The sequence below is a fragment of the Silene latifolia genome, chromosome Y (genome assembly GCF_048544455.1).
Source record: "Silene latifolia isolate original U9 population chromosome Y, ASM4854445v1, whole genome shotgun sequence".
Classification (NCBI taxonomy): domain Eukaryota; kingdom Viridiplantae; phylum Streptophyta; class Magnoliopsida; order Caryophyllales; family Caryophyllaceae; genus Silene; species Silene latifolia.
The window spans coordinates 403,803,500-403,875,588 of record NC_133538.1 but is presented as its reverse complement, the minus strand read 5'-3'; the positions used below and the strand labels follow the sequence as shown (position 1 = coordinate 403,875,588).

Genomic DNA, 72,089 nt, shown 5'->3' with positions numbered 1-72,089 from the left:
AAACAAGATGAAAGTTTTCCAATTTATGTTGCTAATTCTTGGACAAAACCCTACTATGACTGGCTACAACAGGGAATCCTTCCCCTAGATAAACAAGATGCCAGAGCACTAAAAATAAAAGTTGCTTCATATACCATTATTAACAACGTGCTTTTTAAGAAATCGCAGGCTGGGCCATACCTCAGATGCCTGGAGCCACAAGAAGCTGAGCAGATATTATCAGAAATCCATGAAGGATACTATGGAAATCATAAACGTGGAAGAAGCCTGGCAAGCAAAGTACTCAGAACAGGCTATTATTGGCCCACCTTGAGGGCCGATTGCAGAATTTAGCTCTAAATGTAAAGCTTGTCAGATTCACGGACCATACATCCATCAGCCATCTGAGGAACTACATTCCATATCCGCACTCTGGCCATTTATGAAGTGGGGCATGGATATAGTAGGGAAACTTCCCCAAGCACCCGGACAAAAAGTTTTCATGCTAGCCATGACTGATTACTTCTCCAAGTGGATAGAAGCTGATTCATACAGGCAAGTCAAGGAAAAGGATGTCATAGCATTCATCAAACACAACATCATATGTAGATATGGCATCCCCTCTGAAATAGTATGTGACAATGGCACGGAATTCGTAGGAAAAAAAAGCGTGACCTTCGTGTTCAATGGAACATCAACCTGGTAACCTCCACGCCAGGATATCCAAAAGCTAACGGTCAAAGCGAGAATCTAGTAACAAAGTAGTAATCAGTGCATAAAGAAGAAACTAGAAAGAAGGAAAGGCAGATAGTCAAGAGCTCCCCCGGTCCTTTGTCTTTGATAGAACCACGCCTAAAACATCCACAGGCCAAACCCCTACTCCTTGGTCTATGGATGTGAAGCGATAATCTCATTTGAGGTCGACATTCCATCAGCCAGATGCAGCCTGAACACAATAACAAGCAATATACCTCTAATGGAGGACAACCTGGACTTAACGGAAGAGTTAAGATATGCAGCCAGCATTAGATTGGCAGCATATCAGCAAAGAGTTGCAAAAAGCTACAACAAGACTGTCAAAGCCATGGTATTCAGGGTAGGAGACCTTGTCCTCAGGAAAGTCTTCCAAAACACAAAAGAAAAGAATGCTGGCAAATTGGCCCCAACCTGGGAAGGTCCCTACCTAATTGACTCAATAGTCGGTCAGGGAGCTTATAGATTACAAACCCTGGACGGAGAAATGATCCCAAGAGCTTGGAATATTGCACACTTAAAACTATTTCACATATAGAATATATCTCCCGATCCAGGTATAATTTTCGTGTTCACATTTCTTGCCTGACCTGATGTGAAACTAAATGTATGATACTTGCCATTATATGAATAAATGCCTTATATAATTTTTTCTATTATGTGCCCAAATACTTGTTAATATCCTTATACTTATTTTTACCAAGTATAATCTTTAATACTTGTTTTACATACTGCATTTTATTTAAAACAAATCTTAAAGATTGGGGGCCACCCCACCAATATCCAACTGATACCCAATTTTCAGTTGCAAAACAGGCCTTAAAATACCGAGCTCAACTTAACATACAAACCTGGAAAATCTATTCCTGGATTTTATAACATAGATGGGTCATAAGCCCTCCAGGCATGTGCAAGGGACGTAAGCCCTCCAGGCATGGCAACAAACCCACCCATAACACAATAAAGCGCGAGATCCGGCCTGGCGGCTCGATCGGTCGAATAATCGCGAGATCGATAAGACATTCAATACTACAAATGCCTTATCAAAACACGGAAAGGAACCAACAAAGACCAAATATTTATTTACCCAAAAATAGCTGGCCTCGCCACAAACCTATTTATCCATTCCAGGGACATTCCCCCTGGACAAGCCAAAAAAACACCTAAATATTCATTCCAGGAACATCCCCCCTGGATGGGCCAAAACAAAAAGAAAAAAATTCAAACTAAGTAGGTTTCTCACCAGTAACCAACTCACAACCATCCACCATTTCCTGATCTCCAGATTTTCCCTTGGAAGGAGGAGAATCTGCCTCATCTTCTTGACCCATGTTGGCCAAATCTGGATACTGGGCGTCCAAAGCTGCCTCATCACGGTCCGGATCCCAGTAGCCTCGATCGAATCCGGATCCCTCATAGCATCAACCCGACCTTTCCCAAAGAAATGCGAGCAAAGATCGCAAGCCGCGCCTCCACTAGTTCCTTCTCAACACCAAGCTCTTCATTTTTCTTGGTGATCTTGCATAGCTTTGCTTCTCGCCAGCCCAACTCCTCCCTTACAGACTCTAACTCTTGCCTGACCTTCTCAAAGCATTTTTTGCGAGCCCACCTCACAAACTATAGCACCACGGGACGCCTCTCTAGCTGTCCCGGTGAGATTGAAGCACTACCTCATTACTCCTGGATGTATGCAGCTCACGGTTAACTTTATCCACTTTCTCTTCCAAGCTAGAAACCCTGGCCAGGCATCCTCGAGTTGACAAGCGAGCGAACCCAACATCCAATCCCTACAAAAAATAAAATCAATCAACCAAATATAAAAGTGACACAAAAAACACACAACAAATAAAACATCTCTTTATAGCTAACCTCCTTAGCTTGAGAAGCAAGTTCAAGACCTTTGTCACAAGAGAAGTCAAGATAGAGACCACCCTGGTAGAAGACTCAAGAGTATTAGCAGATAAAAGCTGGCTACCCATCTTGGCAGAAAATTCATCTATCCGTGCCCGGGCAGCATCCATATCATCAATCCTAGCAGACATCTGCCTAATACTCCTGATCGGTTGAGCCTGAATAGGCTCCTTCTCTTTCTCTTTCTCCTCCTCCTCCTCTTCAGGGATGACATCTTCCCTCCTCCTTTTGGGAGCCTGGACTACCTCCGGTGATACTACCCTGGGTGGATCTTGAGGAGGCTGGACATCATAAACCAGGATGTCAAGCGTCTTGTCACTCTCACTAGCCTCCTGGCTCTTGACTGTTTAGCAATCCTAGCCACCCCAGCCTTTAAATCTTTTGTAGTAAAGCTGGCCAGTCTAGCAGAAGACCTGAACACTGAATATATAAAGAATGCACATGAATATGAGAAGAGAAGTCATAACAAGACAATAATCAAACACAGAAACATGCAGAAAACATACAGGAAAGAGCAGTGGAACTAGGCTTGCCTTTAGGCACCCTGACATCACTCAGCTTAGTCTTCATATACCGGGGCAATAATTCCCTGCCCAGACTAGCAGGCCAGGCCCTCTCTTCCTCAGGAATAGCGATGAAAGCCTATATCCTGGAAATAGCTTCAACATCAAGGGGATCAAAGTTCCAATCAGGGGCTGCGAAAATTGTCAAATACAAAGGTGAAAACCCAAAACATCCTAATTTCGTATAATATATATTGCAAATTGACAAAGACAGAAACCTACCACTTTCGAGGGGGATATCTCATGTAATCAAAGCCTGACCCCAGGCTCTCAGTCCGAACAAACATGAAAGTCTTTGCCCAGCTTTTATCATCTCCAGAGTCCAGATTAGTAATTAATGGAGACATTTTCGACTTGATTCTCAAATTAAAACGACCATCAACAGGGTTTTTCATATGATATATTGCCTTGATATCGTTAATAGTAATTACAAGATTATATTTAGCACATAGATTTTCAATGGAATGAACAAGTTTCCAAACCATTGGCATAATCTGAAAAGGTGATACTTCCATAGCACGAATGGTATCAATCATTAAAGGAGTAAAAGGTAACTTACAACCTGCCTTGAACGCCCATTCAAAAATACAGAACCAACCAGGTGACACCGAGTTAGCTCTGACTGGACAAGACTCAGGGATCCATACCTCAGTCGATTCAGGAATTATTTTCTTCTCCCTTAAAACCCTATCATAGTTTGTTTTCAATAGGTTTTCCTCAGGAAAAGAAGAATCCAGATATTGAAGGGCAGTGAAAATAGAATCCTGATATTTAAAAGCCACAGCACGAGCATGAGGGTCAATTTCCATCACCTCTTCTTCCTGGACGTCTCTGGGTTCAGACTCAGCAGCAGCCTTCTAGGGTGCAGGAGCTTTCTGGGGTGCATGACGATTTTTGGCTCCCATATCCTTTACTATTTAATTTATTCTGATGAATTTTAATTTGGGAAAAATTATAAGTTGGCAGAGCAAGACTCCTGGGAAATAGGGGAGAATTTCAGAAGAAAGTTTAGCCAAGAAAGTGGAAGAAATTTGGTGAAGAACAACCTCATCCCAAATACCGTATTTATAGAAGGTGTATAACGGTGTAAAAACCCTAGAAAACACAAAACTCTCAGCATGACATCACACAAATTAGCCGTTATAAGTGTTCAACGGTAACTAGGAGTCTAAGAGTCATTGAGTAAATATGATTCTTTTTATTGTTTAACTCGAGTAAAGTTGACATCTCACCCCTGGCCCGATCCAAAGACGGGTAAAATGTCAAGGGGCAATTGTTAGGCCAGATTAGCCTGCCCGATCGTAGCCTGGCCGGACCTTACAAGGCCGATCGGTGCGGGGACGAGAGACCAGGACAATTCTAACCACCGTCAGGATAGATGAAAAATATTACAGGATGAATAAGTCTGTCTAGTCCCGGAAGAAAGGCGATGGTAAGCACGAGAATAGCCTGGCAATACACCTAGACAGGCTGGAATAAGCTGAAAAGCAGCAAAGCGATTACAACAAGATTAATGTTCATGTCCTATTCTCAAGGAAGACCAAGTCTAACCACGAAGCTATATTACCAATGAACCTGGACATACAAGAGGAGAATGAGTTGAAGAAATAATCAAAGGAGAACGAGTCAACCGAACTAATAGCGAATGTGCCCTATTAATCCCGAATGACTCAACAAAAGAGGAAGACGTTGAAGATCAATGTAACGTTTATATTTGTATAACTATAAATATTGTAATCTGGCAATTGTATTATTCATTCATTATTCCTTAGGGTAAAACCACTTCGCTACTTATTTCTCATTACTTTTCGAGTACACAATTACTAAAACAAATTTGTATCCAGCTTATCTAAATAATATAAATATTATTCTTTATACTTGATTTTGTCCTGTTATTCATCTACAATATCCCAAACTTATAGAGCTAGATACCCAAATTATTCTCTAAACAGGCCGGATCCCTCCAGGAAAATCCTGCTAAAACAGTACGTACTGATTCCCTCCTTATTTCAAACCAAGTAAATGGAATATATACTGCAAAAGACTCAAAAATGATGCTTTATTTGGAAGTTGTCCAAAATTTAAAATCAAAATTCCGCAATTTTAATATTGATCAAATTCCTAGGGACTTGAATACGCAGGCCGATGCCCTAGCCGGCCTAGGATCCAACTTCAGTCCCCCTGACTTTGACAAAATACCCATCGTACATTTATTAGAACCTGCAATAAACAAACAAGATGAAAGTTTCCTAATATATGTTGCCAATTCATGGACAAAACCTTACTATGATTGGCTACAACAAGGAATCCTCCCCCTGAATAAGCAAGATGCTAGGGCACTCAAAATCAAAGCTGCTTCATATACTATTATTAACAACGTGCTTTTTAAGAAATTGCAGGCAGGACCATACCTCAGATGCCTGGAACCACAAGAAGGTGAACAGATACTATCAGAAATCCATGGAAGATACTGTGGAAATCATAAAGGCGGAAGGAGCCTGGCAAGCAAGGTACTCAGAACAGGTTATTATTGGCCCACTTTGAGGGCCGATTGCCTGGAATTCAGCTCTAAATTCGAAGCTTACCAGATTCATGGACCATATATCCACCAGCCATCTGAGGAACTACATTCCATATCCGCACCCTGGCCATTTATGAAGTGGGGCATGGATATAGTAGGGAAACAACCTCAAGCACCCGGGCAAAAAGATTTTTATGCTAGCAATGACTGACTACTTCTCCAAGTGGATAGAAGCTGATTCATACAGGCAAGTCAAAGAAAAGGATGTCATAGCATTCATCAAACTCAACATCATATGTAGATATGGCATCCCTTCTGAAATAGTATGCGACAATGGCACGCAATTCGTGGGAAAAAGAACAGCAGCCTTCTGTGCTCAATGGAACATCAACCTGGTAACCTCCACACCAGGATATCTAAAAGCTAACGGCCAGGCAGAATCTAGTAACAAAGTAATAATCAGTTGCATAAAGAAGAAGCTAGAAAGAAGGAAATGTAGATGGGCAGAAGAGCTCCCCTTGGTCCTCTGGGCTGACAGAACCACGCCTAAAACATCCACAGGCCAAACCCCCTACTTCTTGGTCTATGGATGTGAAGCAGTAATCCCAGCTGACATCGACATTCCATCAGCCAGATGCAGCCTGAATACAATAACGAGCAATATACCTCTAATGGAGGACAACCTGGACTTGACAGAAGAGCTAAGAGATGCAGCCAGCATTAGAATGGCAGCATATCAGCAAAGAGTTGCAAATAGCTACAACAAGACTGTCAAAGCTAGAGTATTCAGGGTAGGAGACCTTGTTCTCAGAAAAGTTTTTCAAAATACAAAAGAGAATAATGCTGGCAAATTGGCCCCAACCTGGGAAGGTCCCTACCTGATTGACTCAATAGTCGGCCAAGGAGCTTATAGACTACAAACCCTGGACGGCGAAATGATCCCAAGAGTTTGGAATATCGCACACTTAAAACTATTTCACATATAAAATATATCCCCCAGTCCAGGTATAATCTTCATCTTACCATTTCCTGCCTGACCTGATATGAAACTAAATGTATGATATTTGCCATTATATGAATAAATGCCTTATATAATTTCTTCAATTATGTGCCCAAGTACTTGTCGATATTCTCGTATTTCCCTTTACCGAGTAGAATCTTCAATATTTGTTTTACATACTGTACTTTACTTAAAACAAATTTTAAAAATTGGGGGCCACCCCACTGATATCCAACTGATATCCAACTTTCAGTTGCAAAAACAGGCCTTAAAATATTAAGCTCAAACCTGGAAAAACTTTTCCTGGCTTGTGTGACATAAATGGGTCATAAGCCCTCCAGACAGGCAGGGGACATAAGCCCTCCAGACAGGCAATAACCCCACCCATGACACAAAGAACTGGCCAGATCCAGCACAAAAAAGACTGGCCCGATAAAGTCGAATAACTGGCCAGATCCAGTACACATCCAACACTACAAGTATACTTCATCAAAACACAAAAAGAAACCACTAAAAGACCAAATATTTATTCCAAACAAAATAATCACTCAAAAAACTCCAGCCCTACCACATACTTAATAATTATTCATTCCAGGAACATCCCTTCTGAATGGGCCAAAACGAATAGCAAAAATCCAAATCTAAGCAGGCTTCGAACCAGTGACCGACTCACAACCATCCGTCATTTCCTGATCACCAGATTTCTCCTTGGAAGGAGGAGAATCCACTTCTTCTTCTTGACCCATATTGGCCAAATCAGGATACCGAGTGTCCAGAGCTGTCTCATCCGGATCCCAATTAGCCCGGTCAAATTCCGGATCCCTCATAGCATCAACCCGGCCTTTCCCAAAGAAGTACTAAGCAGCATCAGCAAGCCGCGCCTCCACTAGCTCATTTTCAGCACCAAGCTCTTCATTTTTCTCTCGGTGATCTGCATTGTTACGTCGCTTCTCGGCAGCCGGCTCTTCCTTGATGAGTCTTGATTATTCCCTTCAGCCTCCAACTCTTGCCTGGCAACTTTCTCGGCGTTTTTGCAGCCACCTCACAAACCAAAGCGTACCCTGGATGCCTCTCTAGTGACCCCAGTGAGATTGAAGTACTACCTCATTACCCCTGGATGTGTGCAGCTCACGGCTAACTTTATCTAATTTCTCCTCCAAGCCGTAAATCCTATCTTGGGCATCCCCGAGTGACAAGCGAAGAACCAACCCGGCGTCAATACCTACGAGAAAAACAAAAGAAAGTCAATCACCCAAACATACAAAGAACACAAAGAACACATAATAATTGAAAAGTCCCTTTGCAACTAACCTCCTTAGCTTGAGAAGCAAGGTGACCTTTGTCACAAGAGAAGACAAGATAGAAACCACTTTAGTAGAAGACTCAAAGTTATTGTCGGATAAAAGTGTTGCTCATACTAGCAGAGAAATCATTTATCCGCGCCCGGCAAAGACATCCATATCGTCCATCCGAGCAGACACACTTCGATTGGCGAGCTCGAATAGGCTCTTTTCTCTCCCTTCTTCTTCGGAATAATAGCTTCCCTCCTCCTTTTGGAAGCCCGAACGACCTCTCGGTGATACTAGCCGGGGAGTTCCGGGAGGCGGACATCGAAACCAAAACGTCAAGCGTCTTGTCACTCCCACTAGCCTCCTGTCTCTTGGGACTGTTCGGCAATCCTAGCAACCCCAGACTTTCAAGTCACCGCACTAAAGTGGCCAACCTAGCAGAAGACCGTATCTTGAATGTATAAAAAATACACATAAATATCAGAAGAGGAGCGACAAGAAGACAACAATCAACACAAAGACATATAGAAGACATACAGGAAAGAGCAGTGGAGTTAGGCTTGCCTTTGGGTACTTTAACCACACTCAGCTTAGTCTTCATATACCGGGGCAATAAATCCCTGACCAAACTAGCAGGCCAAGCCCTCTCTTCCTCAGGAATAGAAAGAAAGGCCTCTATCCTTGAAATAGCCTCCTCGTCAAGAGGGACGAAGTCCCAGTCAGGAGCTGCAAATATCATCAAAAATGCACAGGTAAAACTTAAATATCCTAATTTCGTATAAAATAAAATGCAAATTAAGAATACAGGAAACCTACCACTCTCTAAAGGAGGATATCTCAAATAATCAAAGCCTGACCCCAGACTTTCAGTCCGGATTAACAGGTAAGTCTTTGCCCAGCTTTTATCATCTCCAGAGTCCAGGTTATTAATTAAAGGAGACATTTTCGACTTAATCCTCAAATTGAAACGACCGGTAGAAGGATTTTTCAAATGATATATTGCCTTGATATCGTTAATAGTAGTTTATGCTTAGCACATAAATTTTCAATAGAATGGATAAGTTTCCAAACCATTGGCATGATTTGGAAAGGTGATACTTCTATGGCACGAATAGTATCAATCATTAAAGGAGTAAAAGGTAACTTATAACCTGCTTTGAACGCCCACTCATAAATACAGAACCAACCAGACGATACCCAGTTAGCTCTGACTGGACAAAACTCAGGAATCCAAACCTCAGCCGAATCAGGAATTAATTTTTTCTCCCTTAAAACCCTATCATAGTTCGTTTTCAATAGGTTTTCTTCAGGGAAATAGGGATCCAGAGATTGAAGAGCAGAAAAAACAGAATCTTGATATTTAAACGCAATAGCACGAGCAGGAGGATCAATTTCCACCACCTCCTCCTCATGGACGCGTGTAGGTTCAGGTTCAGCCGCAGCTTTCTGGGAAGCAGGACGCTTTTTGGCTCCCATATCCTTTATTGTTTTATTTATCGTGATAAATTTTACTTAATGAAAAATTATAAGTTAGCAAACTAGAATTCCTGGGAAATAGGGAAGAATTTTAGAGAATATTTAGCAAGGAAAGTGGAAGAATTTTGGTGAAAAATAAACTTGTCACAATTACCGTATTTATAGAAGAAGAGTAACGGTGCAAAAACCCTAGGAAACCCAAAACTGTCAGCATGACATCATGTAGTTAGCCGTTGGAGTGATTAACGGTCACTAGGAGTCTAAGAGTCATTGAGTAAATATAACTCTTTTTATTGTTTAACCCGGTAAAATTGACATCTCACCACTGGCCTGATCCAGCACGGGTAAAATGTCAAGGGGCAATTGAGGTAGGCCCAATTTAGCCTGGTCTGACTCTAACTTGGCCTGACCTTACTAGGCTGATTGAGGCAACCAGGGACCGGAAAAATCTAACTACTATTTGGCAGATGAAGAGTGCCACAAGATAAGCAAGCTACTAAATCCTAGAAGAAAAGCCTGATGGTAAGTGCAGAATAGCCTGGCAGGACACTCAAGCAGGCTGGATTAAATTGATAAACAAGAAATGCAGTTATATGAACAAATAACCACGTCCTACTCTCATGGAAGACCAAGTCCAACTACAAGGAGCACATAATATAGTAAATCTGAACGTGCAAGAGGAAAGGAAGGACGGTTTGTTAAAGAAGAACGAGTCAACCGTGTTAATAGGGAATGTGCCCTATTTTCCAGCTAACAACTTCAACAATCAAGGGGAACGTTGAGGTTGAATGTAACGTTAGCATCTGTAGAACTATAAATAGCATAATCTAACAATTGTAATGACATTCATGATTCATCAGTTATTTACAATTTATCTCTCACTCTTTCCTAAATATTCAGTTATATACACGAGTTTGTACTCAGCTTATCAAAGTAATACAAGCGATATTCTTTATACTTAATTCTTCCTTGTTATTTACTCATATTATTATTCTAAACTTATTGAACCAGATACCCTAATTACTCAATAATCAAACCGGATCCTTTCAGGGAAAATCCTGCTAAAACAAATATGTTAATTAAGGTGTTATATATATTAATCTCCATAACTAAAGATATGGACAAACAAAACAAATGCATTGGTATATGAGTATGAAGAAAACGTATTACTTACTTCATTTCGGAACCATTTCGGATAACTTTTGTCATGTTTTCTCCAAACATCATCAGAGGACGTGACATCAGGAAATGTGAGTTTGATATGTGTCTCAAATTCCCTATATGTACCAAAAAAATGTTTTAATTATGTATTACCTATAATTTTGATCTAATTTGATAATTAAAAATGTATTGAGTAACGACGAATTAATAACTTACTTTTCATAAGACTTTAAAAATTTTCCAGAATTCCTTAGCACATAAAAATGAGCTTCTTCATACTCTTTCTCACCCAAGTACCTCTGACTACATTTTCCGGTTGTAGTTCCCATGTCAGCATTGAATAACTCGGGTAATTTTATTAAATCTTGGTCGTCATCGGAATTCACACCAACATCTAAGTCTTTCACTTTTGTGTCAATGTGCCTTTCGAAATATAAGGAACAAAAATTTGCAATTTCCTCTAACAAAAAAGAATTGCATATGGAACCGTCCACCCGAGCTTTGTTGCCAATATATCTTTTTATATGATTAAGAAATCTCTCAAATGGATACATCCATCGATATTGAACAAGTCCTCTAACCTTCGCTTCATAAGGTAAGTGAATAGGCAAATGCTCTATGGAATTGAAGAAAGACAGGGGAAATATCTTCTCTTACTTGCATATTATCTCGCAATGTTATTCTCTAGACGTTCCATAGAATGAACTCTAATCGTAGAAGTACACAGGTCTCTAAAAAATTCGCTTATCTTAGTTATTGCATTCCAAGAACCAGTCAGGAGCAACTCTCTCAAGGCAACAGGGAGTAGCCCTTCCATAAAGACATGACAATCATGACTTTTCATGGAATCCAACACCATATTTTTATGGTCAACACACCGACTCAAATCTGAAGCATAACCATCCGGGAATTTCAAATTAGCAACCCATTCACATAGAGCCTTTTTCTCCGTAGTTTCTAAAACAAACCTAGATGATATGGGCTGTTTATAACACCATATTTAGTTTTACCTGGTACATCCATCACCGTGTTGATAAGATGTTAAAAAATGTTTTTCTCAATGTGCATAACGTCTAAGTTGTGTCGAATTAACAACATTTTCCAGTAAGGAAGTTCCCAGAATATGCTTTGTTTCCACCAACCTTCATTCTTGTCTTTCAATCTTTTCAATTCTTGATCAGAAGCATCAACTATTTTTGGCAAGTCTTTTACGGAATCCCATACTTCATCACCCGTTAATTTCGACGCGGCTATGCGATTCTCAGTTTTTCTGTTCTTTATAAAATGCTTACAATTGTTGCGGAAAGGATGATCAGGTCTTAAGAACTCACGATGACAATCGAGCCAACAAACCTTTTTGCTATTTTTAAGCCAAAAAGATCTATATTCTTTTTCTTGACAGTAAGGACAAGCACAGTACCCACTTGTGGACCAACCGGAAAGCATGCCATATCCCGGGAAATCATTGATCGTCCACATTAAAGCAGCCTTTAATTGAAAATTTTTTTTCTTAGAAACATCGTAGGTGTACAGGCCGGTTTCCCAAAGTTATTTCAACTCTTTGATCAACGGTTGCAGGTACACATCCAAATTTGTCTTAGGGTTCTTAGGACCTGGAACGAGTAGAGATAAGAACATAAATTGTCGCTTCATTCATAACCAAGGAGGTAAGTTGTACGGAGTGACGATCACGGGCCAACATGAGTAATTCTTCCCAAATTGCCCATAAGGGTTAAATCCATCTGTACACAAACTGAGCCGAACATTACGAGGCTCACTTGCAAATTCCGGATGCTCTCTATCGAAATATTTCCACGCTTCTCCATTACTTGGGTGTACCATTGTCCCCCTTTCTCTTAATCGAGAGTTTCTATGATGCCAACTCATCTCACCTGTTATGTGCTTGGTTGCATATAATCGTTGTAACCTTGGCGCAAGGGGGAAATAAAGTTAACGGTTTACAAGGAATTCGCTGTTGGGAAATGTGTCCTCAACAATAGTGCGATTACATGATTTAAATATCATTATTAAATCTCATTTTAAGAATACATGTGGGATGTAATATTTTACAGTCAACTGGTCCACACATATCGTTAATGATTGGCTGACTAGAGTTTGACATTACTGTCGTGCGACGGTGGTGATCAGTTGATCCCCTTAGGTCATACCTATAGGGAAATACTCTTAATTGATTATTTAATTAATCATATACCGATACGAGTTAATTAAATTGCTTAAAATTGACGGATGATTTTGTGAGTATAATTTACGTATCTTATTGTAAATATGATTAAATGAGACACGGTCTAAGTAATCGAATTGTTTTATTACTTAGATGAAATCATTGTTTACAGAAACAATTGAAACGGAATGAATAAATTATTATAAATACAGAATGTTGTAATTTATAATTTGGAAACATTTTGGCACGAGTAATTACGAATTACTAGTCAATTTTGTAAATGACATATTTTATTAGTATGTTGATTTTTAATATGATAAAAATACATTACCTTGGGACATGTCATGTAACATGTTACATGTGACAAAATTGACAAATGACAAAATAAAATGGACCATCCATTTTATTATGAAAGTGCCGAAATTAGAGGGAGTGTTGGGTTAATATTGTGTTTTCATATTAGTGGAAAACATAATTATTAAAGACTACCTACTAGCCTTGCAAGCCTAAGCTTTTGAGAAGAGCAAAAACAAAAGGCATTGGGCATACTACCCAATGCTCTTTTTCGGCCACCCACAAGAAAGAGAGAAGAGCTTTTCTCTTTTACATTATTATTCATTCTTCACATCTAATTTTCTAGATTAAGAAAATGCAATAAAAACTCTCTACAATTTATGATAATTCTAGAGAAATAAACTCACATATACTCCCTCTTGACCGAGATTTTCAAGAGTAAAATGCAATTTATTTGTGTCAATTTTATAGTAAAACTAATATTATTACTAGATCTAAATAATATTAGTTATTAAGACATTTACTTGGGTATATGCTTTTGGGAGGGATTCTATACTTGAATCCTTGTTCTTCCATTTGGAGAGCTCAAGAACAAGTGAGTAGGTGAACTCACTTGTGCCCATAAATCCGAAAATCACAATGTAAGATGATGGTTTCTTCTCTATATTTTATATTGTTTGCATGCATAAGATCACTTGTTAATTTTGTGACAAATTAAATTAAAGCATATATGAATATGTTTAGTATACAGATCTACTTTCCTTCATTCGCCTCCCACTTGAATTTTTTGTACTTTTATACCGAGATGCATGACACTTTGTACATTCCTCAAGATTAGCATTTTACTCCCAGAAAAGCATGCATCCAGTAGGACATGCATCAATCTTCTCATGGGGTAGTTGGAGTCCCTTAAGCACATTCTTAATCTCATTAAAATTGCGCGTCATTTCATTATTCTTTGGAATAATGTCACCTATGAACGAAGCAAACCCATTCGAGCATCTAAGAGATATGTTATTCTCACATTTGAGTGCTACCAACCTAGTTGTCGCTTGCAACAAACTCATATTACTTCCCTCGTACACTGGTTGTTCGGCTTTTTCTTGCATTTTATAAAAGGAAGAAATTAGGGGGTTTGGGGTTTCATAACGCACTTTTTCATAGCTAAGGTCGTCGGGATTGAGTTACTCCTCCAATATTTGTTCAACATTATCACGTAATGCATTTATCACGAGCTTCTGGTAAGGATTCTCACTAACTACGATACTACTTGAACTTTCTTTGGTAGGCATTTCCTCAACGTGATACGTCCATACATAGTAATTATCGGCAAAACCATTCGACCAAAGATGATCTTGAACTTCTTTCTTCCCTTTAAAAGCTCTGTTATTGCATTTCTTACATGGACACCTCATTTCACCAAAATTCCTATACATACTACTTGTTCCACGAATTCAATAAACTCCTTCACCCCCTTTGCAAATTCACGCTTGGGTTTCTATATTTCATCTAATCTTTCATACATCCATTGTCGTTCTAATCTTTTTATGTTTTTATATATCTACAATTCAATTTGTTTGTATATATGTCATAAAAAAACAAGAACAACCAAGAATAATACTCAATAAACAATATCACCAACAAATAACTATTGTCAACAAGTAATCTTTCTTTTTTTGAATTGGGTCCTTATCACTCCAACCTAAACCCATCAATGTAAGTTTCAAGTCACTAGCAAACACACACTTGTGATTTATTAATGAGGAAAAAATTTGGCAGCAATTCCCCTCTGTTCTCCAAATACACAATGTAGAATAAATAAGTACTCCACATATTCATTCAGAGAACATTAAAGGAATTGTCACCGAGCTCTTTCCTCATTAACAAATCACAAGTACATGTTTACTACCTAAGTGACTTGAAACGTACAAAGACAGTCCCAAAACAGAGACTATTCAAGAATTACTCCTAATGAGTAATTTTTGAACGGGTACTAAGTCAATATGAACATTAATTTCAATAATACTAAAAACAAAACATACAACAATGACTAATATCCTAATAGTGTCAATTAACAAAAACTAAGTAACATGACTAATTTTTCATTTTAAATATCTAATCTAATTAACATTAAGTCAAATTATCATTTTAAAAACATTAACATTTCACAAAATTTAACACTTTACAAAACTTCTAACAATATTATTTATACTTGACAAAATTTTCACAACGCAACTTACATTTAAACAAAATAGCTTCTATCCTAATTCAACATGCATCAACACCAACTACTACTAATTAAGCTAATTAAACAAAAAAATTAATTAAAAGGAGATTAAAAAATACCTAATTAACTTCACTAATAATTAAAAAGAAAGGATGAGAAAGAAGGTGGAGGGCAGCGATGGGTAGCCGGCGGTGGTGGACGGCGGTGGAGAGCGGCGCAACAACTTATACCAAGAAAAACAATAAAGAGAAGAAGCAAAAGGAAAAGGAAAAAGAAGAGAAAAAGGACATACCTGGGGTGGAGATGGCGGTGGTAGGAAGGAGAGGAGGGTGCTGGTGGTGGTGTCGAATTTGGGGTTAGGTTTTGGAACAAAAATTGAATTGGGGAAAAAGCTTGTGCGATATAAGAATGACGGGTTGTTCGCGTGTTTTTCTGAATTAAGAATACTCCTGATGGAAATTCCGTCTGGAAAATCAAATGAATATTGACTTTCCTGACGGAAATTTCATCAAGACTGTTCAAAAACACGGGATCCTGACGGTTTTTCCGTCAGGATTTTCCTTTCAATTATTGGCTTTTGGCAAATAATTGACAGGAAACTGGTGACAAAAATTCCGTCAGGATCCCGTGTTTTTGAAAAGTCCTGACGGAATTTCCGTCAGGAAAGTCAATATTTTATTGACTTTCCTGACGAAATTTCCGTCAGGAGTATTCTATCAATAATTGAGTTTTGGCTTGTTTAGGTGAGGGGACATCTGACGAGATTTCCGTCAGTAATAGTGAAAGTATGACGGAAATACCGTCAGGATGTATTGGCGCCGTTGCTTTTTTAAACGCGCCAGTAACCTGTGACGAATTCTAACGGGATTTCAGTCAGTAATTCAATACTGGCGAAATTTCCGTCACTAATCCGTCAGTTTCCCCAATTATCTGACGGTCTAGAAATTTCGTCAGAATTTTCGTCAGTTTCCTGCATTATTTTTGTAGTGTGAGATTACATGGAGTTCCTAGATCAATTGTCTCTGACAGGGATGTGAAATTTCTGAGCTACTTTTGGAAAGCTCTTTGGAAAATGCTTAGAACCAGACTACTCTTCAGCACAGCCTGTTGCCTCCAAACAGATGGGCAGAGTGAAGTCACCAACAAGACCCTAACTCAGATACTTAAGAGCATTGTAAGAAACTCCTTAAAAGACTGGGATCTCAAATTAGCACAAGCTGAATTTGCTTACAACAGAGCTCATGCAGCTGCAATTAGGCTGTCCCCATTTGAGGTGGTCTATGGCATGAATCCCCACATGCCCCTTAATCTGGCCAAGATACCTACTGACGAATACAGCTTTGATGCCCAAGCCAGGGTAGAGTCCATCACTAAACTACACAAACTGGTGCAACAACAAATTTAAGGAACAAATGAGAAGTACCAAAGGAGGGCAATGCAGGCCAGGCCTAAGAAACCCTTCCAAGTTGGTGATTTAGTATGGATTCACTTGAGAAAAGAGAGGTTCCCATCTAAGTGGAAAAAAAAAGCTTATGCCTAGGGCAGAGGGACCCTTTGAGATCAGTCAGAAAATTGGTAATAATGTTTACAGATTATTCTTGCCTTGAATTGATGTGGTGCAAGGAACCTTCAACATTGGGGACCTGTCACCCTACTATGGAGATGAGATCAATGGGGTAGAGGGTTCTACAGATGAATCATGCTTCCAAGGAGAGGGGGTTGAAGCAGAAGCTTTTAGTCCAAGTCATGACACTGTCCTGACCAGCACCTCACCAGCCACCACACAAGCGAACTGGCTGCAGTTTCTGAGTCAAGGGACGAACCAATGGGCCATGACCATGGTCAAGCTATCTTAAGGAAAGTTCCCTCTAAAAATTAGTCTAGGATCATTTCTACCAAAGATGTCTACATCAACAAGGAAGCAACAACCAACAAGAGCACATGAGGATAGTACAATCTTATAACTGTTATTTTGTCAACATTGTGAGCCACTGCAGTGTCAGTTGTACTGCTTTAATGGCCTTTGTTTTCATCTTAAAACAACTTGCTAATCCTAGCATATATAAGCTGTAATCGTTCAAGGAGAGGACATGCTTTTGATAATCAAAAAACCTACATTGCAGCTTTAATTTCCTGTGTGGAATTTCAGAATTCAATCACCTGTGTGGGACTGATTCTAGACTGACCTGTGTGGTAGTTCTTTATCTTGCTTTCTATATAATTTTCTATTGTATAACCATTTTTACTCACGGGTCCTCATCTCTGTTGCAATTTAACAACCCCAGCATTGGAATTCCAACCTTAGAGTTTTTCTTTCATCTAAAAGGAAAGAACTTTAAGCTAGGTCTTTAATTTTGTCATTCTCATTTTTTCAAGTTTTAGCATTATCATAATTTCGTATGTTTTTACCTGGAGTCTTTTATTTCTAGCACTAAAGATCCTTACTTTAAGCTGACACTTCCCTATGTCAACAATTCTTCATCTGTTTTGGTTAATCCAGTTTAAGAGCTAAATATATACTTCCAGCCACATATCACAAATATCGTTGCCCAGCTAATGGGTAAACAATGATGTTGTGAGGATAAAAATTTCTCACGTTTTAAACTCAATTAGACGATGTAGTCGCTTCCGCGGAGGGGAACCAATGGAGATGCAAAATAAGAAAGCACAAGTAAACAACATAACATCTATAAGTTGAATATTGTTGTTTTAAGAGAGACTTACTGAAGTAAAGGAGTGACACCTAACCTGTAATACCCCGTAATTTAATGATAATTTATGAGAACAATTTATGTAATTTAAATAATTAGTTAATGGCATTTCTAATAAATAATTGTAAATAAGACATTAATTAAATAATAAAGCAAGTAAGTGAGTCGGGAATTGAACTTAAAGCCAGATGAGTCTTGGACCGTGTACGGGCTGGTATGTTTGGCCTAGTAGGTGTAGTAGTCGGGATTTGAAGCGGGATTTAATAATGAAATAATAAGTATAATAATAATATGGTAATTATATTGTTAGCATGAATCAAAGTGCTTTGATTAAAGATAAAGAGATTGTTGACAATATTCTTATTTGTCAAGATTTAGTGAGGCTTTATGGGAGGAAAACATGCACACCTAGGGCAATGCTTAAAATTGATCTCAAAAAAGCCTATGACTCCATTGAATGGGCTTTTCTTAGGGATATGTTGATTGCCTTAGAGTTCCCTGAGCAGATGATTCAGTGGATTATGGTGTGTGTATCCACAACTTCATTCACCATTTCTTTAAATGGGTCATAGTTTGGGTATTTTAAGGGTAAACGGGGGTTGAGGCAAGGGGATCCTATGTCTCCCTTGCTTTTCACTCTTTGCCTGGAGTATTTTTCTAGGATTCTCGGGGTTATTCTTGAGAAGCCCGATTTGAATATCATTCTCTTTGTAGGGGTTGAAGCTTAGTCACCTTGCCTTTGCAGATGATCTCTTATTATTCGCCGAGTGATATTCCTTCGTCACTATTATCTTTGAGAGCTTTTATGACTTTCTCTGAAGCTTCGGATTATGCATGAATAAGACTAAGTCGATGTGTATTTGAATGGTGTTAATGACAATCTAGTCGCCAAAATTGTCGGGCTTGCGGGGGTTTAAGTTGGGGCAATTCCCTTTTAGATATTTGGGTGTGCCAATTTCTTCTAAAAGACGAGTATTGCAGTTGCGGTAGGGTGGTGGATAAGATTGTAGCAAGGATTCGAGGATGGGGAGCTAAACACCTAAGCTATCTTTGGGAGGCTAGTGTTGGTTAAAGTCTGTCCTAACTCGGATGCATGTGTATTGGGCTAGGATTTTCCTGTTACCAAAAGGAGTGCTTCACAAGGTGGAGAGTATTTGCAGAAATTACTTATGGGCGGGAGTCCGAGTATAAGCATTCTCCTCCGTAGCTTGGGAGACTCGCTTACCCAAGGAACAAGGTGGTTTGTGTATAATTAATTGTCATCTCGTGGAATCTTTGCTCTAATTGGCAAAAATGCGTGGTGGATTCAAGTAAAAGGAGAGTCTCTGGGTTCAATGGGTACATCACATTTATATAAAGCAATGTGATTGGTGGTTATATGAGCCTTCTCAGAATACTAGCTGGACGTGGAGACAAATCTGTAAGATTAAGGATTTACTTAAGCCTGGTTTTTTGAATGGTGCGTGGGATGGCAACTACTCTATTCAGAAGGGTTATACTTGGTTACTTGGTCCATATCAAAAGAAGGATTGGGTTCCTATGGTTTGGAATAGAGTTTGTGTGCCCAAGCATAATTTTAGTACTTGGATTTTTGTTGAAAGCGGTTCTTAACTCAAGATAGGATGCATAAGTTTGGTATTTGTCTTCTGGGTGTGCTACTTGTGTGGGTTTAATGGAAACTCACAGGCATCTGTTTTTTGAATGCCCGTTTAGCTTGCAGTGCATGCTGCTACTGCAGGCATGGTTACAGATCCAGTGGCAGGGAGATGTGATGGCTTGGCTCATTCGTTGGAGATGTTGTTCTCAGCTGAAAAAGCAGGTGGTTATGGCAGCAATATCAGATCTTATTTACCACATTTGGGAATGTAGGAACAAGTGTAGAGTGGAGCTGTACATTTCGCAACCAACTCGTGTTGTGAAGAATGTTCAGAAGTTGGTTACATGTAGAGTGAACAGAGGAGATTTTGGTAAGGGAAGATTGAAGTGTATGGCTTGGCTACAAAAAATCAATGTAATAGGTTCAGTAGCTTAGCTTGATTGTAGGTTGGAAAGATGTATGGTGGATTTTGATTGCTTTTAATGATATTCACATTTTCACCAAAAAAAAATAATATGGTAATTCCTAATAATAATCGGAATAAGGCAATAGGTTCCTAATTGGCCTCATATACTTTCTAATTCTAGACTATAAATACCATGATAGCTGAAACGTAATTCATAAAAAATGGAAGAAGGAGTTTTAAGAGACGAAAAGAGCGAATAAAGGGATAAAAGGTGACGGAATTGTTGAGACGGTTTAATTGGGGTTTCTACGTGTTGGATTGCTTGAGCTGCTTAATTGGAATTGCTTATCAGGTAGGGATAAATCCTACTCAACTCTTACTCGATAATATTTTGTTTATTGGATGACTTATATTAAAATGAATTGATCATATGAGAATTTTGTTGGTTGATATCATTGAAATTGTTGGAAGGAAGAATTATATTGAATATGTTGGTTAAATTGTGGTGGAGTATTGCTTTAGTTGTAACAGATTTATTCTGGCAGACATTACTTATTGTAATGTAGAGTGGTTGAACAGATTTATTCTGGCAGACGATATTTATCGTGTTTACTCGAGGCAGGCCCCAGAATTGGTCTGCAGGCCATCTGGTGGATATTACTCAACTATATGTTGAGGCAGACATTACCTTTTGGTAATGTAGTGTATGTTTACTCACCTTCGGGTTGAGACTGCCCCGGCCAGGGATTGGCGGGATGATTAATATAACGAGTAGAACTTGGCTTAAGTGTGCTAATTAAAAGGGAGGGGCACGTTGTTAGAGGGTTGTGCAATGTAAAAAGGAAATTGGATTGTTATCGTATGTTTTTGTTGTTAGTATTTATTCCTACTCAACCTCGCAGTTGACTGTGTATTCGTGAACACCTGAGGTGAACCATAATGGGGAGCAGATTTGACAGGTACTAAAGATTAGCTGACTTGGGAGCTTATGGGAATGCGTGAGGACTTGGACAATCTACCTAGAAGTTTAGACCACATAGAATGTTTTATCACTTTATTTATTCCCGCTACGAGTTGTAAATATTTTATATTAAGTTTTAGTTGGTTAATTTGTAATAAACATGTAATCGCTAAGTTTTAATTTAAAGTACTTTGTATTGTTGTACTTTGTTATTCACTACCTCGGGAAACCGAGATGGTAACCCTCTCATTTACTTGGGAATGTCTAGTTAAAGGCTCCTGGATAAATGGGGGTGTTACAAAGTGGTATCAGAGCTAAACGATCCTCTGGCCTAACCTATGAACTTAATAATGAATATAGGATGTCTCTAATAAAATGAACCCGGGTAGAAACTGTTAGGTGCCCCCTTAAGGCTTGGGATGAGTTAGGGCGCCCCTCACACCAAACTTCTGGCCCTTCCAGTTTTGAACCGGTAACCTTGAGAGAATACTTGAGAGTGTGGGGTAATTTAAAATGAATATAGTATATTTCCCTTAGGAATTTTGTTTGTCTTGGTTGCATATTGTTGTCATTGATGATTGCGGTTACGGGGGCGTAACCTTGTTTTACGGAGGAGGGGTGTGACATGACTTCTTTTAAGCATTGTTATAAGCATGTTAATATGAGGAATTATGGTGGCATGTATGTAAAAGGTGTGAATATGATTACACATGTAAAGTATTAATTATTGTGTGGAATTGTGAAGAATGCGATTTTGGTTGATTTCACAAGATTTTACCCTTAATTGTTTTGGCTGTCATTTACTGCCTGTTTAAAATTCTAATACGAGAGTTTTATGTGTGATACCCTTGTGAGTTAGCTTTCATATGCCACTGGTCTCATATTCAAATAATATATGTTTTAGGACGAATAAATATTTTAGTGGACAGTGGTGAAAATATTCCTGTACAGTAATGTTTTCGCGCCATATTTTTGTAAAATTTGCCATTTAAGAACTACTTTTTAATTAGGCATGATTCCAACTCCGCTGTTTTAAATATTCGTAAATGTTTCTAAATTCATAAGCCATGTTACAAGGAAATATTTTGACAATTTATAGTAATTTTTACAAGTTGACCTAAGTTTCTGACAAGTTGCTTAAAAATTTCTATTTCGACCAAGTAGTTTGTAAAATGCATCATGAATTGACCTTATGAGTTTTTGACTTGATTCTTTCTCTCATGCATTGTTAGCCCTCTGTATTTTCTAAAAAGTATAAGTTATCAAAAGTAACTATGTTATTATTTATTTATGATTTTTAGAATTTATAACATGTTTTCTTAGTCTTGAAAAAAAATGTAAGTTTTGCTCCTTATCATTTTCACATTGATATTTTGATTATGTGAAGTAGGATGACATGTCTAGTGATATGTGGAATGTGTTGCCCTAAGCTTCTATATATGTTAGCAGTAATTGCATCCATGTTTAAGTAGATATCATTATTAAGAAAAGATTAATTAAACAGTTATGCGTATCTTCTATTATAGATTATTATCTACATTGGCAATGTATTCGCCAATAGCTAAAGTAAGAAGTTGAAGTTTAAATAAAGATTAGTTCGAATATCCTATGTGATTGGTTTTGCTGTATGGAAGTAAATCAACGATTTTGTTATTCATTTAACTATTAATTGGTGTTGTGTTGAAAATAATAATTATCTTATGTTACAGTGTGTGTTGTCTATTTTGTGGCATTACAACAATGATTTGGTTGTTCCTATTGTTTGTTATTTCGAACTTCGAGGACAAAGTTTATTTTTAGGGAGAAAGAATGTGATACTACAAATGTTTTGAGTTATAATTCTGACATCTTGCGATAGGATTGGTGTAGTTGATAATTGGAAATGGATAGTTGTGTACTCATAAGTTGGAATGAGGTTCAGTTGTGTGGATGTTTATAAATGTTGTTGTGGTAATTATGGGCGAACTTCGGGACAAAGTTCATTTTAAGGAGGGAAGACTGTAATACCCCGTAATTTTATGATAATTTATGAGAAGAATTTATGTAATTTAAATAATTAATTAATGGCATTTCTAATAAATAATTTTAAATAAGACATTAATTAAATAATAAAGCAAGTAAGTGCGTCGGGAATTAAACTTAAAGCCAGATGAGCCTTGGACCGTGTACGGGCTGGTATGTTTGGCCTAGTATGTGTAGTAGTCGGGATTTGAAGCGGGATTTAATAATGAAATAATAAGTATAATAATAATATGGTAATTCCTAATAATAATCGGAATAAGGCAATAGATTCCTAATTGGCTTCATATACTTTCTAATTCTAGACTATAAATACCATGATAGCTGAAACGTAATTCATAAAAAATGGAAGAAGGATTTTTAAGAGACGGAAATAGCGAATAAAGCGATAAAAGGTGACGGAATTGTTGAGACGGTTTAATTAGGGTTTCTACGTGTTGTATTGCTTGAGCTGCTTAATTGAAATTGTTTATCGTGTAGGGATAAATCCTACTCAACTCTTACTCGGTAATATTTGGTTTATTGGATGACTTATATTAAAATGAATTGATCATATGAGAATTTTGTTGGTTGATATCATTGAAATTGTTGAAAGGAAGAATTATATTGAATATGTTGGTTAAATTGTGGTGGAGTTATGTTGTAGTAGTAACAGATTTATTCTGGCAAACATTAATTATAGTAATGTGGAGTGGTTGAAAAGATTTATTCTGGCAGACGATATTTACCGTGTTTACTCGAGGCAGGCCCCAGATTGGTCTGCAGGCCATCTGGTGGATATTACTCAACTATATGTTGGCAGACATTACCTTTTGGTAATGTAGTGTATGTTTACTCACCTTTGGGTTGAGGCAGCCCCGGCCAGGGATTGGCAGGATGATTAATATAACGAGTAGAACTTGGCTTAAGTGTGCTAAGTGAAAGGGAGGGGCACGTTGTTAGGGGGTTGTGCAATGTAAAAAGGAAATTGGATTGTTATCGTATGTTTTTGTTGTTAGTATTTATTCCTACTCAACCTCGCGGTTGACTGTGTATTCGTGAACACCTGCGATGAACCATAATGGGGAGCAGATTTGACAGGTACTAAAGATTAGCTGACTTGGGAGCTTATGGGAATGCGTGAGGATTTGGACAACCTACCTAGAAGTTTAGACCACATAGAATGTTTTATCACTTTATTTATTTCCGCTGCGAGTTGTAAATATTTTATATTAAGTTTTAGTTGGTTAATTTGTAATAAACATGTAATCGCTAAGTTTTAATTTAAAGTACTTTGGTATTGTTGTACTTTGTTATTCACTACCTCGGGAAACCGAGATAGTAACGCTCTCATTTACTTGGGAATGTCTAGCTAAAGGCTCCTGAATAAATGGGGGTGTTACATAACCCGAGCAAAGCCGGGATTAAACAATTCCATTTGTAGATACCCGTATCCGTCGATATTGGAATTTATAGAGAACCCGACAAACACCCGATGATGATAGGACACATGTATTCTTTAGTTGTCATTGTCATTATTTGGAGTTCGTTTTACGAGGTAGAATGGGCGTCGTCGATGAAGTATTTTATTAATTTAAATGATATTTAAATTAATGTTTTTTTAAGTGAATTCATTTTATTAATTTAAATAATATTTAAATTAATGTTTTTTAGTGAGTTCATTTTTTTATTTTAAATGATATTTAAATTATGGTTTTTTGGAGGTGAATTCAATTTATTTTATTTTATTTTGAATTTATTTTCCCAAGTTTATTTTATTGAAAATAAAATAAATAATTGATTTGAAAAATCATTTTATGAATATATTTGATTTGAAAAATCATTTATTTTAATGTGTTAATTGATTTGAAAAATCGATTTTTTAAAGCGAAGAAAACTCGTTTTAAAAGCATGTTTTTTGAGCTCGATTTTAGCTCGGTTTTTGGGCCCGTTTTCTTTACGAGTTAGCACGAATATCGAGTACACTAACCAACCTAAGCCTCTACCCATCCACCCTTGTTCGAACCCCCATAACCACGGCCCAAATTCCATCCCCAAACACCCCCCAACCAGCCCGCGCATACAAACAGCCCCCCTGTTTTGCGTGATGAATCCCGAGCCCAAAACCCGCTCCAAATACCACCAAAACCCGTACCCATTAACCCTAACCCATACCCTAGTATCCTACCCATATTATCCTAGCTTAATCACCAAGAAAACCCCTCTCAAACCCTCCCAAAAGCTGCTGGACAGCAGCTATGCGTGAGCAGGCCCGACTGCCTCTCCCTCTCTTTTACCCTACTTTAACTCCTTATAAATACCACCCCTTCACCATACATTCATTCCTCTAAGTTATACCCACATCCTACCATCACTCACAAGCTTTAAACCTCAGAAACAAACCCTAATTGCCTCTCAAAATCCCTCCACAAAACCGACATACAAACTGAAACTGTTTGTGTGTCCTCCTCGAAAAACAATTCGTTCCTCCCTCAAACCTCCATCAAAACTCGATTTTCTTGTTCCTAATTAACCATACAACATCCATCTATACATTAGACAAAGATTTACGAGACAAATTGCCCTTGAGAGCACACGAAATCCCTCGAAAAACAGAGTGTTATACACTCTGTTTTCGCGGTTTGTTCTTGTCTGTCCAGTTCTGTTTGTGCTCGTTTTTTCGTGCCCAATAACCCAAAACGAGCAGGGGTCGCTTTAAGATCTCTGTTCTCCTCTCTTTCTAGTTTTCAAAACATCTTTTAAATCGAATTTTCGTCGTGAAACGAGGGAGAAATCATCGTTTGCAAGTTGCTGTCCAGATTTGTCAAAAAACGCGTGTTTGCTTTGTTTCTTCGTCGACGACGGCCTCTCGAGATAAAATCTACCATCGATTACGACCCAAGACGGTGTCTACGATACATGTAGGTTGAGGGTGCATCAAATCCTCCTCTTTCTCTTTTTTTATTTCGTTTTTTATGCTTGTTCTTTTATAGTTTGTTTTATTCGTTTATCGTTTTTGTTTGTCGATTGTTTAATTAACTATGAAACTAGTCTAGTCCGAGTATGAGTTAAAGTACCACCATGAACACCCGCGTTGACTTGAGATGGGAAAAGAAACCGCTACATCAGTCGGTCGTACACCCCCGTCTCATTTACATATCCTCGTGTTCAAGGTAGGGCATAAATAAAACGAATTTCTAACTTCGCTCTTCGCTTTTGACCCCTTTGTTATTTCGGCCAATTCGACACACCCTAGGATCCGTTGTATGTTAGTTTAACCTCTGATTGTTAATATATGACGTATTTAGATGACATTCGATCGTTTTAATAACCTAATTAGACATGTTAGGTGGCATCGACATAGCTTTTAAAATCGATTAACAATTCTATAACCTAATTGAATACATCTTTCTTATCACTTGATTTCTCGCTAGCATAGGAGTGCGTGATTAGCACCTTCCTATTAACACTCGACGAGTAAGCATTAATCTTATGATATTGTGACCTAATTGGACCCTTTAGGCCGTGTAGAATACACACTCGCGCGTTTCTTCTCAATCGATCAACCTGTTTTATAACTTGTTTTTTAACTCGTTTTCTAATCCGTTTCGCAATCATTCAATCTAACCAATGAACCTAACCTAGGAACTAGGATGGCCTTGTCTTGGCCGTGAGGGTGGTCGTGGTTTGGGCCGTGAGCTTGGTCGTCTTCTTTGTCTTTCTTGCTTCGTTTTTTTATACCTTTTGTTCTTCGTTGTTTCGTTGCTTGTAATTTGTAATTTGTTTATCGAGTTGTAATTTTCGAGCTTGTTTTACTTTTATTGAGTCAAAACCTCTTCAAAAAACCTTAGTCTTGTTTGGTTAGACGGTTGTTCCCCAATGCTTGTAGGAGCGTAGTAAACCGCATGTTGTTTAAAGCAACATGGCCCGGTTTATGCTAATGCATGCTTTGGTGCGTAGCCTTATGCCTAATTCGATAAGATTAAGTGAAAGCATACATTACGAGGAGTGACCCAAGGCCGTGTGTCATGTAGGCCGTGAGTCACCCCTTTGTGCATGGTTTTCTAGGCCGAATGGCCGTGTATTGCGTCGTGTGTATAGCGTTGTATTTAGATCGAGTTGTATCTTTAATTTATCGTTGCGTTGGCATGAAATGCCTGGTTTGTAATAGGTAGATCCCAACTGCTCCCCCATTCCCCCTTAAGCCTTGCTTGCTTTGTTTTGTATGTTGTTAGATCAATCAACCCACATGCTAAATTACAACTTTGACAAAGTTAGTTTAGTTGCATCTAAAACGACATAGAAATTGTTGTCACATGATAGGGTTAAAACAACGTTTGCATATCATACATCGTAGTAGCTATGACCTTGTTTGAAATCCGATACTTGACTTAGTAGAGGCCGTTATTGACGGGCGGGGTTAGGTGTCCTTATGGGCTTCCTAACACGTACCCTCACCCCTTACTCAAGATCTATGGTTTGTGGATCCGTCTAAATACCATTGGATTACGAGAGTCATTCAAATCGAGTGATATAGGGTACAAGTCTTTATCTTTAATCACTCGTAGTCGATTGGCTTTATGCTTTTCGATGAAAGGTGTAAAGTTGACTTGAACGGTTCCAAGTTCCCAAAAACTTGGTGGCGACTCTAATATGTCTTAATTCGATTCGAAAGAACCTCGAGTCGATTATGCCTAGTGTGGATCCGCGGGACGCGATTCGAGGGCCTTGTCCTGATTTGGCGACTCTGGGGGAAAAGAGGACTAGTTAGACTTTGTTTCTAGGGTCTTTTCCTCCGAGGTGAAACTTGAAAAGAAAGTGTTGGAAAGTAAAACATTACTCATAGTGCTACGATTCATGCATAAACCCTTAAGGACTTGCCGGGCCGTCCCAGCGTTTCTTCGTGATGCGTGGGGGGCGACGTCCCACTATGCTAGGAAGCTGCACATTGCTCGCTTCCACTTCACCTCGCGTGGTTCTTGATGGTGGGGACGATCTTCTAGGTACTCTACCTTAAGACACCTTGCTCTATAAGACCGCAAAAGGATGGAGGGCATAGACCTTCTTATAGAAGACTTGCCGAGACTTAGAGATGTCTAGGACCATACATCCTTATAACATGAGAATGACAATGTGCAATTTGTTTTCCCGAGTCTTTTTCGAAATTTCCCATGTCCTTTTCAAAACCGAACTTTTGAACAACTTACTTTCAAAATAGCATGGTTTTAAAAACGCGAATCTTTGCCCAAATAGGACTAGAATTTTCGGCCCAAAATGAGCTTTTATAGCCGGCATGCTGCCCATTTCAAATCTCATTTTCGAATCAATCTTTCGTTTTTTTCAAAACCAATCCAAAATGCCTCTCGAACCTCGACCAAGCATGAAATGCGTCGAGTCGTGTCCGGGTCATGGCCGTGTTAGGCCGGGTGTGTTTCGTTCTAAGAGTCTAGAACACGACCTTGTTGGGTCACCCAAGCTCACCTCTTGGGCTTTGAGTCATGTTGGTCGACCATTTGGTCTAGGATAGTCCACATAAGCGTCCAAGCTAGGCCATTATGGACGTTTCATATGAACCCATGGGCTATGTTAGCCCAATCACGGGTTTAGTCACACCAAGTCCAGTTTAGAATCGAGTTATGACAGTTTGAGTCATGTCGTTTTGTCGAGTCTAAAATGAACCGATGTCTAAATCAAACCGTGAGTCGAACCCTTGTTTAATCAATCTCAAGTCAAGTCTTTGTTTGAGTCAAGTTGGGGTCGAGTCCTTAAGTGTGCAGGGGCTCTTACTTTAAATATTGACTCAGTACGGGGTTTTCTTGTAGAAAGGCCGCCAAAAACCCGACGTCAAGCAATGGAAGATCTTTGTTAACAAGCTTACCGAGGCCGTGAACCTCATGATGACCCGAATGGATGCAATCGAATCTATCTTTGGGTGAAGATTCCCCTCCACCACCGAGCGATCCGGAAAAATGGTTCAAGTTCATCGAAGACCGTTTGAAGCTCTCCCGGGGGAAGAACATTCACTATGAGAATGCTAGGGCCTATGCCCCGATTCGGGATAAGTTGCCCACAAACATGGTACTCACTTTGACATCCCAAAGTTCAAGGGCACCGAAGATCCAGATCCACCATGTTAAGGCCTATAAAGGGTACTTAGCATGAAGGGAGTACCTGCTCATATGCTCTCGAAATTTTCGCCCAATCTCGGGTGAACACCCGAAGGCGTGGTTCTATAATCTTGACCTCAAGAACTTCCCCACTTTCGAAGATATTACGGTGGAGTTCGCAAGCACTATCTTGACAATGTTGAGATTCAAACCAACATAAGGACTTTGGAAGTGATGACACAGAAGGAAAAAGAGGGCTTTACTGAATTCCTCGCAAGGTGGCGCGCTGAAAGCGTAAAACTAGCTAAGAAGCCTGATGAAGTCGAAATGGTAGATAAGTTCGTGAAGAATTTACGACCTGTTTACCGTAATGCTCTGAAGTACCAAAATTTTGGTTCTTTCAAAGAATTGATAAGGATCGGGATAAAGGTAGAGGACGATGTCCGAATTGCTGAAGCTGAGAAGCCAAAGGGATACCAAGGGGCTTCGTCATCTAAAGCAAAAGCACCCATGCCCACTTTGTTGAAACTGTCAATCTCTTAGATGGACAGTCAAAAAGGCCTCCGCGCCAAGCTCCGAGGGTATTCACCGATATCGGGTGCACTTACGCCTACGCTTTCCAAAGGCTCATGGCCCAAGGAAAGTTGAAGCCCATTGGCCCAACTCCGGATCCACCTGCTGAACAACAAGGCAAATGGTACAAACCAAATGCCTACTGTGCCTTTCATCAAGGGAAGGGACACGATACTGAAAGGTGCTTTAGACTAAAGCACGAAATTCAAGATATGATTGAGAACGGAACGCTCCCAATCCCGGCCATAAAGCCCAATAACGTCACCAATCCGTTTGGCGACCACACTAACTTTGTCTCTACCGAAGATAGTGTCGATTACTCTCACTTGATTCGCCCATGTCGTCTAAAAGGGGTTTTCGTCGGAAGAATATTCGTAGATTGCTCCGAATTCCTACCAAGCTCGAGAAACGAGAATACATTCGGGGATTTTGTTGTCGATTGTACTCCTTACATACTCCGAAGCGGCAATGAAATCAATGGCGTTTGGGCTGATGACGAGGATGATGTTTACCTCGTCAAAGGTGCGACAATTCCTCTCACCCAAGAAGAAATCTTAAAGGTGAGGCAAGATGCCCTAGAGTCAAACCATTTGACTAGATCCGGACGCCCGTATCGTGTGGAGAAAGCTAAAGATACCCCGAACAAGACACCTCTCAAAGAACCAGTAGTGGTCGAAGTTCTTGGTGAAGGGTCGACCTCCGAGGCTTCCCTCATCAAGCAACTCCAAAAGACTAAGGCCGACGTATCTATCTGGCAACTTATCCTGAGCTCTTTCGAACATCGTCAAGCTTTGTTACAAGCTTTGATGAACATGACCGTGTCGTCGAATACTACTCTTGCGGACATGGTCACTCACATCGCCCGAGAATCGGCCTCGGCTTACCAACGCTGTGACATTCTCGACGAAGATCTGCCACCGTTCGGGCCTCGACATAACCTGGCCCTCTATATTGCTACCGTGTGTCTCAACAAGCACATCCCTATGACCTTGGTTGACGACGGATCGGCTGTCAACGTACTCCCTCTGAAAACGGCGCATATTCTGGGCTTGGAGAAGAATGACTTCATCCCCACTACGCGTGACGAGTTCGGGCATTCGATGGCTTTGTGCGTCGAGTGAGTGGACTTGTCGACCTGGTAGTACTGGTGGGCAAGTGGAAAAGAAAATAAGTTGCCAAGTAATTGACATATGCTCATCCTTCAACTTATTGTTGGGAAGGCCCTGGATCCATGCTGCAAGGGCCGTAACGTCAACATATTTGCATCGAAAAATCAAGGTCCCACTCAATGGCAAAATCGTCACCATTGACGCCACGCCAATTTGTGGCGGAGGAGACATTACTTCCAAAGTAAGGGTCGAAGCTACCAATGACGCATGTGGTTTCGAGATTGTCAATATGATCGAAATTTGAACTCCGGCGAGAGAATATGGATCTATACACGGGAAGCCATGCTGCGAAGTGATTCTCAAGAGGGTAGGAAATACTTCGGTTTCTCTCTATACCCTAGAAAGGAGGGTACATTCGATTTGAAACCACCAATAGCCAAAGGAGTAACGTTCGGGCTTGGATATGAGCCCACCGGGAAAGATCTGCTGGAAAGGAGGGGAAGAACGATCGAAGATCGAGATATTAAAATGGGACCGTATCACCTAACTCTAAATGGTCACTTCGTGAGAGCTGGGGAAGAACTCCCTTGCATGGACTTCCCCGAACCTATCTTTGACCCAAAGGAGAACCTTATGGTCCCAGGAATCGAAGTATTCCAAGATTGCTACTACATCCCTGAAGACATTCTGACCGTGATGCCAGTAGAAACCAAACCGGATCCAATAAATGACGAGAAAGCTATGGGTCTTCTTTTCGGTGAAGAGAAGAAATCACCAATACCAAACGAAGATTTGGTAAGCATGATCTGAGAAGCGGCGGTTCGACCCATCTACCCTCATCACCGATGTGGATCCTCTTAGGACCAACACGGGGTGGCGGAAAACAATCAAGTGGACTGACAACAAAGGACTTCTTTTCAAGTTGACAACGGGAGAAGGAGAGATGTTCAAGCCGGATGATGTTACCGATTCTGAGTCTGAGTCGGAGTCCAGTGCGAGTCTGAGTTAGGTCCTAAGATTGAGTCTAAGGAGTCAGGTGTTGAAAATACCCCTCCCCTAGCTTTACCTTCCTATGCACCTTTTCCTAATGGTGGTATTCCGGGGCCTGTCCCGAATACCCCTATCTCGCCACTGAGCTCTGATCAGTTGGCTCAAATGTTAGCGCATTTCGCGCAATTTCAAATCAATAATAATATGAACCAGTTTGCTTACGACTTGTCTTACTTACATTGCAATTCAAATTTTGAAAATGATTGTTTTAATAATGACATTGAGGCGAGGTCGAGGATGAAGCAGTTGGTCGAAGAAGAAGAAGAAGAAGAAGAAATGGAACCACCTCTACAGTTGATAAAAGGGTTGGAAGAGTACGAACAGAAAACCTCGGTCATCGAAGATACCGAAACTATCAATGTAGGTACAACCTTAGAACCACAGGAGCTTAAAATAGGAACTACTTTAAGTCCCACCGAAAGACAGGGGTTCATTGATTTGTTGCATGAGTTCAAAGATGTTTTCGCATGGTCCTACAAAGACATGCCAGGCATTGATAGGGAAATTGCGGAACACAGGATCCCAATCAAGCCGGGATATAAGCCGGTCAGCGAAACTACGCAAGATGCATACAGATTGGTCTCACGAAAGTCAAAGAAGAAATCGACAAGCAACTCAAAGATGGGTTCATCAAGGTGTCGGAGTACTCGGACCGGGTGGCTAACGTCGTACCGTGCCCAAGAAAGATGGTAAAGTTCAGGTTTGTGTCGACTTCCGGGATTTAAACAAGGCAAGTCCGAAGGACGATTTCCCATTGCCTCACATCGACATCCTGGTTGACAACACGGCAAAACACGCGTTACTGTCCTTTATGGATGGATACGCCGGTTATAATCAGATCAAGATGGCGATAGAAGATATGCATAAGACTGCGTTCAGAACGCAATGGGGAACCTATTGCTACACAGTAATGCCTTTTGGGTTGATAAACGCAGGGGCTACATACCAGAGGACCGCGACAACATTGCTACATGATATGATGCACAAGGAAGTCGAGGTTTATGTCGACGACATGATTGTCAAGTCAAAGGAGCGTGATGGACACCTTGGTACACTACGCAAATTCTTCGAGCGACTGCGCAAGTATAACATGAGGTTGAATCCACAAAAATGCGCATTCGGAGTCACATCCGGCAAACTGTTGGGTCACATCGTTAGCCACCGTGGCATCGAGGTGGACCCATCGAAAATAAAGGCCATAATGGAAATGCCTCACCCGAAAACCGAGAAGGAAATTCGAGGTTTCCTGGGAAGAATCCAATATATAAGTCGGTTCGTGGCAAGGCTAACTATGATATGCGAGCCAATTTTCAAGAAATTGAAGGTCGGGGAACACGTCGTATGGGATGATCACTGTCAAGCTGCGTTCGATAAGATCAAAGAAATACTATCTTCCCCTCCCGTGCTCAGCCCACCAACGGCTGGGTTACCACTTTTGTTGTATCTTACAGTTACGGATACTGCAATGGGGGCAATGCTGGCGCAGATAGTCGATAAAGAGGAAAGAGCAATTTACTACATTAGTAAAAAGTTCTTAGAGTATGAAGTCAAGTATACTCAGCTCGAGAAGACATGCTTGGCCTTAGTATGGGCGACGAAGAAGTTACGACACTACATGCTCAGTCATAGTGTCTGCATCCACTCGAAGATGGACCCAATCAAATACTTGTTTGAAAAACCGGCTCTGAACGGCAGGGTGTCAAGATGGACTTTAATGCTTTCCGAGTTCGACCTGAAATATGTACCGCTAAAAGTGATAAAGGGAAGGGCGGTTGCCGACTTCCTGGCGGATAACCCGATAGAAGAAACTGAGGTTGTGGATACGTGGTCGTTTCCCGACGAAGATATTGTTCACATAGACAATGATACGTGGGACCTCTATTTCGATGGAGCATCGAACTATAGGGGATACGGGATAGGAGTTCTACTCATTTCACCAGAAGGTGAACATGTTCCCATTTCGATCATGTTGGACTTTAACGTCACTAATAACGCGGCTGAATATGAAGCATGCCTACTCGGTTTGCACAGTGCTCTCGAGTTAGGCATCAAAAAGCTTGTAGTACATGGGGACTCGTCACTAGTGATCAATCAAGTGGCCGGGACGTGGAAAACCCGAAGTGATAGCTTGGCTCCGTACCAAGCGAAAATCGAGGAACTAGAAAAGTTGTTCGCCGATGTCAAGTACGTGCACCTCCCCAGAGACGAAAACCGGTTTTTGATGCACTATCAAAGCTAGCTGCTCTGATCAACATACCTGATCATATTGATACTATGCCGATATGTGTCGAACGAAGATCATCACCTGCTTACGTTAATGTAATCGGAGACACAGAAGAAACCGAGGCCGAACCTTGGTATCATGCTATTCTGAAATTTAAAGAATCAGGAGAGTATCCACCCGACATGGATAACCGCGGAAAGCGCGCTATTCGAATGTTAGCCGCTCAGTTCGTTAGAACCAATGACGGACAATTATACAAGAAGACCGCGCAAAATATCCTTCTGCGATGCATAGACTCACCAACTGCGAAAAGAGTCATGGAAGAAGTCCATGATGGAGAGTGTGGCCCACACATGAATGCCCATATGCTGGTTCGTAAAATCATGAGATTAGGGTATTATTGGACCACGATGGAGACAGATTGTCGCCAATATGTCAAAACAACGCCATAATTGCCAAATCTTCGCAAACATACAAAGCACGTGCCGCCATCATCGTTATATACTTTGACATCACCATGGCCTTTCTCAACATGGGGAATCGACATTATTGGAAAGGTCAACCCATCCGGAGCGGTGGGCATTGTTTCATGCTAGTCGCCATCGATTACTTCACGAAGTGGGTAGAAGTGAAATCATACAAAGTTTTACAAGCAAAGCAGGTAGCAAAGTTCATTCAGAATGAAATCATTTGCAGATATGGGGTGCCGCATGAGCTCATTAGCGACCATGGCACTCACTTCAGGTGAAAGCGTCGTAATACTTGAAAAGTATAAAATCAAACACCACAAGTCATCACCGTATCGACCTCAAACGAATGGTGCAGTGGAAGCCGCCAACAAGACAATCACTTTGTGATTCTCGGAAAATGACGACAATTATCGCGAATGGCCGGAGAAGATACCGTTCGCACTTTGTGGGGATACGGGACGTCTATTCGCACGCCACTGGAGCAACTCCGTTCTATTTGACATATGGGATGGAAGCAGTCCACCCCATCGAATTAGAGGTACCTTCTTTAAGGATTACATTAGAAAGTCGGGTCCCTGGCCGAGTTGGCTGCAAGCCAGGTATGATTCCTTGGTCATGCTCGACGAGCGACGGTTAAATGTGTTACACCATGTTCAACTCTATCAGAAAAGGATACAAAGAGCATTTAACAAAAAGGTGAAACCTCGAGGAATAAAGGATGGGGATTTGGTCCTAAAGTCTGTACGCGCTTTACTACCGATCGACCCGAGGGGAAAATTCAAGCCGAATTGGGCGGTCCTTACTGGTAAAGAAAATATTATCGGGAGGCGCGATCAGATGGCGATTGATCTAGATGGAAATGACTTTGCGAATCCGACGAATTTGGATCAACTGAAGAAATACTATCCGTAGAACTCATTCTCAATGTCGTAAAATAAAATTTTGAATTGCGGTGCTCGCAAGCGAGTCTAGGCCGCGGCATTTTTGCTTCGCTGCTTTTTGTGCGTTATAAATCGATGATTGTAGCGCGTTTGTTATGTGGAACTACGAGCTCGGTTTGATTCGTTGATAATGAGATACGTAGGCGACTCTTTAAAAAAGTACAACCGACCCTTCCTTTAAATAAAATGAAATTTTATGCAGAAACTGGGAGTTTTAATAGATAGTAAGTCTTATTAAAGATCGGGTGATGCCCATTACATCCTTCAAAACAAAAAGGAAAACAGCTAGCAACAAATAATAAGTAGTAGTATTAAATAATAGATTGGAGTCGAAGGCTCCTACATCTTCTTTTTCCCTTTGCCTTTTGGGTCACGTGACCGAGGCTCCTGCAGAGGAGGGGTAGTTGCGTTCTGTCTAGCGCGCTTCTTAGGAGGAATCGTCATTTCCTCCCGAGGGCCCAGCCTATCTTTTACAATCAAGCGAGGACCAAGCCTCCCTTCTAAGGCTGAGCCCGAGTGTGCCTTTGAACCCAACCGTTCCCACACACTGTCGCTTTGTGAGTCGATCTTAGGAGTCTCCTCAGTCTTAGTTTGAGTCCGGATGCGACGAAAGATCGTTAACAAAGAAGTCGCGATCGCATTCGCTTTTGTCATAATATTTGATGTCGACAAGCTCATCCTTCCGACACAAGTCCTTACCTGATTCGGTCTTCTCTTTTAGCCATTTAGTATAAGACGGGGATACCCAGGTAGTCTGAGGGCGCGCAGATACGTACCAAAGACGCCTTTGGTGCCACCTCTCGAGCCAATCATCACATATAGAGGAATTCAGCTCTCTTGCTCGTCCCAGAACAGCCTCACACTTGGGAATTATTTGTCTACGGCCCATCTGGCGCAGGACGCGGTCGGGGTAAATGTGAATAGACCTCTCTAAATCCAGTAGTTGCAAACGTCTGGTCTTGTCATCTTCCGGAAGGATAGTAAAAGATTTGAGGCGAAGCCAAGGCATGAACCAGCAAAGAAGGCGACCTCGCTTCCCCTTCTGTCAGTTTGTTTCGCCAATAGGCAAGGTCATTTTGATGCTCGTCTTCATACCGCTTGGCACGCATAGTCAGCATACGAGCGAGATATGAGCTGGGCTCACGCGGCGGGGCGAAGAGCCAAAATCTCTCGCAAAGCCACACCTGAAAAAAAAGAGAAAAAGAAAAACATGAAAAAAAAAAAGAAAAAAAAACGCGAAAAAAAGAGACGAAAGAAAAGAAAAAAGGAAAAACGCGAAAAAAAGAGACGAAAGAAAAAAAAAGAAAAAAAAAACGTGACAAAAAAAAAAAAAAAAAAAAAAAAAAAAAAAAAAAAGAAGAAAAAACGGAATTATGGCAGGAATCGTGGCAGAATACGACAAAATCGCAAGGAGAATCAAAGACAAAATCGTGGCAGAATGCAACAAAATCGTGAGAAAATCGTGGCAGAATGCAACAAAAACGTGGCAACAACACAAGAATTGTGATAAAAGGAAAATTAATCAAGGATGCGAAATCAGGAGAATAGATTTTGTTACCTGCAATAAACGGGAGCATCCCGACCAATCGGCACCAGGGTTCATTTTCTTAGCATCTAAACCCCGGAGGGTTTCAGCAAGAATAATCCAGGAAGGGTTATGTCCCGTCTCCATCTGAGACACAATAGACAAAAGCTTCGCTTGTCCTACACAAGTTGTCTTGTTCATCCTACCTTCGAAGACATAGAGGTGTAACATGATCAATCCAAAGGCCCCTGCAAAGATCTATTTGTGATAAGAAATCTTGTTTTCGCAAGATACAAAATTTCCGATGAATAGCAAGAAGATTGACTTCGTCACCAGTAACTATCCCCTCAGACTCCGTCCTGGAAAGGCCAAGGCAGTCTAGATATGTTCCACGCCACCCCGAATGAAATTTTGGTATAGCCGGTATGGCCTCAGCATCCCATCCTCCCAGGGCAGAAAACTCTTCGGGTAGAGGGCAGATCTCCCCCTCAGGAAAAGCAAAGACATGGTTATAAGGATCCCAATAGCTAAGGCAGTGTTCCAACAACGCAGGTTGAAGGGGGATCTGGCGTAAGGGAAGTAATTGCGCCAGTTGAGCGGTCTTTAATTCTTGTCTCTCTGCGCCAGTGAAGTCTGTCTCCCATGCTCGCATAGCACTCGCTAGATTATTCATAATGATTTATGTTATTTGCACCAGTTTGGGGGAAAGCAGAATAAATTTGGCAATACAGCTCTTCCTTATATATAGAAAGTATAAGGGAAGGAAGCATCTAGGATGACACCCCTAGGGTGCCGTTTTTTCTGAGCCGTGTGGGCCTCGGGTCGCGCGCCTCTTAGGCCCGCCCCAGTTCACACCAGTCTTTGGCACAATGCATCGGGTTTTCGCACATCTATCGCATTTTGGGGAGCGCCGGAACGGCCGATTTACATTTCTACCCTCGACGAGTCCATATTGAATTAAAGCCCGTGCACACTTACGGTTTTATTTTCCTTTTTTGTTTTACGGTAGCGGGCTACGCCCACGTTGTTTACCGGTCGGACAGAGTGTCTGAGTCGTATTTCATGCTCACCCATCAAGGTTCGATTAAAAAAAAAATTCAAAAGTTCAAAATTCCGAAATTTTCAAAAACTTTTCGCAAATTACGGATAGATGATCCAAGTAGTAGAATCTTTTCGGGTCGATGACCCAGTCTTTCAAATTCAATTTCGAAGGGTCGGTGGCCCAATATCAAAGTGATGTCAAATTCAAAATTTGGGTCGATGGCCCAATTATTCAAAATTTTCAACTTGTTCAAATTTTGGGTCGATGACCTGGTATTTCAAATAATCCAATTTCAAGATCGATGATCCAAATGTGCTTAGGTGATGATTATTGCTAGTACGTTGTTGTGTTTCAAATGTAGCAGGATATGCTCCAACTGGGGGCTCTAAGACTTTAGAGCCATTGCAAACTGGGGGATCTGAAGCCGTTGGCTTCAGAGACCATTATCAAGATGAAAAGGATGACATCCACTCAGAATTCAATTCAATACAAGAGTATGAAATGGAAGAATTCCGTAGCTGAAAGCAAATGATGAAAGCGGCGGCAACCTCCTTGGAAAGTCCCGTCCCATTCGGACAAGCGCCAGCAGATGATAAATTTTGGGCAAATGTCAGCAGATGATGAATTTTGGACATACGCAAAGCGAGATGATAAACTTTGGGCATGTGTCGCGAGATGCCGAACTACGACGCGGGTTTGATTCCGTCAGAAACGGATACGTAGGCGCCTAAGGATAAGGCTCAATCCACCATGTATGCAATTCATGGGTCGACGACCAACGACGATAATTTGATACAACAGAAGCAAGAGTCAATCCCCAACGAAGTTTCAGGTATGATCTCTTCTTATGGCTGGCGAGCTTATATACGCAAGTCTAATGGACTATAAACGACCCGAAGAATCCTCAGGTCGAGAGGGACCTGGGGTATACTTTGACTTTCGCCTTGTCCAAGCCTCGGTCAAAGTGGGGGCTCAGAGATACCCGTATCCGTCGATATTGGAATTTATAGAGAACCCGACAAACACCCGATGATGATAGGACACATGTATTCTTTAGTTGTCATTGTCATTATTTGGAGCTCGTTTTACGAGGTAGAATGGGCGTCGTCGATGAAGTATTTTATTAATTTAAATGATATTTAAATTATTGTTTTTTTAAGTGAATTCATTTTATTAATTTAAATGATATTTAAATTAATGTTTTTTAGTGAGTTCATTTTTTTATTTTAAATGATATTTAAATTATGGTTTTTTGGAGGTGAATTCAATTTATTTTATTTTATTTTGAATTTATTTTCCCAAGTTTATTTTATTGAAAATAAAATAAATAATTGATTTGAAAAATCATTTTATGAATATATTTGATTTGAAAAATCATTTATTTTAATGTGTTAATTGATTTGAAAAATCGATTTTTTAAAGCGAAGAAAACTCGTTTTAAAAGCATGTTTTTTGAGCTCGATTTTAGCTCGATTTTTGGGCCCGTTTTCTTTACGAGTTAGCACGAATATCGAGTACACTAACCAACCTAAGCCTCTACCCATCCACCCTTGTTCGAACCCCCATAACCACGGCCCAAATTCCATCCCCAAACACCCCCCAACCAGCCCGCGCATACAAACAGCCCCCCTGTTTTGCGTGATGAATCCCGAGCCCAAAACCCGCTCCAAATACCACCAAAACCCGTACCCATTAACCCTAACCCATACCCTAGTATCCTACCCATATTATCCTAGCTTAATCACCAAGAAAACCCCTCTCAAACCCTCCCAAAAGCTGCTGGACAGCAGCTATGCGTGAGCAGGCCCGACTGCCTCTCCCTCTCTTTTACCCTACTTTAACTCCTTATAAATACCACCCCTTCACCATACATTCATTCCTCTAAGAGGGCGTTTGGTTCACATGAAGGTATCGGTATGGAATCAGGAATCAAACCAGGGTGGTATGGGTTTGGAACTCCATTCCTGATACCTTGTGTTTGGTTCAACCCCGGAATGAGGAATGAACTTTTTTTTTTGTATGTCTATATTATTGATTGTACCATTTACTTATGTATTTTTCACCTTTAAATTTTCATATATTAATTAGTTAAAAACTTGAATATAGTTTTTTTTTTTTACATATTTTAATTTTTTTTAATATCTTATTATTTCTATTCTTAAATATTATTAAAAATGTTCAAGAAAAATCATCGTTTGTATTTTTCACGGAAAAGAAAGAATTCGGGAAAAAAATAATTATGTATATATTTAGTTTTGTGAGGAAAAAATAATTTTTTTTTAATGCTAATTTTTTTCCAATACTCATCTTTGATATGATACCCAAGGTATCATTCTCATACCCACCTCCTCCCTTGGGTATGAGAAACCTATACCTCATGGGTTTGAGGCATGGGTATCAAATTACAAAAACAGTGAACCAAACACAAGGTATGGGTTTAGCTCATTCCAAACCCATACCTTATACCTACAATGCTTGAACCAAACACCCCACATCCTACCATCACTCACAAGCTTTAAACCTCAGAAACAAACCCTAATTGCCTTTCAAAATCCCTCCACAAAACCGACATACAAACTGAAACTGTTTGTGTGTCCTCCTCGAAAAACAATTCGTTCCTCCCTCAAACCTCCATAAAAACTCGATTTTCTTGTTCCTAATTAACCATACAACATCCATCTACACATTAGACAAAGATTTACGAGCCAAATTGCCCTTGAGAGCACACGAAATCCCTCGAAAAACAGAGTGTTATACACTCTGTTTTCGCGGTTTGTTCTTGTCTGTCCAGTTCTGTTTGTGCTCGTTTTTTCGTGCCCAATAATCCAAAACGAGCAGGGATCGCTTTAAGATCTCTGTTCTCCTCTCTTTCTAGTTTTCAAAACATCTTTTAAATCGAATTTTCGTCGTGAAACGAGGGAGAAATCATCGTTTGAAAGTTGCTGTCCAGATTTGTCAAAAAACGCGTGTTTGCTTTGTTTCTTCGTCGACGACGGCCTCTCGAGATAAAATCTACCATCGATTACGACCCAAGACGGTGTCAACGATACATGTAGGTTGAGGGTGCATCAAATCCTCCTCTTTCTCTTTTTTTATTTCGTTTTTTATGCTTGTTCTTTTATAGTTTGTTTTATTCGTTTATCGTTTTTGTTTGTCGATTGTTTAATTAACTATGAAACTAGTCTAGTCCGAGTATGAGTTAAAGTACCACCATGAACACCCGCGTTGACTTGAGATGGGAAAAGAAACCGCTACATCAGTCGGTCGTACACCCCCGTCTCATTTACATATCCTCGTGTTCAAGGTAGGGCATAAATAAAACGAATTTCTAACTTCGCTCTTCGCTTTTGACCCCTTTGTTATTTCGGCCAATTCGACACACCCTAGGATCCGTTGTATGTTAGTTTAACCTCTGATTGTTAATATATGACGTATTTAGATGACATTCGATCGTTTTAATAACCTAATTAGACATGTTAGGTGGCATCGACATAGCTTTTAAAATCGATTAACAATTCTATAACCTAATTGAATACATCTTTCTTATCACTTGATTTCTCGCTAGCATAGGAGTGCGTGATTAGCACCTTCCTATTAACACTCGACGAGTAAGCATTAATCTTATGATATTGTGACCTAATTGGACCCTTTAGGCCGTGTAGAATACACACTCGCGCGTTTCTTCTCAATCGATCAACCTGTTTTTTAACTTGTTTTTTAACTCGTTTTCTAATCCGTTTCGCAATCATTTGATCTAACCAATGAACCTAACCTAGGAACTAGGATGGCCTTGTCTTGGCCGTGAGGGTGGTCGTGGTTTGGGCCGTGAGCTTGGTCGTCTTCTTTGTCTTTCTTGCTTCATTTTTTATACCTTTTGTTCTTCGTTGTTTCGTTGCTTGTAATTTGTAATTTGTTTATCGAGTTGTAATTTTCGAGCTTGTTTTACTTTTATTGAGTCAAAACCTCTTCAAAAAACCTTAGTCTTGTTTGGTTAGACGGTTGTTCCCCAATGCTTGTAGGAGCGTAGTAAACCGCATGTTGTTTAAAGCAACATGGCCCGGTTTATGCTAATGCATGCTTTGGTGCGTAGCCTTATGCCTAATTCGATAAGATTAAGTGAAAGCATACATTACGAGGAGTGACCCAAGGCCGTGTGTCATGTAGGCCGTGAGTCACCCCTTTGTGCACGGTTTTCTAGGCCGAATGGCCGTGTATTGCGTCGTGTGTATAGCGTTGTATTTAGATCGAGTTGTATCTTTAATTTATCGTTGCGTCGGCATGAAATGCCTGGTTTGTAATAGGTAGATCCCAACGGCTCCCCCATTCCCCCTTAAGCCTTGCTTGCTTTGTTTTGTATGTTGTTAGATCAATCAACCCACATGCTAAATTACAACTTTGACAAAGTTAGTTTAGTTGCATCTAAAACGACATAGAAATTGTTGTCACATGATAGGGTTAAAACAACGTTTTCATATCATACATCGTAGTAGGTATGACCTTGTTTGAAATCCGATACTTGACTTAGTAGAGGCCGTTATTGACGGGCGGGGTTAGGTGTCCTTATGGGCTTCCTAACACGTACCCTCACCCCTTACTCAAGATCTATGGTTTGTGGATCCGTCTAAATACCATTGGATTACGAGAGTCATTCAAATCGAGTGATATAGGGTACAAGTCTTTATCTTTAATCACTCGTAGTCGATTGGCTTTATGCTTTTCGATGAAAGGTGTAAAGTTGACTTGAACGGTTCCAAGTTCCCAAAAAACTTGGTGGCGACTCTAATATGTCTTAATTCGATTCGAAAGAACCTCGAGTCGATTATGCCTAGTGTGGATCCCGCGGACGCAGTACCCGAGGGCCTTGTCCACACAATTATTCCAACAAGCCGTCACCAACGAGAACAAAGAAACACAAAGAAACAAGAACAAACGCCGAAAAAACATTAAAAGAAAGAGACAGGAGATGAGATTACTCTGAGCTATTATTAATGGTATTTGAATCCTCGCTACCATCATTTTCATTTCGTTTAGTAAGACATTGCCAAATCGTCTCTGTCGCCTGAATTATTTATTGTTATTAGTGAGTATTCCGTATCCATTTTACGGTATGTTTGACGATGTTAAGAAAACTTTTATGAGAGTGTTTGCACGATGAATCATGTATTTATTCTTAATGATCGTAAATTCGTAATGTTTGTACATACTTGTCGGAAATAGACTCGTATACGTCGACGATATATTTGTAGGCGTTACTTAGTAAATCGTAAACGGATGTGCAAATTACACACGCACATATCTATAAGTAACGTGTAGGTTGTCATGTTGTCATGGTTGTGACGCTTGATGTTTGCAAAGTAAAAAGCATACAAGGACCACATTGTTGTCAAATCCTACTCGTTTTATCCGCATCGTAAATCGTTAGGCTGGGTAATAATCAATTTCATATACAAGTAAAATAACTATTAACCAATTAGAGGTGGCAATCGGGTTAGTCAGGTCGAGTTTGGGTCGGGTCGATCGGGTAGGGTCATATCGGGTGGTGACTACATTCGGGTCGGGTTCGGGTCACTTAGTAGTCGAGTTAGTCGGGTCAATTGATATCTCGAGTTCGGGTCGTTGTCGGGTCGGTTCATTCATATAGAGTTGTCGAGTTGGGTCGGGTTTTGGATGGGTTGGGTCATCGTTAGGTGGGGTTATTATCGGGTTTGTTATTGAGTCGGGTCATTATCGAATTGGGTCATAATCGGGTCGGGTCGGGTCAGTTTGTGTTTGTGACAGGTTTTGCCTGGTTTGGCTCCTCAATTTATTATCGGGTTGATTTTCCAATTACTTAACTAGTTGGACTGTAGATATGCGGATCAAGGCGGTGGTGTATATTTGAGGACATGGCAACCTGAATATGTCTTAAAAGATGATGCGAAAGTTTTACAATGTACTAAAGACGTTAAAACGCGATTTTGGCTCATTAAACGACATTATAACGTGTTATTAGTTGAATGACGACGTTACAATGAGACGGGAAGTAATCAAAATGTGGTTTTTAGCATCGAAGATTGTTAATAAGTCATCTTGGAAGGTTGTGTAGAGCATACGAGTCATAAGTAGTTTCAGAATGTAGTGTTTAATATCGAAAGAGTTCTTTGCATGAACCTTGTAGTTCATAGTTAGAGACTTCAAGGTGAGATTATGTAATTGTTAATGTATGACGATGAACAAATACTTTTGTCGGCTATTTGTTTGTTTCGATAATAACCGTATTCCAAGCACATTAAAACAGTAGTTTGAAAATATAAAATATAAATTTTGAGTAATAAAACATAATGTTTTCACATTTAATTATCTAGATAAGATAAGACGTATTTGAGTTTCAAAAATCCGAAATTTGAATTTTCAAAGTTGGCACCAAGGTAGAGAATTGAATTTCAAGCATTGGCGCCAAATCGAAAATTAAATATTAGTCTTGAAACCATGTCGAAATTGAAAATTCGTCTTGGCTCTAAGTCTAATTTTCAAATATTTCAAATACTAGCTTAGAACCCATGCAAAATTTCACGAGCATATATAACAAAAAATATAAATAGTCATTTAAAATTTATAATTATAATATCATACAATATTATAGTATGAGTGTACAATATTTTACACATACAAATTAAAGTACAATATTGAATAGATTCAACATTTATTATACTCCTAACATTCAGACCAAATTGATATATAATTGGTATAATAATTGGGGAAGATTTTTGTATGCCCCTGTCTCATATTTTCATCCAAGTATTCATGAGCCAATGTCCTTATACTCATATCTTATAACCTATTGATGATAACTTCGAATGTAAGCGAATTACACTCGTCTCATAAATTCTAAAAATCATTAATTAAAAAATATTATAAATTATTAAATCATAAACACTTCAAACATATTTGGTGTCTCGGCGGGTAGCCGAGTATAGCCTCGCCGTTCCACCACCCGTCAGGAGTGATATATTTGTACCCGTACCCCTCTGCGAATGCTCTACTCATAGCCCCAATGGCGGCGAGTGTAGTGCGGTATCTATTGTACCCGCCCAACTAATATCTTTATTCCTTACGAATAATCACATTATACATGATCCAAATAATTATAATTAAAAGGTATACGTGTAAAATAAATATTCTATTGCTTAAGAGGTATACATCTAACCTTTAGCAATACAAAACAATCTCCGTGTAATTTTTAAAGATATAGTACAATCTGGCCCATATGAAGTTAAGTTATAACATATGAAAGGATTTTTTTTAAAAAAAAAATTAAAAATATGAAAATAATAAAATTGTCATATAATCTGCTAATTATTAAATCTTTTTTTTCTAATTCTTTTAATTTAATTTGATAGTAAAACTTGTTAAGCATATTTTGCTAACCTTATCCGTTATTATAAATTTTCTTGCTTCACCCGTTTGCCTAATAGAACTTTACTTAAAAGACTAAAACTCGTTACTACTCATATTTTTGGTGAGGGTATACAGATTTTTAGTACGATTTTATACTAATTTAATATTAACCCTTTTTACTCAACACCCTTAGTAGAACATAGTTATGTTAAAAAACACCCATAAATAATTGGCTAATTGTATATATAACCCTCATAAAAAAAAAATCTCACCAACTGTAAGTATGGTACTCTTATATAATAATATATACGTAAATAATATGAAATAGTAGAATTTAAAATATCTAGTTGTACGACCATTTTATTATAAGGTAGGCTTATTGTTATTGTAAGACTTATTATTATTGTAAAAGTTAAGAAAAAACACGTGAGTTATTCCTTTTGACTTATTGTTATTGACTTACCTTATACCGTAAAAAAATGTATGGTTAATATTAATTGTATGTCATATATGAGGAACCTTTAATGAGTTTTATTTAGATAACATAAATACATTAAAATAGTAGGTCTTAATTAAGACAGTCTTAAATGAAGATCTTTCATAGCCCGCATTTTATTTATGTCTTATTTAAATCGGTTATGAGTGTCGTCTTAATTTAAGACGATTTTTACTAAGAATTTGTGAAATTGGAAAGTTGTTAACGAAAGGTTTGCAATTTTCAAATATAAAAATAACTAATAAATCTTATATAAAATGATTTTACGTTATAAATTATGAAAAAATCATACTATCGATAGTTTTAGTCTCTCGTAAAACATGATTGTTGCATAAAAAATGATTTTAAAAGAAAATTTAAGTGCATCATGTAATAATGCAGCTCCTTTTTTTTTAAGGTAAATCAAAATGCTATTATTATGTAATAATGTTGATAGATTATTTTCTGTAATCATAGTATAGCCTATAATTAAGCACCTAAGTGTTAATAGATTATAGCAATGAAGATCATTTGTCCCATTTGGTGTCTCATTCTGTGCCCCACTCTATACACATCTTGCCACATCAGCACATTAGCATAGTTTTATACTCCGTCCGTACCAGACCAAAGGTAACACTTACTATAAATGGACGTACCACACTAAAGGTAACATTCCTTATTTGGCCCAAAACATTATCAAGTTATCCTTTTATTTAGCTTATTTTTGGCAGTTATCACAAGATAAATTCATTGAATAAACTTTTATTTAGGCCGGGAAAAAATTAAGGAGACAGCGACATGTGTCAAGTTTAATGAGTAGTGATTCTTCTATTATACTTTTATATAGATAGATTTGATTTTGACGCCAAAGTTTGAAATTCAACTTTAATGTTAGTTTTTATTTCGTACTATTTTGTTATTGTCGATTTTCGCGCGTGGTTTCTAGAATAACGATTTATTTACTTAAAAATTAGTATTAAAATATTTTTTAAAGTAATTTACAAAAAGTCGGAGAAAAAAAAAAATCATTAAAGTGGTAAAAAAGAAATGGACCAAGAGGTAGAAAAATGATGGAAAAAAGTTTTTTTTAATTAATTTTTTTTCTTGTCAATGATTTAATTGTTGTTTTATTTCGGGTTATCTTTTGGGCCGGGTCAACTTTCGGGATATCATTCGCATCGGGTCAACAGTGGGGTTGGGTCGGATCGGGTCAGTACATTAATCGGGTTGACTCAGGTCACGGATTATCTCGGGTCGGGTAGGGTTCGGTTTCTTGTCAACCTTAATCGGGTTATGTCAGGTTACGGGTCATCATCGGGTCGGGTCGGTTTGGGTCGCAATATTTTCAGGTCTTATCAGGTCGGGTTTGCTCGAATTTGGGTCGGATCAGGCTTGTCAGCTCTACGTACCATATTGGGGAAGAAGGTAGAGATTTTCGAAAGTCAAAGCCTCTTATTTAAGGTTTCCAACTAAATTAGCTTTCGTTGTGCGGGTGTATAAATAATGATCATATTTGATCTACTACACACATTAGGGGTTTTTAATAAGCGTAGTAGTTCATTCATAGACGAGTTTTACTCTTTTTTGAACTTTTTTAATTATTTTTCTATAGTATACCCTTTGCCTAATTCTCTCCCTCACAAAATTAATCAATCCGTCAAATTACACAATTATGGATGCTAACTCTTGTATCGATCAAGTAATAATTCGAATTCTTAATTTTATTAATTATATTAGGGTTTGTTTACACTAATTAAATTCGAACTGATTAAATTAGGGTTTGGAAAAGGGAGATGGACACGAATGGTAAGATCTACAAGTGAGAAACAATTTCTCGAAAATGAGGATCAGATGTACACAGTATACAATTTGTTCCGGGTATGAAAAAATATTGCAAAGACACATGGATTAATAAATATAAAGAGAATTTTGTAGCAGCTTGGACCGACAAAGTCTTCAACTTTGGCAATGCTACTACAAACAGGTAATATTATTTACTTTATATGTATTTTTATTTGGTTTCGTGATTGTTGGTACCTTATTTATATTGTTGATGGTTAAAGGGTTGAGGGAGCACACGCATCACTGAAACGCTTGGTAGGAACTTTTGTTGATGGACTCGACACTGTATTTGAAATAATTCATCATGCTGTGAACCTTCAATATCACGAAATAAAAAGGAGTTTGCACGTTCAAAGACTATTTGTCTTCATCTTACTCGAGCTATGCCTGTTTATCAAAGATTAACTCATAACGTGACTCACAACGCGATTAGAATTCTTGATGATGCACCGAAAGAGGTAAATTGTAACAACTGTGCATTGAAGACAACTCATGGCCTACCTTGTGCATGCGAGATTAATGATTTAGTCAATACAGGTATGACTATTAATTGATATTGTTATTGTTGTTGTTGGTAAGATTAATATTTAAATATATTTGTAAATTGGACAGATAAGTGTATTGAACTAGATTCTATTCACCAATTCTGGAGAACTTTTTGCATTGCCACGGATGATAAAAACAACGGGAAGGACAACTATACTAGAGAATTTTGGAGCAAGACAGTTTACGTAGACATGTCAATAATGTCTTATCATCCAGCAACGTAGAAATGATGCGAAAGCTTTCTGAGTTTGCAGAAAATCTGTTGCACCCTCCGAATATAGTTGACCCAGAAGTTAAAAAGACAAAAGGGCGCCTGAAAAAGACTTCTATTACAATAAATCCATCACATTGGGAATATGTAGAGAAGATGTTTCCAAAAACAAGTCGTAAGAAAGCAAAAACTGCGGCAACAATTGACACTCCTACTAGTTCTACGACACCCGTCAACACTCCTATTACTTCTACGACGCCAGTCAACACTCCTACAAGTTCTATGTCGTTTTCACAGGTTAATAATCTTTTAACTTTTAATATGAATTTATATTTAAACTTACTATATAGTTTTGCTTAACACTATTTTTATGAAAATATAGGTCGATAAGTCATGTAGACCTTTCCCATATCCAAATGCAATTGCTGATTACTTTTCATGTTACATAACAGATTGGGTGAATGTCAAAGGCGATGGCCACTGCGCGTACCGAGTGATTGCTCATGTGATTTATGGAAATGAAAATGAATGGGCGAAGGTTCGACGTGATTTGTTGGATGAACTAAATGTTAATAGACAGTATTATTTAGATGTGTGTGGGGGTGAAAGAGAGACTGCCAAATTTATAAAGATGTTATTGTTTTGGGAGACTTTTGCACTCTCCGAAGATTATTGGTTTTCAGCTGAGCTCGGACTTTTTATATCAAACCGTTATGATGTGATTTTTGCGACTTTGTCTTCAACTTAGTGCTGGACATTTTTACCAATGAAAGTCTTGGGTGTAGTACAAACGGTGCAAAGAAAATCGTAACAATAGTTTTAGTTGCTTCTGCTAAACATTTTGTATGGTTAAGTTACAATAAATTTAATTTTAATATTATTTTGATATATTATGCAATTAAGTATGTTTTTTATAATAATGTAATTTTATTGTTGTTACATGTGCGTCTTGGAAATAACTCTCTGTTACTAAGCCTTTACCCGTCTTGTAGAGGCATTCAACATGATAGTAGCCAAGTTGCTAACTGAATTACTCTTTATAAGTCTGTACAACCACCTCAGCAGACTGCATCGTCTACAACAACACTTTCGAACTTGTAATTTTAATTGTCGAATAATTGTAACAGAATACTCTTTACAGATTATGAATTCTTGCTTAGGTATCTGTTTATGAATTATAGCAAGTAGCGGTTTTTATGAGAGCCTGTTTTCTTTTCAAAGGAGCAAAACACTCGCAGTATTTAAACTTGTAATGTTAACTTTTATGAGCATGATATAATCATGTCAAAAGAAGAGTTTGATAATCATCATACATACTGAAGAAAAAGATAATTGTTTTGAACATTTCTGAATTTTATTTTACTCAGATTTCATTTGATAATTTTTTTGTGTTAATCTTACAATGAGGTAATGCATCTATTTATATTAAGAGCATTCCTTATCCTCCAAGAAAGGTACAAATTTTGGTGAGCATTGGCAGTTTCTACTGTGGTCCTTCTCCTATGCTTCTGATGAATGTTTGCACTGTGTTGTATGGTTGTTTTGCCAGTCATGTGCGTCTCATTTCTTCCTGTATTCTTTGCACCAGTCTTTGTACAGCTGCCATTCTCCTCATTCTTAGTGATGTATGCATTTCCAAGCTTGTTACCTTATAAAAAAAAGTCTTTGTTACGTAAACTTGATCAAACGAAACATGTGTCTAGAGCATAAAAGCATAGTTAGAGTAAATCAGAATCAAGTTTAAGAAATTTACTGAAAATGAAAAAATCCAAGCTTTTGGTAGGCATAAATTCATAGATGAGCATCTTCTCGTCTCCTTGAACACAACGTCCTAACAACTTCACAAGGTTCCTGTGTTGCAATTAGCCTAACTTCGTTCTTGAATTCATGAATCCCTTACCTTGAGTTTGGAGCTAGCTTCTTGACAGCAATTTCTAGCCCATTGCGCAGTCGTCCCTGAAAACAGAACGATTTGTCGAACTATAATAAATACACAATTTCTAAACAAATGGGACATTCTAATGATTTCTCAAATAAAGGTATACCATGTATTCTTCTCCGAAACCACCTTCTCCAAGCTTATTATCTAAACTGAAATTATCTGTGGCCAAAGCAAAAAATAGTGATGGGATTGAAGAAAATAATTCATATATCTAATTCAGTAATCTTCAACTGGTCAAAACAAGCATATCATACACATTTCAGTTGCATCTTCAATCGCATTCTCTAGATGCCTATGATCCACAGACAGTTCAATGTGGCGATTACCTATCAGGTGCTTTCATCTACTTTTAATCATACTTCTTGCGCCAAGAGTAGAAAAGAAACAAAACCCAAGAAAGGGCTAACATGGTATCTCCAACATTTTGCCTTGGCAAATCCGCTGCAAGATCCTCGAGATTCATCTGAAAGTAAACCCTCCAAACAGCCATAGAAAGGTGAAGGAGCACACACCCTTTAGCAAAAAAGCTTTGAAATCTACTATCCTTGACAAATACAACCATGAACAGCAGAAACTCGATAATAAAGAGAAGCAGCCCGGAAAATGAATTCGATATTTGGATCAATAACTCATCATGTGGGGTTGACCCTTGAAGCCTACTTGCTATTTCTTTACCATGACTAAGTAAAGAGATCTCCTTTGTATAAAACATCATCATAGCACCACAAGTTACACCAATTACTGAATGTAATAGACAGATTACAGGAAAACCAGAAGAACCTATTTACTTTTAGTGATCAAATTTGCGATTATCCACACTTTTGATCAGCATTGCTCCAGAATAACAATAGCTTAATCCAAGTAACAATCGAAAACCAAAAAATAGTGACGGTATTGAAGCAAATAATTCATATATCTGATTCAGTAATCTTCATTAGGTCAAAATAAGCAAATAATTCATATATCTAATAACAACAAAATAACTGGAATTGAATTGAATCCAACTGAATAAACAAGTGACGAGAAATAGACCTGATTAAGATCATCGTTGGGAGGCGGATTTGTGCCTGTCTGAGGAGATCGTCAAGACCGGCCGGTGGCGCAAGGGAGGCGGCGGTGAGGGTGGTGCATGGTGGCTGACGGGTGGTGGTTGGATGGTGGCTGACAGGTGGTAAGAGTGAAAAAAGGGTAAATGAAGAAGAGAGAGACTGAAAGAAAGTTAAAAACCGAACACAAATTCTTGTTTCAGGCGGACACTTTTGGTCTTATTTGTCAGACGGATAAAATGTTACCATTTTTTAAAAAAATGTAACCAATTAATTCACAAAATAGTATGACTAGAGGTGTTATTTTTTACCCTGAAAATGATGTGAACAATAATGGTAACATGTTATCAGAAAATAAAAACATTTTACCGTAAAATGATGACATGTTACCCGTCTTATTTCAGACCAAAAGCAATGATCTTAAGAAAAACGGACTGAAAACCGAAATCATTAAAATAAAAGGAGGTATTTTGATTATTTACGTCCATCAAAGACTAAAACCATTCATGAATGAGCACCACTCTTAATAAGGGGCTCGGACCAAAGATCGGATAGGGAGGTATAATTTGGTCTGATAAAATTTTATTTGGTTTTGTCCATAGTTTACCCATTTACTCTACTTTTAGTCTAAGCTCTTTAATCCGGTTGTGGACTAAACATACACAGCCAAAAAAAAAAAGAAATTGCAATATCGATTTTTTTCCTAGTTTGTTAACATTACTAGTTGAAATGCCCTTGCGTTACACGGGGCTCTTATTAGGATTAGGGCTGAGCAAAAAAATCCGAACCGCATTTTTAAACCAAAACCGAACCGCAATCCGAATAATGGAGCCCGGAAAATCGGGTTTTTTTCAGTCCGGTTCCGGAACCGAATTTTTAACTATAAAATCGTAGCGGTTTTGGTTCGCAAAAAGTCCAAACCGGGGACCGTTTTTACTGAAATTTGGTCACTGATCAATTATTTCCTTGCACCTGATTTCGTTTACTCTATTACTTCGTTTTAGTCACTTGGTAATCAATTATTTCATTCAGTGATGGTGTTGTTCAAGTAATTGCTGGAATTACAGCTTTTGACATTTGCTAATTGGCAGTATAAATCGCTTTCATGAGGGAGAAGTGAAGCATCTTATTTATGAAACCAGGTTTGAAAACCGGTCGGGTAAACCGGTTTTCGGTTCCGGTTTAAGAAATCTAAAAAAACCGGATACCCGAATTAATGCGGTTCGGATTCGGTTCAGCAAAAACATGTTTTTAAAAACCGGGTAACCGAACCGGTTTGCAAAACCGGTGCGGTTACCCGGTTTTGCTCAGCCCTAATTAGGATCATATTTAACAAAATGCATGTTGGATGTCCTAAAAATTTATTGAATAACGTATTGTAATACTTGTCATGGTTTGGCAGTAAAGTCAGTTAAGTTGATAAAAAATGTCTAACTATGTTGAAATTGGAACACACATGGGGGTGATTTAGTTGATTATTAATGGATCATCATTCCCATTAACATATAAGGTACTCCCTTTTGTATTATATCAGTTGTATAACATTCAAAAACACAGTTGTGTTATTTAGTTACCTATTTTTATTGTTGTACGCACCATCGATTTTTAGTTAATATAAAACGTGATAACTAAGGGTAACCTTTATGAGATTCGCAAATTAGATTAACCTACAACATCTACCAATACATTCTAGTCCGTAAGAATACGATGGTGTAAAAGCTGAATGGTGGTACGCAAAACAACATGTATCTCAATTCTATATGTAGCTTGTTTGGAATATTTATTAGAGATCTAAACAATAGATGTTTACGATTATCTACATTTTAGACTGGTTGTTCCCGGTGAACTTTATGCAAAATATATAATACGACACCTAACTTGGTAGATATGTGAAAACTTCTTAAACTAATATGGAATAATATTTACGCATCTATGTAAAACTAATAAGAGACTTCTTTTAACATAGGTAATACAAAGATATCCGATATATATATACACATATATATATATATATATATATATATATATATATATATATATATATATATATATATATATATATATATATATATATATATATATATATATATATATATATATATATATAACGATCCAACTCATTGAAACTTTATTTATGGTATATAAATAGATGTATGTTTATTCTTGAAATATAGTTAAATAAATATTTTATTTCTAAGAGATAGGATAGTAGGCTACTACTCTTAAACCTGATTAGTTTTAGATTAATTTTAGAGATTTTCTACATGGTACCCTCGTGTTTTTCCGATTTTTACGTGACACTCCTCGGTTTTTAAAAAACATCACCGGTACCCTTAAATTTTATAAATTGTCCACAAAATACCCAACCAAACTAATAAAATTTGAGTTTTCAAACGGTTAAATTTAACAAAGAAAATATATGCAAGAGTAAGTAATGGAATTTGTGATAAAAGTTTGACAAAATATATATCGCCAAAAAACCAATAAAAATGCATAAACTAAATATTTAAAAATGACGGATAAGATCTTTTGGGGTATTTTAATAAATTTTCATTAAATTCAAGGGTACTAATGATGTTTTCAAAAGATGAGAGGTACCGCATAGAAATCGAAAAAAACACGAGGGTATAACGTAGAAAATCCCTTAATTTTATTAATAAATTATAACTCATTTTTGTTTACATGAAGTATTATCTATTAACAAATACAAGCCTTATCTTACATTAATAATTAGCCATACAGAAACCGCAATGTAAAGTTAATTGGAAAAAAAAAGCATAGATGAATCGGAATTTAGAAAAGTAGAAATGAATGTAACCATATATTTTTGTATATTTGCCTATTTGGCATTGCATATATTTTTAGCATCTACTAGGAATTTGAGATGAATTTGAAATGTAAGTCCCAGATTGATCATAAACTTGGGTGATATAATAGCGATTCTATAGTTTACACTATTTCTCTATATATTTATCGTACACTACATACATTCGGCTTATTCAAATTTATTCTAGACTAAGTATAATATAAATTTATTTTAATGTAATTTTATATAGTCGAACATCTTTATATCAAAATCTCATAGTTAGATTGTTCTCGGATTGTTGGTCTCGCAAAAAATCGTAATTGTTGACTTTGTTCATTTGTATTCAATTTTTTGACTCATTTTGTAATACCACGGTTTCCTGGTTACAGCTTACTCGATCGAGTAGGCCATACTCGGCCGAGTAAGTCGTCGAGTGCTTTTAAACAGGCTACTGTTTTGGGTGCACTTGACCGAGTAATGACGAACTCGGTCGAGTAGGGCATACTCGACCGAGTACCCGGTCTGACGGGTTATGTTCCGCGGTTTTGGTTATAATAAATAGAAAAGTTTCAAAACGAGATTAACAGTTCCTAATCATTTTATAATCATTTTCTCAAAATATAAAAACCACGTTCACTTCTTCTCTGAGTATTCTAATCACTCTCAAGGCTAGGGTTATCTGATTTGGGGTTTTTGCATCTCATTCCGTGTAGTTTTAATCAGTAAGTCTTATAATTTTGTTAATTTGTTATTATGGTTATAGTTATGCAAACCCTAATTGGGTGATTGGGGGTTTTAGGGTAGATAATCATGTGATGTATAGTTGATTGATTGTGTGATATCATAATAGGTGAGGACTTCGTAGAGGAGGCGTTCTAGCTTGCTTTTCTGTGCTTTTGCGTGGATATCTGATCAGGTAGGGTTTCCCTACTCAGTGGTTGCATAATTGATATAAGTTGGTAACTCTGATTGATTGTTGTTAATATGATTAAGGTTGTAGTTTGTGATTACATTGGTTGCTGGATTGATTGTAAAGTCATTCACAGGAGGTGGTTCCAACCCTATGTTCACTCCTTGTGGCTCCCGTCACAAGGGAGATGTGCACATTAATGATCTGGGTTCGTTCGTTGCGATGAGCGGGGCTTAGGTGGTAAGGTTGTGGACCTCACTGGCGGTGTGGGTTTCCCGTTGAGATAGGAACCTGGCAGGGCTACACATTTTGTTGTGTGTCGGTTACTGATGATTGTTGGAGTTTAGAGGATTGATTGGTTATAGTTTGATTGGATTGTGTTATTGTGAATTTTTATTTTGGTTATGCAGTTGACTGACCCCGTTTATTATTTTCAACACTGTGGTGATCCATTCGGAGATGGTGAGCAGTTGGCTTAGAAGGTATTAGATGTTGATGTAGCATGCGGGATATGGACGGGGTAGAGTCGTCATACTTTCTTTAGCTAGCTTCCGCTGTCACAATAAACTTTAGCTATTCATTTCATTTCCTTTCGGAGTTGTATTTCGGTTTTGGTTTGGATTTTTGGTATTGTATTTGATTAAACTTTATTCTACCTTTAATAAATGTTATTTTATGGTCCATTTGATATAATTTACCTCGGGCAACCGAGATGGTAGCGCTTCCATTTACTAAGGTAGGCCTTGGTAAGGCACTTTGGTAGATGGGGGTGTTACAAAGTAGTATCAGAGCGACGATTTTGGAACCTAAAACCAATGAACAAATGAACATAGGGTGTCTAAATAAAATGAAACCGGGTAGGAGTTGTTTGGAGCTACCGCAAAGGTCGTATTTTACAATCGATCTGTATCAAGAGTGGTTTCCCCGACTAGAGAGTAACTTAACTGATAAAACGAATTCGTATTCGAGCATGGCCATGCATTTCGATTCTGACTCCTCGAGTGGCCCCGAGAAATATCGAGTACTGATAAAGGCTGAATATTTCCTTCAACTCGACTCCTTCCGACCTAAGCACAGCATGAAATGACCTGAGAAAAAATCTACTTGGCCCCCGTTACGGATGACCGTGAGAAAGAAACCAAAGTCACCCAAAATCTGCCTTAGTCTCAAGAGACAGACGATAGTCAAAAGAATCGACTCTTAGGATCACCATGGAGGTCCTATCCACGACCTGGCACCGAATGTTATAAAACATTTAGGACTCCACGTCGATGTCACAATTGTGTCCTACGAGATATCCGTATAAATCGCCTCTGTGATTGGTCAGTCAACCTTTTGACTTATGGCTCGTTGAACCCACCATCAACCAACGTCACAAAATAATTGCCAGAGTTATCAGCTCACGTGGGCAATTAAGGACCAAAAATATAATGTTTGTTCAGTTCACTTTGTGGTGTTCAAAATTGTCGTACAAATCCACATGAAAAACAGAATATATAAATATCAACACGATGATGTCGTATAGAGTACAAAAGAGAATGAATCTAATCCATAAAAGAGTACTACAACTCAGGAACACGTTTAATTCCCATGGAATTAACATGCCCTTCATGCTTATCTTGTCATAATGGTTTAGTGAGAGGATCTGCTATGTTATTATCTGTAGCAATCTTTTCTATCACTACCTCCTTTTGCTCCACGTAATCTCGGATTAGATGAGCTTTCCGTTGTACATGTCTAGACTTGTTGCTAGACTTAGGCTCCTTAGCTTGGAAGATGGCACCTCTATTGTCGCAATAGATGGTGATCGGGTCATTCGAACTAGGCACTACAGATAGTCCTTGTAAGAATTGACGCATCCATATCGCTTCCTTTGCAGCTTCAGACGCGGCATAGTGCTCGGACTCAGTCGTAGAATCTGCTGTAACACTTTGTTTGGAACTCTTCCAGCTGACTGCAGCGCCATTAAGAGTAAAAACGAATCCAGACTGAGATTTTGAGTCATCTCGATCCGTTTGGAAGCTAGCATCTGCACAGAATTAGGTTGCGCATAGCTTTTGTTCGCCTCCATAAGTCAATGCCCAAGCTTTAGTCCTCCGTAGGTACTTAAGAATGTTCTTGACAGCCATCCAATGTGATTCACCTGGATGCTGTTGGAATCGACTTGTCATACTCAATGCATATGCCACGTCCGGACGTGTGCATATCATGGCATACATGATTGATCCTATAGCCGAGGCATAAGGAATCTGTGTCATGCGCTCTTTCTCTTCCGGTGTCTCCGGTGCCGAGACTTGCTCAAATGCACCCCTGGAGCCATAGGAAGAAACCCCTTTTTGGAGTTAGTCATGCTGAATCTCTCTAGTATCTTGTCTATGTAAGACTCCTGACTGAGAGAACATCCGACGTGATCTATCTCGATAGATACGGATGCCCAAAATTCTTTGTGCCTCACCCAGATCTTTCATCTGGAAATGGTTCTTCAACCATACTTTTACCGAAGTTAAGAGAGGTATGTCATTCCCAATCAGGAGTATGTCATCAACATACAATATTAGGAAGACAATCTTGCTCCCACTCGACTTGATATAGAGACATGGTTCCTCGACCGATCGAGTAAATCCATTTTCTTTTATCACTTGGTCGAAACGATGATTCCAACTCCTAGAAGCTTGCTTAAGTCCATAGATGGAACGCTTAAGCTTGCATACTTTCTTAGGATGTTCAGGATCGATGAAACCTTCGGGTTGTACCATGTACAACTCTTCCTCCAAAAAACCGTTTAAGAAGGCGGTTTTCACATCCATCTGCCAAATTTCATAGTCATGAAAAGCGGCAATCGCTAAGATAATCCGAATGGAACGCAAAGATGACTACGGGTGCAAAAATTTCATCGTAGTGCAGACCTGGCACTTGGGTGAAACCTTTAGCAACTAGTCGTGCTTTATAGATATCTTGTTGACCATCCACAGAATGCTTTATCTTGTAAAGCCATTTGCATTGAAGGGGACGAACCTTAGCAGGTAAGTCAACAAGATCCCATACGTTGTTCTCATACATGGAGTCCATCTCGGATTGCATGGCCTCAAGCCATAGCTTTGAGTTGGAACTAGTCATGGCACCTTTATAGGTTGCGGGTTCACTACTCGTTAAGAGTAGAATGTCATCTATGTCATGTTCCTCGACCATACCAATGTATCTGTCCGGAGGAATAGAGACTCTTCCCGACCTCCTAGGTTCCTCGGGAATGTTAACCGAAGGGATTGAAGGAACTGGTTCCTCCAATGGTTGCTCGGTATTTGGTTTGGAATCTCCGACGTTCGAAGGTTCTATCACTCTTTGCATTCTCGAGAAATTCCTTCTCTAAGAATGTCGCACTAGCCGCAACAAATACACGTTGTTCGGTTGGCGAATAAAAGTAATGACCAAGCGTTCCTTTAGGATAACCTATAAAGTATGTCTTGACCGATCGCGGGCCGAGCTTATCCTCGTGTCTCCACTTGACATAAGCCTCGCAGCCCCAAACCCGTATAAAGGACAAGTTAGGGACCGTTCCCTTCCATAGTTCATATGGAGTCTTGTCAACGGCTTTAGACGGACTTGGGTTAAGTATTAGAGCGGTGACAGAAGAGCATAACCCCACAATGAGTCGGGCAACACGGTGTGACTCATCATGGATCGAACCATATCAAGTAGTGTTCGATTTTCTCGTTCGGACACACCATTCAACCGAGGTGTTCGGTGGAGTTAATCGCAAGGCAACCCCACGATCCTTAAGGTGTTGATCAAACTCGTGAGAAAGATACTCGCCACCACGGTGCCCGATCGCAATGTTTTAATCTTTCTACCCAAGAGGTTACGTACCCGATTCTCGGTATTCTTTGAATTTCTCAAAGGATTCACTTTTGTGCTTCATTAAGTAGACATAGCCATATCTACTTAAATCGTCCGTGAAAGTGATGAAATACCTATAGCCTTCTCGTGCGGTGATTGACATAGGTCCACACACATCCGTATGTATGAGTCCTAATAGGTCAGCAGCGCGCATTCCAACACCTTTGAAGGAAATCCGAGTCATCTTGCCAATAAGACATGATTCACACGTGCCAAATGATTGAAAATCAAAGGACGAGATAGATCCATTCTTTATGAGCTGTTTTACGCGTTTCTCATTAATGTGTCTCATACGGCAGTGCCATAGATACGTTTGATCTTTGTCACCAACCTTTAACTTTTTATTCATTACGTGCAATATTTCGGTGGTCTGATCTAAAACATAAATTCCGTTCATGGAGACTGCCTTGCCATAAATCATATCGTGTAATGAGAAAATACAACTATTATTCTCTATTACAAATGAAAAACCAAGTTTGTCAAGTGCAGAAACTGAAATAATGTTTTTAGAAAGACTGGGTACATAATAGCAGTTATATAAAAATAACTCGAATCCGCTAGGAAGCTGGATCACGTATGTTCCCCTCGAGACGGCAGCCACTCGTGCTCCATTCCCGACACGCAGGTCCACCTCACCCTTTACGAGGGGTTCGATGTTTCGGAGCCCCTGCACATGATTACACAGATGAGAACCACAACCAGTATCTAGTACCCAAGTTCCGTAACTTGCGTGGTTAATCTCAATCATATGAATAAAAGTAGAAGAGGAAGAAGACATACCAACAGGTTTAACGCGACCTGCTTTTATGTCCTCATGGTAAACAGGACATGTACGCCTCCAATGCCCAGTCTTGTGGCAGTGATGGCATTCCATGTTTTCGGTCTTGCTCTTTGTCGCGCCTGATGAGTTGCTTGCCTCACCAGGCCCACTCTTACCTGATCCCAACTTCTTAAACTTCGGTTTACCTACCGCTAGGTCTGCCTGAGCTTTGCCCTTACCCTTGCCCTTGTTTGACACAACGAGAACATCCTGTTTCAAGCTCCCATTGAACTTCATGTCCTTCTGTCTGCACGAGAAGGAGTGTAGTTCATGAGGACTTTTCTTCAAATCATTCATATAGTAATTCGCTCTAAAGAGCGCAAAACCATCGTGGAGTGAATGAAGCATGCGGTCAATCACGATGTTCTCGCTGATTTTACAATCAAGCGCCTCCAGTCTCTCGACATTCTCAATCATGTTGAGAATGTGTGGGCTAACCGGTTGGCCCTTCTGGAGTCTCGCATCAAAGAAGCGAGTGGTATGCTCATAGGTCACGATTCTCGGTGCTTTCAAGAATTCCTTGGTGAGCGTGGTGAAAATCTTGTTTGCACCTTGGGCTATGAAGCGTTTCTGCAAATTGGATTCCATTGCAAAAATGAGTACGTTTTTAATCGCACCCGCTTCCATGACGAAATCGTTATACTTGGCGATCTCGTTAGCTCCCCGTGGGACCGGGTTTGACGGGATGGGCTCTGTCGAATTTGAGCTTCCGTCATTTGCGGCAAAGCATTCCGTAATGCCGCCTCCCAGTCCGCGAAGTTTGATCCATCATTCTTGATCGAGTTCACCGATTCATCCGATTCATGAAGATCCGAAGCCAGGACTCACGGTCCAATGTGGCACTTGGCATTGGGTCGTCAAGACGCCAACCATTTTGTTATTAGCAGTTTAAGTGATCGTGATCTACACTGAAAAAGAAAGGAAAAACAAAACGAAATAAGCAACTCATCGAGGTGATTTAAGTCTATTAAAAATTCATTTTAATCGTGTAGACTCATTGCACTTGCATAATTGATCTCCCTCAAGAATAATACAAGTGATCCCAAGACTCAATTTCCGTAAATTGATAAGCCAACTGTTTAGCTAGTTCTATCGTTAGAACTCTTGGTCGATAGATTTCCGTAAATCCTATCTATAGTCCACCATAATCACAGGATCGTACGAGTGACCATAGTGTTGAGATAAAATAGGTCAATCAGTTCCAACTTACCCGACGTAGAAAGGGTCATATTATGCCTACCGACGAAGAAGGGATTCATTGGAGTTTGACCTATAAAGACTATTCTCAATTTTTGGTTATACGAGGAAGATCCCATCAACTTAGTTTTAATTCATTTTAAGTGAACGAAAAACTAGCATTACGTGAATGAATTGACTTAGGTGATGGCTTAATTAAAAACATGTGATATCTGTATATCAAAGAAAACTAACGCGTGACCTCTATATGAGTCAGTTTTCATGCAATTATTAGGTGGTTTGGTTTTAGGCGGAAAATGATGCAATCTATCGTTACGATAAAATAAATAAAAGAATGCAAAACGTAAATAAAAATTCCTAGTATGGCCTATCCTAGTAAAAAGAAACATGAAACAACTTTGGAATCCACCGTTGGACCCGAGAAGCTTGTCTTGATGTTCCATCTTTGTCCATGCAGCGGGAGTGAGCATCCGATCTCCATCTTTGGTCTTCTCAAAATTACAATTAAAATTTACAAAATATAAACCTATTTAAATTCTAAATAAAAAACTGTAATTACAAGGAAAAAACCAAAACGGAGATTCAAGATCTCAAAATACAACCAAGACCGTGTTCCATCATTACGGTAACACTTTCTACTAAAGCCACACTAAGTTACAACCGTTTGTAAAATTAAATACGTAATAAAAAAAACATTCAAGGCATTCAAAATAACGATAAATAAAATGCATCAACTAAAACAAATTTATCCGTGACATAATTCCGTAATTATGTTAAATTTATCCAAACCACCTTTTAACGATTAAAATTATGCGACAAAACCGCTTCTATCAACTTAATTTTAATTCATGATAATCCGTTACTTTAAATTTCTTTAAAATAACTAAATGGTACGTGAGTGAACCGTTTCACTATCAAGCGAATGCACAAAATCCGTATTGTGCATTTGTTATGGCCGAAAAAAAAAATAAAACACGAAATTTTTTTTTTTCTTTCTTTCACGGCCTGACCGTGAACAGTACATAATTTTTTTTTTTTTTTCAGTTAATTGCCGAGAGCAAGAAAAGGGGGAAAAAAAAATTCCCAAACATCAAAAACCCTCGCAAAATCGATTTGACAAAAATTACCAATTGCAAATTAACCTAATCCGTATAGAATTGAAACTACAATTGATAATACTTCAACATATTGCTATGATTATCGTTTAAAATAACAATATGCAAAGAACAAATCGAAAACAAAACAAAAGATCGTCACATGGCACGTTTTCCAATGCACAAAAAAAAAAACAGCCGTGTTAAAAAAACAAACCAGCCGTGACAAAAAAATGATGCCGCACGTTTTTTTTTTTTATGCAAAAAAAAATATCGATTCAATTTCGTTTGATGAAAATCACAAAGAAAAATTTACGTGGCCTCGCTCTGATACCACTTGTAGGGTAATATCCGCATAAAACCCTTAAAATATAGGACTATAACCCAAATTTTACATGTGATAAAATGTCATAAACGAAAAACAATAGAGAAAATGATAAGACACAAGAATTAAACTCGGGTCCTTGAGAATTCGGCCTAAGATAGAAATCAACGTAGATTTCCTCCTAATCGTTGCACCCAAGACCGTCTGAGACTATGCCCTTGTGCTAGAATGTAATCTCTAATTGCCTTGCAATATTGAGAGAGTTTTGTGTGAGTTTTGCTAGATGTGAGATCTAGGTTATTGAGAGAAAAATGTTCTCAAAAACCCTAATTTTTCTTTCAAAATGAATTAGGTTACAAAAGGAGAGAAAGCTCTCCTTTTGTTCTCTTGGTTCGGCCAAACCGAGTGCACCATGGGGAAGTGGGCTTTCACTTCCTCTTTATTTTAACTCGTGGTCCGACTCGAAAATGCTAAATGTATATAACGCGATTTTATTATAAATCGTCATCGGTTATCGGTTATTAAAATATCGTCTAGTAACATGAATTAGTCGATATAATAATACATGTCCGATAATGACAATATTGTATAATTAATTTATTCAATATACATTAATCAAATATAATCGTTTATATTTAATTTACGAATTAACTGCTTAATTCGCCTTAGCCATTATTATTCAATCCGTATTAAATAAATTATCTCAACATCGCGTTTGACTAATTATTAGTCAATAACTCCGACTAACTGCTTAGTCATATTAGGCATCAACATGACTGTATTTTCATACCGTCACATCTCTCAAACGTATCCTATAGGTGTGACTTTTAGGGACCAGTTGATCACCGCCATCTGTATGACAATAACGTCAAACTTATCTAGCAAGCCAACCGTTATTGATAAACGTGGACCAACTGATAATAATACAAAAGTATACCCTTTGATCCTTTTAGAGATTTAAATGTTATTGCACTAACTGTAGAGGACACCAGCCCCAACATGGGAAACGTCCTAAGACCGCAAATTTGGCCCTTAAAACTTCAAGCAAATCACTATGGGGTGTGTCAAGGGATCGTTGTATATGTGTGTGGTTCATGATAAGTATGCTGGATGGAAGGAGTTTTTATGTGAATTGGATAAATATGGAGTAATAGATATGTTAATATGTTATAGAATTGTATGAGGCATGCTTTGGTGTTTATTATCTGGCATTTTGTTACTTAGTAACATGTGAAATAGGAAGTGTAGTTATATGTGTTGTTAAATGGTAAAAGGGCATCGTTTTAGCATGATTTGGCCGAGTGTAGCGGGTACTCGACCAAGTAGAGGGTACTCAACCAAGTAACCTGACACTTGACCGAGTGAGGGTATTTTTGCAATTGGCAGTAGTTACTGGAATATGACCACTCGGCCGAGTAGACGCGGTACCCGACCGAGTGGGGCGTACTCGACCGAGTACATGGGGAACTCGACCGAGTATGCTTTGTGTGCATTTTACATCAGCTATTGGAGTTGGAGTACTCGGCCGAGTAGTCAGTGTACTCAACCGAGTAGCTCGTACTCAACCGAGTACTTCCTGGTACTCGACCGAGTACCTCTTTGGTGAATGTGATATTTGTTTTGAGTTGTAGGCTATGTGCTTACGTTTGTCTGGGTTATTGAAGCTCAAAAATGCTTCCAAATAGATTTGCCGCTTATATCCAAGCTTCTGAGATGAGCCTCGATGAGATAGCTAGGATGATCGAACAACAAGAGGCGCTCACTGAAGCTCTTAAGAATGTGGGGAAAGGGAAGGAGGCAGAGGTGGATGCATCCCGATTGAGCACCACCATTTCCCGCTTTAACACTACCATCTATGAGGGCACATGCGAGCCTAAACTGCTCGACAACTAGCACCGTGAGATGGAGAGTGTATTGGAAGAGGTTCATTGCCCGGAGGATATGATGGTGGAACAGGCTGCGTTCTATCTGAGAGATGAGGCTGGGGTATGGTGGCACGGTGAGAGGGAGGCTGCACGGACATATTATAGGACTTTGGGCAAACCTGCATTTCCTTGGGATTTACATAAATCCCGACAAAACACCCGATGATGATAGGACACACGTTTACTTACATCACTCGTTAGCGGATTTCGTTTTGTGATGCGGGACAAGCGTTATTTGACGGTTTTATAATTTAAATGAAATTTAAATTATTTCGAAATAAATGAAATTTATTTCATTGGTTTTCATATTTTCGAGTTTATTTAAAATTTAAAGCTTTTATAATTTATCTGAAAAATAAATTATTATTCAAAGTTTTTGTTTTGAATTTATTTGAAATGAAATATGTGATGGTTTCTTTTTTATCGCTTTAATTAATTTGAAAAATTAGATTTTTAAAGCGTTTTTAAACGGGGTTTTTGAGACTCTTTTAAGCTCGATTTTTGAACGGTTTTGAACACGAGTTTTGAGGTATTGATTTGGTGAAAATCCATCCCAGAGCTCCCGGGTTCGATCCCCCATACCACCAACCTTCCCTCTCCTTTTTTCCACCTCAAACCCGACACCCAAACACCCTAAACCAACACCCCTTCCCCTGTTAAACCACCATCCAACCTAGCCTAGACCACATCACCACCTAGCCCACTAACCCAACACCAATTCTAGCCCTAACCCATCCCCAAACCCGTACCAAACCCATAACCCACAACCCGCACACGTGCCCTATTTTGCCGCGTCAAAACAGGGACTTCCCGAGTCCCTTTTTGAACCCCCATCCAAGCTAATCCCTTTCCCTATCTTTTCTTACTTACTCCCCAAGTGAAGAAAGATATTTCCCCCATCCCAACCAGCTCACACAATCTCCACAAAACCAAAACAGATCCAATAAAGATGCTTACTCTTGCCACTCACTCTGAGCTCACTCTGGCTTCTATCCCCAAGGGATTCAAGCTTGCTACTACTAATAAGGGCACTTTTGAGATTCGTCCATCTTACATCAACTTGGTGAAGCGAAACTTGTTAGGGGGAGGAGCTAATGAGGACCCTGCCAAGCATATGGAGAAGTTTACTGATTATTGTTGTCCCATTCCACTGACTGCTGGAGTAACTCAAGATCAGGTGAAGCAGGTTCTCTTTCCTTTTTCCTTGCGAGACGGGGCGGCGGAATGGCTCTGTGATTTAGATATGGAGGATAATGGGGTTACTGACTGGAATACATTAGCTCTTGTATTTTACAACAGATACTTTCCGCCGCAGAAGACCAACACCTTGAGAAGTCAAATCATCAGCTTTAAACAAGGTCCCATTAAAGATTTGAATGAGGCATGGGTTCGCTTCAAAAGACTAGTTCATTCAGTCCCTCATCATGGTTTTCAGAAGTGGTTTCTTTGCAACCAGTTTTACAACGGGTTGTATGATGATCACCGAGCTCTACATGATTCTTCAGCCAATGGGAGCTTCTAGGATAATGCCAATGATGATACTGCATGGATGATTATCGATCAGATAGCTACCCATACTGCTAAGTATGGTAACCCAGAGGTAGTACAAGAGGGGGTGGATCGGATAATATCGCTGCAGCACTGCTGGAGGCCTTAACTGCTGAAATAGCCGAATTGAAGACATCCCAGTCCTTGGAAAAGCATCAAACGGTTCATGCCATGGTTCAACAAGCAGTGTCCTATGAAAGATGTGGGATTGATGGCCACTATACGGCCAGATGTATGAGTACAATTGAATAGGTTCATGCTTTTTAGTCATTCAAGCAAGGTACTCCTTATTCCAACTTCTTCCCTGAAAAAGGTCAGAATGTAATCAATCAAGCCCCGCAGCAGAATGCCTATGTCATTCCCCAGAATCGTGGTAATCAACCGGCCACAAGGCAATTTTGTTCGACAAAATCAACGAGGTTTTCAGCAGATTCAACCTCCTCAACAAGCTCCTACTAATGATAAGGCTTTGTTGCAATAAACTTTCTTAATTAATCAAAAGCAAACGGCTCAAATTTCTAAACTTATAGATCATAACAAGATGTTAGACACTCAAGTTGCTCAATTGGCGATTCAAAATCCCTCAAAACAACCCGGCAATCTGTTGAGAAATGTGTCCTCAACAATAGTGCGATTACATGATTTAAATATCATTATTAAATCTCATTTTAAGAAGACATGTGGGATGTAATATTTTACAGTCAACTGGTCCACACATATCGGTAATGATTGGTGACTAGAGTTTGACATTTGCGTCGTGCTGACGGTGGTGATCGATTGATCCCCTTAGGTCATACCTATAGGGAAATACTCTTAATTGATTATTTAATTAATCGTATACCGATACGAGTTAATTAAATTGCTTAAAATTGACGGATGATTTTGTGAGTATAATTTACGTATCTTATTGTAAATATGATTAAATGAGACACGGTCTAAGTAATCGAATTGTTTTATTACTTAGATGAAATCATTGTTTACAGAAACAATTGAAACGGAATGAATAAATTATTATAAATACAGAATGTTGTAATTTATAATTTGGAAACATTTTGGCACGAGTAATTACGAATTACTAGTCAATTTTGTAAGTGACATATTTTATGAGTATGTTGATTTTTAATATGTTAAAAATACATTACATTGTGACATGTCATGTAACATGCTACATGTGACAAAATTGACAAATGACAAAATAAAATGGACCATCCATTTTATTATGAAAGTGCCGAAATTAGAGGGAGTGTTGGGTTAATATTGTGTTTTCATATTAGTGGAAAACATAATTATTAAAGACTACCTACTAGCCTTGCAAGCCTAAGCTTTTGAGAAGAGCAAAAACAAAAGGCATTGGGCATACTACCCAATGATCTTTTTCGGCCACCCACAAGAAAGAGAGAAGAGCTTTTCTCTTTTACATTATCATTCATTCTTCCCATCTAATTTTCTAGAGTAAGAAAATGCAATAAAAACTCTCTACAATTTATGATAGTTCTAGAGAAATAAACTCACATATACTCCCTCTTGACCGAGATTTTCAAGAGTAAAATGCAATTTATTTGTGTCAATTTTATAGTAAAACTAATATTATTACTAGATCTAAATAATATTAGTTATTAAGAGATTTCCTTGGGTATATGCTTTTGGGAGGGATTCTATACTTGAATCCTTGTTCTTCCATTTGGAGAGCTCAAGAACAAGTGAGTAGGTGAACTCACTTGTGCCCATAAATCCGAAAATCACAAGGTAAGATGATGGTTTCTTCTTTATATTGTTTATTAATTTGCATGCATAAGATCACTCATTAATTTTATGACAAATTAAAATAAAACATATATGAGTATGTTAAGTATAAAGATCTACTTTTCCTTCACAATCTTCCTCCTCAAGGTAAACAAGCACATGAACAAGTTAATGCTATTTCACTGAGGAGCGGTACCACTTATCAAAGTCCGGAGATACCCATTGATGAAGATGAGGACCCCTGCATGCATCATATGATGACGAGAACGAAATAAGCAAAAATATAAAAACGGGATAAGAAAAAAGACGAAAAAGCGAAGAAAGCCGTGTGTACTCGATCGAGCCTGCCTGGACTCGATCGAGTATCCACCCCAGAAGATGATATTTCTTGTTTTTCGCCTACGGCTTTTGGTGATAATAGGGTACTCGATCGAGTGACCCCTGTACTCGATCGAGTGACCCCCGTAACTAACGACGATGCTTCCAAAACTACTACTAAGGAAAAGAAGCCGAGCCCATTGTCATTGCACTACCTTTTCCACACCGATTGCAGAAATCCAAGCTTGATCAGTGTAGATACCCGTATCCGTCGATATTAGAATTTTTGGATATGTTGTCACATATATTATTTTGAGATAACCTGTAAATTTTCATAATTTTTGGACTTGTTATGCTCGAAATATGGATTTTTCATTATTAAATTCGGATTTAAGTGAAAAATAGGTTAATATGAGTTAAATTTCGAATCTGGTCATAGAAATTGAATATGTTGTCACATGGAATTTTACAAGATGTGTGTAAAATAATTGGCTATAAATAAGTCTTTTTGCATGATTTATGGATTTTTGAAGAAAAATAGCATAAATAGTGACATTATTAGTGAAAAATTAATAAAACATAATCTATGACTTAGGAAAAACGTCTAATGTTGCTTTTTATTGTCTTTTTCAGATCTAAAATTGAAAATTTAATGAATATAATTTTTCCCATATTTTTATGATTATTTTAGTCAAAACCGATAAACCGCAACATTGTTTTTCCGGAAAAATTTCGAAATTTTTAACCTAAGTTTTTGAACATTATGAGAGTCATGGTATTTTTCCAGAATGTTCATGAGTTTAAATTTCAAATTTCAAATTTATTTGAAATTTTGTGATTTATTTGAAGTTTATAGCTTATTTTTGTAATTTTAGTCCATTAATGAACAATTTTATAAATATGAGTTAATTATGGTCAAATTATTAGTGAAGACTAAATTTTGAGTCCTAAGAGGTTAGGGTAATTAACTTATGCATAAATATGAATTTATGTAATTTTGTTATTATAAAATGTTGAAATCACGCAAATCCGTAAAAACCAAGTAATATACGATATTGGCTAATTAAAGGCGATTTAGCATAAAATTGAGCATGTTCATACATATTATAATGCTGCATTTTCTTTATGATTGTCATATTTTTTAATTTATGTAATTTTGAATTATGTAATTTTACTTAGTATGGCCTTAGATTTTAATTGGTATTTCCCGAAATGTATGGGAATATCGATTCGGTTGTAATTTTATTGTGATCTCGTATCACCGTTTTGTAATTTAATAGATTTATTTTATTTTAGTTACAAATGTATAATAGGAAATTATGTAATTTATTATGTAATTTTATTCATTCCGGAGTTCCCAAAGACGGATTTCTTCAAGAATGGCGATACATAAAGACGGTGTTACCTCGAGATGCATGCCACAACCGAAGTTCAAGGGACCAATGGAGTTGGTTTCCGAATATGTAATAGTTAAATAGTTTTTCTATTTTAGGAAAGGTCATACTAGGATTTATTTATTTATTTTTATGCTTGCATTTTATTTTATGTCACATGCATCGCTAAATCGCCATAACTAAAACATGCATCTTCTTTTATCGAGTTTATCGACCGTGTCAATTAAAATTATCGTAGTTGACCGCTTTAGTTCACTTAAAACGTGATAGATAATAAATTGACATGACCTCTCGCTAAAACAATTAATTGAGACATAGCCTTACCAAATAGTAGAAACCATGAAAACCTATTTCGCGAGGGAGTGCACTCGGCTACCCCGGGGTACAAACCTTGTTACGTAGGGGAAGTGGGTGATAAATGTCTAATCCACCGAATTCATGTTGATGAGGGTTTCATCTGCTACCCCGTGCCTAAGTTAATATGGGTTTGGATAATGGACACATTTATTCGAAATTTGGATTGAACTCAACAAAAGTAATTGATAAGGGTTTCATCGGCTACCCCGTGCCCTTGTTGATGTGTTTTGGGCTATAGATAAATATTAGAGTAATTTTATCGACCGAGAGTTCTAAAAGTAGAATCGATTAAAGAGTTAATCCACCGAGTTATATTGATAAGGGTTTCATCGGCTACTCCGTGCCCAAGTTAATATGAATTTGGATCTCGGAATCATTTATCATAGTTGGGTAGAGGTCACTATGTAAATGCTTTACTTGTTATTTACAAGTATTAATATAACGATGAATGTTTTGTTTTCATTATTCCGTTATCATATTGTTCTATTTCTTTACCACAATTCATATACGATATCATTTCGATTTTTGATTCAAATCTCCATTAAAAGATCGTAACTAAAGACAAATATGAATTTTCTTCTAAAAACCTCATATTATCCATTGGAAGGATCTCTTGTAAAGAGTATAGATAAAAGTTATTCATTATCAAACAGGTTTTTGATTCTTGATTAACACATCTACTTACAATGGATTGTTTTTCATGTACTTAAATGAATTAAGTACATTGAAGCGATAAATTGTTTTGGTAATTAGTTTTGTCAAGAATTCGTAATTGACCAAAATAACGCAACCACTTCAATGAAAGTTTTAAGACTAAAACGAACAAATGAAGAGTAATCTTCATGAATTCAATTTTGCTTCTCAAAGCAAAGATTCATTGAATTGAGTGGGAGCATTCTCTTAAACCGTTAAGATGAGAACGAGGTTCAAGAAGTAAAGATAATAATGGAATTGATACAAGGTAATGTTAAAAGTAAAGTTATTGAGAAATGACGATACTAAACCTATCAATCCCGACCGATAAAGTTTTCATTGTCTTAAATGTTAGACACGAGAAAGGAAACTACCCCAAATTATTGAAGAATCAACAAGTTAGTTGTGGGACATCTAATGTGACCTTCTTCATTAAATGTTTATTTTGCTAGTATTACTTCGTCAATATTAGAAACCGGTGGTGGTTTTCATCATTATGTTTGATACATAGGATGATTAGAATATGACGACTAGCAACAATGAAGTCAAGAGATAGAATTATTGTGTACTGAATCTAGTTTTCGGTTTGGAGTTGTACTTAATTGTGACTATTAAGTACATAAACTCTAAATAAGAATACAATTTGTTAAAGAAACAAAAGAGGTTTCACTTTTGTGACCCTATACACCATGATTTGATGTATGGCTAGCCCATCATCAAGGTGATTATATTCTAAACCAAACTAGAATAATATATCATGAAGATGAAACAAGACTCAAATTGGTAACCCAAGATTAAACCTTAAAATTTTGGAATGATGAACGCAAAGAGTTAACGAGTACTCTTGAAACCATTAGATTGTTAATGGTATATGCGTATCTTGTATTCAAAGCAAGATATCTCGTGCCTTTTGGTTGAAAAGGAGATCGAGGTTATAAATCATTGAGCCATAATAGGTTGATCATTCTCTTTTACCAACGATTTAAGTTGACGCTAATGTGTTAACTTAATAAGGTAAATAGAAAAATCTTTAAAGAAGTTTAAAGAGTTAAAGAAATCACGATTTAGTCGTGATGGGATTATCAAAGTGAAAACTTTGATATAAACCAATGGAAATGTGATCTAATATCACAAGTTAATCTCTCTTAGCACGCATTATGAAATAATGTGTGATTGGATAAGAAATCAAACGCTATTCGATATGGTTTGGACTTCAATCAAGTTACTTTGAGTTACTTGATCCTTTTGGGGATTTTATCATTTTGTCTAAATTATTTTTCCACTAAATCAAATCATATGAGATATGAAATGGTAAGGGTACCATGTTTGTAAGTTTTCACAAGAAAAAAATGCTCATTTTTCACTTTTTCAATTATCACGAGCACGACGGGTTTGCGGCTCATGAAACTGTCTTTCTAAAATACAAGTTTATTTCTAGAAGACAGAGTGGGAGAAATTATTCAAGAGCCATAGAGAATGTTATATCGCAAGAAACTGGTCTTTCTTGGCTACATGAGACGTTTTGTGTAAGACATTGTTTCTTCAAAACCTAGGAG

General features: G+C 38.4%; 1 protein-coding gene across 1 annotated transcript; it reads right to left on the bottom strand.

The window, feature by feature from the left end:
• Positions 1–50,812: 50,812 nt before the first annotated feature.
• LOC141632238 (uncharacterized) lies at positions 50,813–52,120 on the bottom strand. Its single transcript, XM_074444800.1, has 2 exons — positions 52,117–52,120; positions 50,813–51,243 (listed from the first exon to the last, which is right to left on the bottom strand). Exons 1-2 carry the CDS (start codon positions 52,118–52,120, stop codon positions 50,813–50,815), a joined length of 435 nt encoding a protein of 144 aa, XP_074300901.1.
• Between the last annotated feature and the right edge of the window lie 19,969 nt (positions 52,121–72,089).